Source organism: Peromyscus leucopus, unplaced genomic scaffold (assembly GCF_004664715.2).
Source record: "Peromyscus leucopus breed LL Stock unplaced genomic scaffold, UCI_PerLeu_2.1 scaffold_149, whole genome shotgun sequence".
NCBI classification, from domain to species: domain Eukaryota; kingdom Metazoa; phylum Chordata; class Mammalia; order Rodentia; family Cricetidae; genus Peromyscus; species Peromyscus leucopus.
The window spans coordinates 40921-113009 of NW_023504655.1; the positions used below are offsets into that span (position 1 = coordinate 40921).

Below are 72089 nucleotides of genomic sequence, written 5' to 3' on the forward strand. Positions count from 1 at the left end.
AGCTCATTGTCCTTCACCACTAAATATGGTACACGGTATCAATATGCTGACATCTTTATCCCCTGCATGCCGCAAGTGCAGAATGTTTGCATTTTCATTGCCACGAATACTGCGGAGCCAAGGGCTACAATCGGCTGTGATGGGCAGGGGCACCCCTTCAAGAGCCTGGCAAACAAGAGGTCACAGGAAGGTCTGGAGATAGCGTGGGGGCTTCACCCACTAGCAACACAGGCCACAGTAGACTCTCAGGGGCCTAGGCCACCCCATGCCCTTGTCCTGGCACACATGCTTCATGTTTCTAGCTACTCCTTCCTGCTAGGAAGTTCCTGGTTCCCAGGTTTCCACCACCCTCCCCAGGCTACATCAAGTACCTGGGAGGCACAGCCTCCCACATCCCGGTCCTGATGGCCACCATGGTCACCGTCGTCAGATCTTCCTCCTGTCTGTCCTGGCTCCTCAAGCACATCCACATAGCCAGTTTTCTGTTACAGCCGCCACTCACTGCCACACTGAGAACAAAGCCAGATGTTCCCTTACGGGGTTGTGTGACATCCTTTAGGAACTACTCCGCTTACCCTGCTCCTCGCACAATTGCTACATGGAACCATTACTCCCATCCCTCAGCTGGGAAAACTGAGTCTCAGAAAGGCTGATGTCACGCACCCAATCTGACCCACGTCTCTCAGGCCAGTTGAAACTGACACTGATGTCTCTAATTAACATCCTATATGCAGAATCCAGAGCTGATCCAAGCCCCAGGGGACTCCATGTCCCCAAAGACCCCAATACTGCAGTTGAAGTACTTGACTGTCAAGGCCTAAAGAGTTGGGCTGCTGGGACCAGAGATGGTCTCAAATCCAGCACTCTGAGCATCTGTTAATCGATGGGACAATGTCCCTCCACCTCTGAAGTAAGGTAAGTCCTCCAACCCCAGCCTGGGTGCTAGGACTGTGTGACCATAAGCAAGGCAGTTTCTGCTCTCTGGTCTCAAGCTATAGACAATAAAAGACACAGGACAGGCCCTGTAGAGTCGAGGGACTGACGAGGGAAGGCTGTGCTGTGTGTGACAGGGTGTTTGACAACATTCTTGGCATCTGTCCGTTGCACGCCTGGATTACCCAAGTCAGTATCCAAAACGTCTCCAGACATTAGCAGCTGGCCCTGGAGACGGGGGTGTCAGTTGGCTCTAAATCAGAATCACTCCCCTTCCTATGGTCCTGGGACCTGAGGGGGGAGGGGGGTCGTATGGGGTCCGGTGCTGCAGGCCCCCTGGAAGTTTCCAGAATCGGTGGAGATCAGAGCCTGGACCATCAAGAGCTAATGATAACAATTAGCACCATAACAACCAACTATGGTGCCTACTATGTCCCTGATCAATTGGCACCGTGGCAACCAATATAGGCTCCTGCTATGCCCCTGAATGCTAGCTAGTGTATCCCCTTAACCCGTAAGAAACCTGTGAAGGAGGCGCGGAATACAAGCTGTGAAACCACAGAAAGGTGGAGTGACTCCCCTGAGGTCACACAGCAAGTAGCAGGCAAACCCAGACGGCCCAGGCCCCCTGGCCCTCAGCGTGGACATCGGTCAACCCCATCCAGGCTGCTTGCCCACCAGGGAACCTGCCAGCCTTGCCCAGGTGAGACAAAAACACTTTGAGATTTGAAGAGAGTCTTCGGTTTGCCAGAGGACCTCCGCAGTGCACCTAAGGTCTTCCATCCTAGGAGTTCCTGACCCTAGTCTTTCAGCAAGGCCTTAGTAAGCACCTACTGTGTGCTTGATGCTCTAGCTAAGAGGAGAGCAGCGAACATCACCGTGACCTGTTCACCACACAGAGCCCTCTTATTTCCCGCCAAACCTGCCTCTCCCAGCTCTTGCTCAACAAACAGCCAAGCATGTAATGGGCGCCACTTTGATTGCTTTTAAAAACACCCACACACACACACACACACACACACACACCACCACAACACACAACAAGGCTCAGAGAGGCCAAGACACTTGTCAAGGACACACAGCCATCAAGCAGAAATCGAGTGCTTGGCTCCACCTCTGGCTCTGCCTACAAGTGGAGCCTGACTTGAGTCCTCACCGATGATGCCACTGGCATCTTGTTGTTCAAGCTCACAGTCCTGTTGGACAGCGCAGCCTGCTTCTCGCTGCTTCCTGAGCCAATGAGCTGTTCCAGCAGGGGCCCAGGGACCCAGAAAGCATCTTTTATCCAAACACACTACAGTGCCGGCACCCCACAGGCGACCTGCTTCCCCGGCGATGCCCATCACCCCTTCTCCAGCTGGAGACCACCCAGCAGTCCTTTAGATCCTCTCATGCTACCTGGCCTCCTGGCTCACAGCCACCCCTCTGTCCTGGGCCACCAGAAGCGGGCCACCTTCAGGATTGGCTCCATCCCACGGCTCCATCCCAGCGGCCTGACCACATGCTATGTGATCCAAGCCAGGAGGCCACCTTGTAGACCTGTCCCCACCTCTAGGCCTACCCCAGCCAGCCTCAGGCCCTGTGGTCCCCACCTCCTCACACAGAAGTGAGGGTAAGACCCTTACTTCTTACCCTCACCCAGTTCACTCACCATCCTCCCTCGGTCACCTTGGATGTCATGGTAACCATGCATGGGGCAAAAGCCAGAAAATGGCCACTCACCTGGACACCCCCGGCAGTACCACAGCTCACAGGGCACGCAGGGCCTAGCCGGGAGGCCTGGTGTCCCCCGGAGCTCTTTTTTCTCACTAACAGCTCTCTCTGCAGCTCAACCTATTTCCTTGCCGCGAAGACAGGAAAGAGAGCTGTGTTTGAAGATGACGTTGAAGCAACAAAATGCTGTGTTCAAGGAAAATCACAGGCCACACGCTCCTGGCGGGGCAGAGCGCATTTCCGGGGCCACGCAGTCAGCCACAAGGGGTCAGGAACAGAAGAGGAGGCGAGGATTGCAGCAGCCAGGACTCCTAGCTCCTGGCGCAGGCTGCTGCTGTCCACAGTGAGCCCCCAACCTGAGGGAGAGAGGAAGGACCTGGAGTGCTGAGAGAGAGGGTAAATTCTGAAAAGGATCCCAGAGTGTGCCTGTCCTAGTTAAGGTTACTCCCGCTGAGATGAAACACCATGACCAAAGCAACTTGGGGAGGAAAGGGCTTATTTGGCTCACACTTCCACAATCACGGTGGATGATTGAAGGAAGTCAGGACAGGAACTCAAGCAGGGCAGGAACCTGGAGCAGGAGCTGATGTAAAGCCATGAGGGGTGCTGCTTACAGCTTTGCTCCGCATAGCTTGCTCGCTTGCTTTCAAATAGAACCCGGGACCACCAGCCCGGGTGCCCCCACCACAATGGGCTGGACCCTTCTCCATCAATCACTAATTAAGAAAATGCCCTTACAGGCTTGCCACAGCCCAGTCTATGAGACATTTTCTCAATGGAGATTTCCTCTGCTCAATGACTATAAGTTTATGTCAAGGTGACAGAAATCTTCGCAGCACAGAGCCCAGCTTTCCTCTCCTAGAGGAAGCGTACTGGAGCTGGTCTCTGGTGAACCCTAGAGACTGACATTCTACGGGCAGGCTGGCACGGGGAACGGGACCCCACTCGGGCTGCCCTAAAGCTGGGGTTGGTGAGTCCACTGGAAACTCCAGAGCTAAGCTGATGTTCAGCTAGAAAAACCCAAGATGGCAGGCTCTTCTAGAGGTGCTCTGGGGAAGAACCGGCTACGGGGTTGGGACAGCAGACAGGCGCCCCCCAACACCCACACACTCCAGTCCAGGCCACACAGGTCTCCCATCCTAGCCACAGCTTCTTCCACGTCCTCTCTTCTCTGTGCATGCCCAGCACCCATCACGGCCACCCGCCCAGAGTCAGGAGCCCCCGCCCCCATATCTAGCCCATAGTAGTAGCCTGCAGCACCCACTCCAGTGCCGCAAGCATCTGGGGGCCTCCCCCCCCCCTGCCACTTCCTCGCCACTTGGACAGACATGGGAGTCTCTGAAAGTCCGTTCAGCTCGACAGCCTTAGGGACCCTCCCCGGGAAGAACCTCTCTCACGTGGGCAGGGCTGTGCTTCTGGGTCCCACCCCAGATTCCCTTCTCAGTACCTCCTCACAGGGGATCTACTGTGATCAGCTTCCTAAGACCCCTCCCCGTCCTGGAGGAGGCTCCTGCCAGGGTCCTTCTGTTTTACACCACTCCCTCTCGGCTCTCCCTTTCTCCACAGATAGAGTAAAATCCAAGATGCAGAAAGTCTCCGTAAGCCAGTGCTCTGTCCCTGCAGCAAGAGAAGATAGCCAGTGACTGAAGAGAGAACTCACGGCATCAGAGTCACATGGAGCAGGAAAGAAGCAGCCAGACAATGTCGCCAGTACTTTACAATTATATGCGCCCTTTAACCCATTTTCTGATAAAGGAGGTAAAAATAAATAAATAATATAAAAGTCAAATAACATTTGTCATCGGCCATGCCACTACCCTCAGCCCTTGGGAAGGGAGAAGGAAGACCTTTCCGTAAGTTCGAGACCAGCCTGAATTAGTGGAGACCCTGTCTTAAAAAACAAGAGGCCAGTAGTGTGGCGCACGCCTTTAATTCCAGCACTTGGGAGGCAGAGGCAGGCAGATCCCTGTGTGTCTGAGGCCAGCCTGGGCTACACAGAGAGTTCCGGACAGCCAGGGCTACACATGAGACCCTCTCTGCAAGACCAGAAGGGGCGTGGCAAGATGGCACAGGGGTACCTGCTGCCAAGCCCGACCTCCCAAGTTTGATCCCCCTGAGCCACGTGGTGGGAGGAGAGAATCACCTCCTGCAAGTTGTCTGACCCCACACATGTGTGCGCGCGCGCGCGCATACACACACACACACACACACACACACACACACACACACACACACACACACGCCTGTACCTATGCAGACATACGTAAATAATTTTAAAATGTAGTTAAAACAAAACAGAGGGCTGGCAAGATGGCCCAGTGGTAGAGATGCTTGCAAGCCAAACCACATAACTTGAACTCCATCCCCAGAACCCACCTAAAGGTGGAGGGAGAGAACCAACAATCGGCCCATGGCACGCATGCCCCCAAATACATCTTACTTGCACACACACACACACACACACACACACACACACACACACACACACACCACTAAACACGCCAAACAACAGAGAATGTGAATGAATAGAGAAAAATCAATGAAAGCACCATATCCAGGTAGGATCGTCCCATGGCTCACACTGACGGACACAGGAGGAGAAAACTTAGCAAATTATCTTGGAGGAACGGGGTGGCCTCCTATGCACAGGCTGCATGAGGGGCAGCAGGCTGGGGCTCCCTGGCTGGATGGGCGGGGCCCCCTTAGCTGAGTGTGAATCTCTGGTGTCCCAGAGAAGGGGACTCCAGGCCTCTGCAAACCACAAGCCACAAATTTCATGCCCTTTCCTGTCCCAGAGACCTGTGCCTGGAAACTGTGTGGTGGCAGCATCCCCTGTGTGCCCACCTCTCAGAAGAGACTGCAGATCGCCACAGATAAGGGCGTGTGTTCCATGGGGGGTGGGGGGAGCAAGGGGAGGTGCGTCCTTTCAACTTCAGAGGGAAGAGCTGATGAGTGCTTGGGGACTGGGCCTGGGAAGTTGTGTGCTGAAGATCTAGAGGGTTCCAGTAAACACTCACAGTGGACGCAGAGCCTGGAAAGGAATTGATCACATGCCCTCAGGCCTCCACGTTAGAGAGGCAATGTGGTTTCCTCTAGGAAATTTCCTTTAGCCTCACACTGAGAAGGGCGTGTGCGTGTGGGTAGCTGAAGCTGGTCAGGCCAGGTTTGGCTCCATAGCTAAGGGAACACCTGGCTTCAGCAAGGAAACATCTGGCAGGAGCCCTGGGAGGGGAAAGAGTGGAGCCTCAGCCTTGCAGAGAGGCCACACTTAATTTTACCCCGGACCCCCAGACACAAGGACAGCCTCCTCCACCAGGGCCCCTCCTGGATTGCCTCCCTACACTGTGACTCAACTCTTTCCCTCTGGGCATAGCTGGGTGCCTTCTATCCCTCATTCTTTTCTTCTACCTCTTGGGGCTGTGGTGAATGTTAAAAGAGGCCTGAAAACAAACACTGCCCGACAGCTATTCCTCATTGACAACTCGACCACATCTGGAATAAACTACAATCCAGAAATGGAGGGCACACCTGTGAGATATTTTTTGCTTGGCTTGAAGTAGGTGGAGCCACTATGTCTAGTCCTGATCTTTGAGGTAGGAAGATACATTCATTTCCAGGTCTTGAGGAGGAAAGGCACACCTTTAATCTGGGGCCACACCTTCTGCTGGAAGCCTATCTAAGGACATAGAAGAAGGAGCTTTTGCTCTTTGCCTGGTTGTCCTCATTGCTAGCACATCCATTCCTTCACTGACACTGGAGCCTGCTTCCTCAGGATTCCGGCACATACAGGAGACCAGCTGAGACACCCAGCCTTGTGGACTAAGCAACTACTAGATTCTTGGACTTTGCATTCACAGCTAGCCATTGTTGGATTAGCTGGACCACAGCCTGTAAGTCAGTCCAATAAAATCCCCTTTATAGAGAGACTCACTCTATAAGTTCTGTGACTCTAGAGATCCCTGACTAATGCACTGCCCACTGTTGATATCCTCATCAACATCAACATCCAGTTCCCACAATTTATGCTGCATAACCCTGGTACTCCTCTGGAGGCATCTTTGGGGGTCCTGAAAGCTGCCAAGCATCATAAGGGAGGAGGTTTTAAAGAGTAGAATTGACCATCATCCAGGCTAAAGCCTACAGAGAACTCATTGGTCACGCAGTGACTCGCTGTGCCCTCCTTGACGGCTTCTCAGATGGCAGACTCCTTCTGCAACCTTCAAACCATCTTGCTGGTTGCCAGTGCCTCAGAGTCCAACACCGGGTCACCTACGCCAGCTCGTCCCTGTCCAAGGTACCAAGGGCCTGCTGCAGCCCCTGCAGGTGCTGACCTCTTCTCCCTGTGGAGGCGAGAGTCTGATGGAGACGTAGACTTAGCAAAATGATGACGTGTTCCCTAGAGAACGTCAGTGCTGAGGAGGAAAACACCAGGAAGCGGAAGATCTATTGGTGTGTCATTTGGAACACGGTTCAGGGCAGGACTCACGGAGGAGACCCTAGAGCCAAGAGGGTGCAGGAGACAATGAAAGGGGTGTAGTCAAGAGGGAAGGGCAAATGGGATAGCCTGAAGCAAGAATGTGAGGTAGGGTCTCTAGCCCTAGTAATTGGAGTGTTTGAGGGGTGGAGGATGTAATTCAGTTGGTAGAGTGTTTATTTAGCATGCACAAGGCTCTGGATTCCACCCCGGTGCCACAGCGTCACATAGTGGTGCATGCCTGTAGTCCCAGTACTTAGGAGGTACGGACCAGAAGTTCAAAGCATGGGCAGTAGAGATGGCTTGCAGTTAAGAGTGCATGCTGCTCCTGCACAGGATCTGGGTTCGGTGCCCAGCACCCACTTAAGGCAGCTCACAACCTCCGAGAACTGCAGCTCCACGGGATCTAACGCCCTCTTCTGGCCTCTGAGGACACTTGTATTCCGGTGCACATACCCACACACAGTCACACCCATACACCTAAGGAAAAAATAATCTTAGATGCTCAAAGTAATCCTTGACTACATAAGGAGTCTGGGGGCAGTTTGGGATACATGAGACTCTTTCTCAAAAAACAAACAAACCAGACCATAAGTGTGTTTGATAACTATTGTATGAGCAGCTGAAAATTCCAGGAATGGGCTTCAGGGAACCCTGCTCTGCACTCCAATGATGGCCACGGGGTTGTCGCCTCCCACCTGTTGGCTTCTCTCTCTGTTTGCATTTTCTTCCTGGGCTTCGAGATAAGGAGTTACTTCAAATCCTGTGCAAAGAGCAAGAATTTTTCTCAGTATCCCCAGAGAATGCCCCCAGCACGGCTCATGGGTTGAGTGGACCCCATCTCTATCTCTGAATAGTGATTCCCAACCAGTCTCTGAAGCCAGTGGATGAATGTGGGCGTGGCCAGTTCGGGCATGCGTGGTTGGAGGAATGCAGAGGATGGGAAGGCAGAGAACCAATACAGAATGATCATAGCAGCTTTAAAAAAAAAAAGTCTTTTATATTGAGCAGTCCTAGGTGAGGGTTTGCAAGATAGGAGATGTTAGCACATGTTCTAGAGAGAAAAAGGCCAAGAGTAAACAGATGTGTGACTTTCCTAGGACATGGTGGAAAACATGGAGAGAACACAGCCACCACTGGGCTGGACTCTAAAACCCAATGCATCTGTTGGCTCCCAGATAGGAACAAGGGCCTGGATTCCACTAAGCATGGGGAGTGGCGGAAATAAGGTCAAGGGGGATCCCTTTGGCAAAGGTGAAAATGAGGCAAACGGCTGTGGGCTGGCTCCCATAGGCCCACGGGCAAGACATGCTTACCTACAGAAGGCAAAGCCTGAAAAAGAGACAGGAGATCTGGGTGAGAGTGGGCTCCAGCTCAGACTTGGGCCCAGAGGCTGGAATGAACCAGAGTGAGGGGGCACATGGCCAGACTGGTACATCTCACCTGAGCTCAGAAGGTCCCAGTCCCTGCTTCCTACAGTGTCTCCAGCCCAGCACAGTGTCTGGCATACAGCAGGCGCTCAATTATTTCCTCTATTGTCAGAATGAGGAAGCTGAGGCTCAGAGTAGGCCTAGACAGGACCGGCACCAGAATCCAAACGGACCTGGAACAGTGAGGTCTCGGACAGGCAGTCCCTGGAAGCTGGCCACACCAGTTGTTACCCTACTCCCTTTGTCCTGTGACGGCCGACCTCAAGGCACAGTCCGACAGCAGAGACATAGGATAAACGGGTCGGCTCTCGTGGACCGTTCCCCCCCCTCTCTGGTGGGGAGTGAACCCCACCTCCTCTCCAAGTTCACCCAATCAGATTCCTTTCCCTACACACCCCATTCTCAATTTCCTGTCTTCCCTCCCTCCCCCCGTTCAACGCTTCCCACCCCTCCAAGTCTCCCACTTCTGCCCTGCACTCATGGCCCTGGAAGATCAGCAAGGCAGGAGTATGCAGGATGTCCTATGGCCTGGGACTCGGCTTTCTGGTCTCCTGGGTTGGGATCTTGACAGGGACACCCTCTGTCTAATACCTCAGGCTGTGTGTGACTTCAGCATGGCTGCCATTGGGGCAGTTTTGAACTTCCTGGCCAGGTTAAGCAAAAGCGCATCTCTGGAGATGGTTGACTTTTCTATTTGGCAAAGAACTGCATAGCATCCTCCTCTGTGGCCACTTTGTCTTCAGTCCCCACATGGAAAAGGATACAAGCCCTACCCTAGTCCACTGGACTACCACTGGGCCCCTCTACTACCCTTCACCACCTCTTTGGAGATTTTAGCCAAGGACTCCCATTTCTACCCTTGCATGAAGAATTAGTCAGGACCTCACAGTCTAATTGGTTGTCCCCAAGAGCCACAAGCACGCTGATGACAACAGTTCTCAACCCAGGGTCTGCCCTGCAGTGCCCACCCACCCATTCCTGCACACATACCCCTGTTCCCTACAGTAACCAGCCTAAGCTTACATGCTCTGGGGACTGGAGTAGCAGAGAAAGGCCTCTTGCCCGTGGACCACATCCATCTGGCACGCATGCCGTTTTTCCATCTCCTCTAACCAGTGTGTCCCTGACCTACCTAAAGCGCCAAGACCTTGCTGACACATTCCAGGGCTGCTTCTAGCCATGCACCAGGCTTGGAACCTCCAGTGACGTTTCTCCCATGGATTTTAAGGAACGGTTGTCCCATCTTGATTACGTCCTTGTTACTCTGGCTACACCTCATTCCTCTGACTCACATCTTGTCCCTGTCCTCAACTGTCCCACAGCATCCTAGTGGGGCTGATGTGTCTGACTAGAACTGGGGTGCCAAGCATGAAGTCCAGCATGGGGAGTTACTCCATTGCCCACTTACATCCATTTCCCCACCGGTGCCTCCCCTAGACACTATGGCCAGACATGGATACAGCCTTGAGCCGTGGACTTCAGGAGAAACTACACCAAGTACAGCTGTGACTGGGACGACCCAGGACAGCTCTCGGGACCCTTGCCTCTCTCTCCCTCCTGCCTCGACATGCAAGGCAGGTCACTGTCCCCTCTACTTAGAGCTCTCGCTGAGATGACCAAGAAAGGAAGATGCTTTTCCCTCCCTCAACCTCCCAGTCAGTCTCAGCCAGTGCTTCCTGCGGGCAGAAGCCAGATGGCGAGGGTGTCCAGGAAGAGTCCGGGCTCTTGTGGTGGTTTGAATGAGAATGGCCCCCACAGGCTCACAGATTTGAGTAGTTGGTTACCAGGAATGACACTACTCAAAAGGATTAGGAGTGTGGTTGTGTTGGAGGAAGTACGTCACTGGGGTGGGCTGTGAGGTTTCCAAAAGCCCGTTCCAAGCCCAGAGTCTCTTCCTTCTGCCTCTGGATCCAGACATAGAATTCTCAGGTACTTCTCCAACATCATGTCTGCCTGCCTGCCTGCCACTATACTTCCTGCCAGGAGAATAGTGCACTAAACCTCTGAAACTGTCAGCAAGCTCCCGATTAAATGCTTTCTTTTATAAGAGTTGCTGCCAGTTGGCAGTGGCGCACGCCTTTAATCCAGCACTCGGGAGACAGAGCCAGGTGGATCTCTGTGAGTTCGAGGCCAGCCTGGGTCTAGAGAGCGAGATCCAGGACAGGCACCAAAAACTACACAGCGAAACCCTGTCTCAAAAAAACCAAAAAAAAAAAGAGTTGCTGGTCATAGTGTCTCTTCACAGCAATGGAACACTAACCAAGCCCGCCCTACAGAGCAGTGCAGAACAGAGCAAGAAATGGGGTTTGCAGAAGAGTCAACAGATACACCCCAGCAGGATCTCACCCAATCCCAGCTGGGAACTGAAGAGACTCTCCAAACGCTAACAGACCCTTCCGGAGCAGAGAAACCTGGGCACTCGCTATTTTACAGAACAACCAAGCTGGTTCGCCATATCCGGCCAGCTAAGCTGCAGAATCAGCAAGTTCCATGGGACCCTTGGGAGGCCAAGAGTCTTCCAGAGACAGAAGAGAACAGAAAGAAAATCTGGTTATATCATTGCCCCAGATTGAGAAGCCCCATTCCATATTAATTTATGAACAGTGGCCCCTGAGCTACCAAGCAGACAAGGGACTAGGAAAGGACAGAAAAGGGGGTACTATGATTATTAAGATTCATGGCCGGGATGATGGTTAATCTTCATTGTCTGTGTGGGTTTAAATGAGAATGTCCTCTACAGACAGGCTCACGTTCTTGAACACTCGGTCCCCAGTTGGGGCTCTATCTGGGAAGCCTTAGGAGGCATGGCCTTGGTAGAGGAAGTATGTCACTGGAGGCTGGCTTTGAAAGTCTAAAGACTTGCATCATTTCCAATTTATTCTCTCTGGGTCATGCTTGTTCCTCAAGATGTGAGCTCTCAGCTTCCTGTTCCTGTCACCATGCTTCTCCTCCATGACAGACGCTTAGCCCTCTGGAACAGTAAGCTAAAAGAAACTCTTCCTTATATAAAGTACCTTGGCATTTTTGCCTTGGTCATGGTGTTTTTATCACAGCACGAAAAGTAACTAACACAGTTAGCCTGACTAGATTTAGAATCCCCTAGGAGACTGCTAATGGACATGGGTGTCTCCATGTGGGTGTTTCCTGAGAGAATTAATTGAGGAGGGCAGACCACCCCTCGCTGTGGGTGATGTCCTCCAATGGGCAAGGGGAGAAATAGGAGAAAGAGGGAGGAGAGAGAAAGCCAGCTGAGTGCTGCACGCTCTTCCTCTCTCTGCTTCCTTGTTAGCCATGACGTGACTAGCTCTCCTCCTGCACAGGAACCCCTGACCATATTCTAACCAAGCACACGGGACCAAACAACCGGTGATGAGCCCTTCCAAAACCGTGGGTAAAATACCATGTCGCTCCTTTACCTGGTTCTCTCGGGGTATTGTTGATCACGGTGACGCAGGAGGAAGAAGTGGGGTCGGGCTACACGATCCCAGTTTGGAGGCGTTGAGATGGCTCAGCCCTGAACAGTGGTTCCTGCTCTTGTAGAGGATCCAAGTTCGGTTTCCCAGCACCCATGCCGGGCAGCTGACGATGACCCACAACTCCAACTCCGGAGGATCCAATGCCTCTAGTCTCACAGGGCACCCAAACTCACGTGCACATCCCCTCCACACACACATAAAATTACAAAATAAATCATTAAAAGAATACATACATGAAACCTCACAGCTTGCCCCCAGGGATCCACACCTTCCACTATGCCATCGCCTCTTAAAGTGCCACAGACTTCCAAAACGGCACTGTCACCCGCCCTGGCCCTCCATGCTCCACAAGCATCCAGAGGCCCAGTCAACAGAGGGCAGGTGACAGGAAACATTTTTTTGCAGATACACCTCACTGCCCTAACTCCAATTGCCTCTCCATGACAAGATCAAGACTTTCCCTTGCATCATGATTCCAAGTCCTGGTTGAGACAGAGGAGAGCAGCCCACCCTCCCTGGGCACTGGCAGGTAGAAAGCACAATAAAAAAAAAACCTGCAAAAGTCACTGTCACTGCTAACAGTGAGTTCTATGTGTTTCTATTGTAAGCACGCCTTCTGATGTTCATTTTCCTGTAAACAAGCAGACGCTGGGATCAATTTGACCCGAATTAGCATCTTTGGCATTTTCTCTTGTTGTCCAAGCTGCTGTGAGCAAAAGGTCTGTCGATCTTAACAGCCAGCTGAACTACACTCTGCTAGTACCAGCCATCTTAAATACCCCACTGATGCCTGGAGACAACTAACTATGCAGATCATCACAGTGGTCGTTGTAGGCTTGCTGAGGACACAGCCCTAGATAGAGCTGTGTGGAATGGTTTGTACCATACTTTCTGCAATCACAGCCTCAGTGAACCAGTTCCACTTTGGCCAACCAGGGAGCCCTTCCCTGGTCGGGGGATGACTATGGCCTCTGGAATCACAAACCTGTGATTGATCCAGAACCCGGGAAACTGGGATTGGTCCAAACAAATTGCTGTGATTTGGTCTCAACAGCCCTTCTAGGTTATTTAAGCAGGCTGATTTGCTCACTCAGAGTGGATTTCCTTACTGCCCATGTGCAGTATGCATTTCCAAGGTGGGGGCTCCAGTTTCAGAGCTCAAAGGACTATAACTACTGGTCAACAGTTGAAGAGATCTCAGAGCTGACCCAGTGCCTGGTGCCAGAACCACCTGACCCTCAAATAACTTTGCCTGTGACTGGTACACACCACTGGTCCACAAAGAATTGGCACTGTGGAAGCCTTGGTGTGCCATTCAACAGCTAAAGTAGCTGTCCACTGAGGCCTCGGGCCCGTTCACAGCAGGCCTGTGGGTACAGGCCTGCGCCAACCTAGCGCTATAAGTATGGTGCTGCTGCCCGGGACCGGCCAAGGATCCAGGTTAAGAATCCCACCAGCCCACCAGGATCCTGCCCCTGCCCACAGGAAAAGGATACCTGTGCTTAATGATGCCCGCCATCCCAGCGTCCAGTTTCTGAAAGGTCCTCCTGCATCCTCAACTCCCAAAGGCTTCCCCAACAGAGCCAGGTATAACCCCTCCCACCCCAAGCCATCCTGCGGCAGCACCAGCAACGAAGGGAGCGGATGGAGAATTCCCCAGTGGCACAGCAGGAAGATGGGACTCGAAGTAAATGTGACGCCACCATCGTGAAGTCTTTAGGTCCAGGGTCTCGAACCCCAGGATGAGAAACTGTAGACTGGCAGCGGCCAAGAGCCAACACCTGAGGCCTGCATGAGACCACCGCTAGAGGGCGCCACCTGCCACCGCTCCCACCCACCTACACTAGAGACCAGCGTTTGAAGAGCTTCCTGCCTACCCTCGATTTCTGTCCAGGTGGCACAGAAGAACCCTCCGACAGTGGCCTGGTGACAGATTGCTGGCTCTTCCACCGGCTTAGACGCAGGAATTACACCTCAGGGTCTTCTGCTTTCCTGTGAATTTTTTGAGGTGCTTTTCCTGAGACTTTTGCCACCAAGCCTTCCCGTTCATTATGAAATATTGTACGTCATGTTCGCCGGAGGATACCTGAAGCAAAGAAGAAAACCACACCGCTTACTAAACACCCAGGAAGGCCCACTGCCTGCCCGTTGGATGGAGGGGGAGGCTGCAGTTTCTGAGGGCCTGAATTCTGTTTCCTCGGGGAAGGTCTGTCCTGAATGACATTCCCTCTGACCCAGGACCACAAGTTGCCTCTGGGAAAATCCATCCACAGCTTTTCATCCACAGCCCCAGCTCATCTATTTGGGATGGAGCTAACTATCCTAACCAGTTTTTATGGTTTTTGGGTTTGTTTGTTTGTTTGTTTTTTAAGTGAAAATGGCTGGTCCAAGGACGGGCCCTCGTCAGGGTTATGAAGTGGCCAAGGTTATTTTCAGTAGCCCTTAAATCTGAGGCCCCATTTTGCTTCAGGAGCCGCATCCCATACCTGTCTCAGAAGAGTTAAGCACAATGTGAAGAGGTTGTCAGCTAGACTGGTTAGACCTTCCATCCAGAAGGCCTTGGCATTTAGAGAAGGTAGTGACACTCTCTCATGGGGGAAATCTACCTACTATAGCTTCAGACCCAAAGGAAATGGACAAGGTGAGTGCCGGAGCCGGAGGTGGTCTGTAGGGAGCTGCTTTTCTCCGACGTCAGGAATGCGTGGATCCAAGCGTGAAGAGGGGGGGCTCGTAATTCTGAAAATGTCCGTGTACACAATGCTCTTTCAAGTTATGTGTTTCTGGTGGTGTCTGCCAAGGTTCCGTCTGTGCCAGGACCCTTTCTGTCCTTGCCCCTTAAGGCGTCTGCCATATCAGGCATTGACCCATCACTCACAGGACCATGAGGGGTTCTAGGAGGTGGCTATTTAGCCGCCAGGAAAACCACACTTCCGTAGTCTAAGCCACACAGCTGAAGCGGTGTGAACAGACTGAATTCAGCCTTGTTCTCTTTCTCACCGTCTCATCCCTTCACACCTTCTTACGGCCATGCTTTAACTGTTCTGCACCTAGAGCCCTAGTTCCCATAGCCAGGCATGGGTGATACACGCCTTTTAGTCCAGCACTCAGGAGGCAGAAGCAGGTGGGTCCCTGAGTTCAAGACCAGCCTGGTCTACAAAGCAAATTCAGGACAGCAGAGTGAAGGACAGCCAAGGTTACATAGAGAAATCCTGGTTGTTTGGGGGGAGGGGAGAATAGAGCCCTAGTTTCCAATCTTCTAACCAGAGGCTCTCCATCCCCGTTCAGTTTCCTCTCAGTATGGGGTAGCCCTGGCTGACCTGCATGGCCTTGAGAGGCAAGCACAGCCCAAGTCAGGGACTCCAAATCCTCAGTGTGCCTCAGAATCTCCAGGTAGTGCCTGAAACCCGTCACCTGGGCACTTTCATTGAGCATGTTAGGAGATGCTGAGGCACAACAGGAAGCCATCCCTGCCTTCCTCCACATCTGGGATCTACAAGAAGCAGCTGTGCTTCAAACTCTGAGTTGTTTGTTTGTTTGTTTTTAAAACACCTTTATTAGCTGGGCGGTGGTGACTCACACCTTAATCCAGCACTCAGGAGGCAAAGCCAGGCGGATCTCTGTGAGTTCCAGGCCAGCCTGGTCTACAGAGCAAGATCCAGGACAGGCACCAAAACTACACAGAGAACCCTGTCTCGAAAAACCAATAATAATAATAATAATAATAATAATATAATAATAATAAACCTTTATTTTATCTCACATGTGTGGGTGTTTTGCCAGCATGTACCACATGCATGCAGGGCTCTGGGAGGCCGGAAGACAAAACTGGATCCCTTGGAACTGGAGCTGCAGATGGCGATGAGCCACCCTGTGCTGGGAATGGAATCTGAGCATCTTACACCACACACCACCACCACCACACCACCACCACCACCACCACCCTTCCCGAGTTCTTCAAAGGAAGATGGATGCCGAGAGCCACTCACCTTGGCTGTTTCCGCTTTATAATACGTGACCAGTAGAAGCACCACGAACACCGTGACCAGGAGGATTGCGGCCACAGAGATGGAGGCGGTGTGATATTCTTCTGCAGGAAGCTCAGCAGCTGTCTGCAAGGTAGACCTCACTGTGAGCATCTAAACGGGAAGACACAAGGAGAGCAGCTAGAGGCAGCCCGCACCCACCCCTGCCAGGTGACCCACAACCAGGCCCCTAAACAGAGACAGCTGGGGGGGGGGCTTGCTCAGAGCAGAAGTAAATACACGAGCATGTCAGCCATGTTCTCCAGAAGTCCAGCCGGGGAGGAGCAGCCGGCCTTGTCACCAGTGACAAGTTGAGATGCCGAGCAAGCAGCAATACATCCCTGGAGAAGGCCCAATAAAGCAGAGTGTGTCGGAAGCCAGAGGACCAGAGGTGAGGTCCATAGGGAGGCAGGGCATGGGGGTGGTGATGTCCATGGAGGCAGGACGTCCTACTTCCAAGGCTTTGAGAACAATGGAGGTGAGGCTGAGGGTGTAGTTCGATGGTGGCTCGCATGTTTCATGCAGGAGGCCCTGGGTTAAATCTCTAGCGTGAGGAACTGGACAAGAAGGTGTCAAAGCTTTTCACTGGGCAGTGACAAAAACATTTCTCTGCTGCCCCTGCTCCCTGCCCCCAGCTTCTAGAAACTCTACTATAGATTCAGGCTGCCTTATAGGTGTATGATTGTAGGTCTTGACCGTGATCTTGATTTGACTAAGAGACACATAAGAGATTAGATTAAGTGCCTGTGTGTGTGTGTGTGTGTGTGTGTGTGTGTGTGTGTGTGTGTGTGTGTGTCTGGGAGAGTGTTTTCAGAAGTGGCTGTCATATGAGACAGTGTCGGAGGTGGGGAGTTCCCTCCTGAGTCTGGTGTACCACCCGATAGGCTGAGGGCCTAGACGGAATAAAGATGGGGAAAAGAGGAAGCCAGCCAATGAGGGGAGGTATTTTCCTCCCACTTCCTGGCCTGCATTGTAGTCTGAGAGGGCCAGGCAAATATCCCTGACAGGCTGTCCTAATAACTCAGTTAAGAACTAGGCCTCAGTCTCTGCTTCTTGAAACTGGGCAGTTTTCTAAGGAAGCCCATGAACAAAGGACAGTTAATCTTCAACACCCTGACAGTAAGGAAAGGGAAATAAGATGTACCAAGCCTGAGCTACTGAGCCAGCCCCCACAGTCAGCAGCTCAAGGTGATAACCAAATAAGGACAAAGCTAGGACTTGTCCAGCCTGCCCCTAAATGGAAAAGCTGTAGCCTTAACCCCCTGACTAGCCTAGCCAATTAGAATGTACTAACATGATTGCCACTCACGTAGGTCAATCCTATCTGAGATGCCCGAACTCCCCTAGGAACTCCCCTTGGCTGTGCTTAAAAGGAACCCATGAACTTCTCAGGGTCACGGCCATTTTGCCTTTGTGTAGGATGGTCGGCCCAGCATGCTGGAATAATAAACATTCTTGCCGATTGCATACGTGGATGATGGTCTTTTGTGGGATTTCTCCAGGACCCTAACACAGTCAGTGGCTTTTCACCACTGTACTTTTCTGCCACGATGTTCTGCCTCATCAAAGCTTCAAAACAAGGGGGTCAGTGGACCAGGGACCAGCACCTCCAAAGTCCAGAGCTGAAATAAACCCTTTCTCCTTAAATTTGTTCCTCTCAGGCTTCACCACAGTGATGAAAAACTGACCAAGATTGTATTTGAGAGATTCGTGACTGTCATCCCTGCAGGAGATGATGCTGCCAGAGATGACCCTGGCTTCTGACAGCCCTCGGGGGACTTTGAGAACTCATGAGGGTGGCTTTGGAATGCCACTGAGCATGGGTTTGAAGTGCAAAAACTCATGGTTCGATCTCAAAGGAAGGAGCTCCCAGCTGACATTTGGGGACTCGGAGCATCTGTGATTTCATCTGTAATCTAGCCAAAGAAAGAGGAGGAACTGGGGTGTGGGGGAAAGAACATGGTAACAGGAATAAGCCAGTTTGGGGGGGGGGGCAGTTGGAGCCAACCCTTCATCCAGCTATATCAAGAGCATCAGGTAACTCTCTCCGAGCCGGGCGGTGGCGGCGCACGCCTTTAATCCAGCACTTGGGAGGCAGAGCCAGGCAGATCTCTGTGAGTTCGAGACCAGCCGGGCTACAGAGTGAGTTCCAGGACAGGCACCAAAACTACAGAGAAACCTGTCTTGAAAAACAAAACAAACAAAAAATAAATAATAAAAGTAACTCTCACCAAGGGCTCTGCTAAAATAATTCATCACTAGACAGTTTAATATTAACATTTATGTTGTGTGTGCATGTGTATGTGCGTGTGTGTAAGTATGTATATGTGCACACACATGCCAATGCATACGTGTGGCAATTTATGGGAGTCAGTTCTCTCTTTCTGCCAGGTGGGTGTAGAGGGCTGGACTCCAGCTGTCAGGCCTGGTGTTTGACTTCTGAAAGTGAGGACACAAAGGGTGTCGTTTAGATAGATTGGCCATGGAGGGGGTGTCCTGGGCTTGGTGCCAGCGTGCAGGGTGTCGTTTAGATAGATTGGCCATGGAGGGGTGTCCTGGGCTTGGTGAGTGTGGGTCAGTCTCTACCCACTCTCAACAAGCCTGAGCTCGGTTAAGCCAGCAAGAAGGAAGAAGCCAGAAGCATAGGAGACTAGGCTAACCTTTGACATTGACTCTCTTGTTAAATAGCCTCAGTGCCCATTGGCGGCAGGGGCTCAGAAGAGGACACCATGTTCTAACGAACCCTAACGATTCAGAAAAAAAACATGAAATCCTCTTGAAAATGTGGTCCAATTTTTAAAATTCATTTAATTCATAAAGTGTTAGACCCATCTGCACTGCCTGTTTTTTGTGTTTTGTTTTGTTTTTTAAACTGTCTCACCACGTAGCCCAGGCTGGCCTCAAACTCACGATCCTCCTGCCTCAGTCTGCTGAGTGTTGGGATTACAGGTATGTGACGCTGCACCGCTTACCACAAACTTCTGCAGGTGAACTAAAGTTACATTGACTCTATTCAGCTAAAATACCATGAAATCAAAAGACATGTTCGAAATCAAAAGACATGTTCTAGAACCTTCCATATTCGACGCTCTTACTTAGGCCATGCTTCAAGAAGGATTTACCTCGAATAACTAATCTTTGGAGTGTTTCTTTGGCGGCAGTAGTTAATTGATAGTTTACATCCCTGTTGAATAGAGACGATTCCTTATTCTCTCTCAGCAACATGAGCTACAAAAGACAAAAAGAGAAGTCTAGATCCTGAATGCCCCCCCAAAGTCTATGTACTGAAGGCTCGGCTGCAGGTGGTGCTCTTAGAAAGCACTGGAGCCTTTAGGGGGTGTGGCCTATGGGAGGCTTTTAGCTCACTGGGGCAGTGCCTCAGAGATGATTCTAGGATCATAACTACCCTCTTCTCCTCTCTCCCTCTCCCCTCTCTCTCTCTGTCTGTCTTTCTCACTTCTTGGACATGGAATGAACAGATTTGTTCTCACACACTCCTAGCATGTTGCTCTACCTCTGCACAAGCCCCAAATGGCATGGGCAGCCATGGAGTAGAATTTCTAAAGGTGTGAGCCAACATCTTGTTAAGTTGATCATCTCAGGTATTTCGTTATAGAGATAGGAAGCTCACATTAACAGTTTTTGCCTACAGTTATTGGCCTGGGCTTAATTCTGTTTCTATGATAAAGAAGCGTGTGTGTGTGGTGTGTGTGTGTGTGTGTGTGTGTGTGTGTGTGCATGTGCACACTTGGGTGTGTGCATGTCATAGCACATGTGTGGAAGTCAGAGGACAAGTCTTCACCTTTCACATTGTTTGAGAGGTGAGTCTCTTTGTTGTCAGTCATGGTATATACCAGGCTAGCTGGCCCTGAAACTTCCAGATTTTCCTGACCTCACTGTTGGGGAATATTATTTTACAGTGTGTTGCATTAAATAAAACTAACCTATGAGCAGGTGGCTAAGTCAGCAAGTAGCTGACAGGAAGTGGTAAGGAGGAAACCATGTGTAGCAAGGGTTTTTAAGTGGGGGCTGAGAGGAGGACCCGGGTTTTTTTTGGAAGATGCCAGCAAGGGGAGAAGGTAAGCTACTTGCTATTCAGCCTCTCTGAGCGAGCAGGATTCCACCTAAACTGTTGAATCATAAGTTCCCTTAGTAGCTTTGAAGAGTCGGTGCCTGAGGGAACAAAATCCCCTCAGGCTGTGGTCCTTGGTGCCGAAACTGTTGCTTAAGGGGCAGCCACTGAAGATAATAAAAACAAAAAACAAAAACAAAACAGAGAACACTCACCGGAGCCCTGGGACTACACATGCATGCTACCACATACAGCTTTACGTGAGTTCCGGGGATTCTAACCCGGTCCTTACATTGTGTGGCAAGTGCTTTATCCACTAAAGCATCACCCCAAACCTTTGGTAGCTTCTTCCAGAACCAAAGTAAGGGGGTGTGGGGGTGGGGGGAGAGCCTAAAGCTTCTAAAGTTCATCAGTGTTTTGGTTTTATTTGTAACCTAACAAATTCACTCACTCACTGCTAAGGCAATGGTTCTCACGGGGAAGGCTTATTAAACACCACACACTGGTGGGCCCACTTTTGAGTTTCTGACTCTATAGGTCTAAGTAGAACTGAGAGTGTGATGTCTAGCAGATAGGGCTCCTGCCTGGGGGAACCATGCTTCGGGTGTCGAGCCTGGACTTGAGCCTCTGTCTCCATTTGTATGAAATACAGATGCTATGCCTTGCCCGATAGATGGCAGGACATGTGTGAAAGTCATGTGTAAACCACAAACAGTTACGCACAACAGGAAAATGAACCCCACTGAGATATGTACTGGTGCCGCCAAACTGCATCATCACGGTTTTAGAAGAAAGAAGACAGGCTTGGGAATGAGAAACTCTCCCACTCTAGCTCGGCCATTGGCAGTCTGTGACTCATTTGAATAAGAGGGCCAGCAAAAATGCCTGGGAGCGTTTGGTCCAGAGAAATGGGAGGCCACGAGAGTGGTCTTTGGCAGGCATGGAAAGGTCCTGGAGACCGTGTAAGAGATGATCTGAGCTGCTCCGTGGAAGAAGTTGGAGCCCATGGGTAGGAGCCCTGAGGAGACCTGCATGGTCTGCATGAGTTGGAAAGAAAAGCTACACCAAGGCAAATGGGCAGGGAGAAAAACAGTGACTCCCACACCCCAGACAACCTCAAGCCGAGCCGGGCCCCAGCCCTGGCAGAGGGAACCCTGAGACCTGGAGAGGAGGTGCCTGGTGCCTGCAGAGACCCGAAGAGAGCGTTAGATCCCCTGGAACTGGAGTTAGTTTTAGATGGTTGTGAGCCACCATGTGGGTGCTGGGAACCATCTCTCTAACTCCCACCACCAGAGCCATGCTCTTTTGGACTGTTTGAGCATCCTTACAATATGGCAGCCACCTTTGAGCAGAGTGAGTGATCCATTGACTATCTTATTAGTTGTGAGCAAGATCTTGGAGAACAAGAATATCTCGCTTAGCTCTTTAGCCTCTAGCACAGAGCCCATGACCAGTCAGGAAAAAAAAAAAAAAACCATCAGTTGTTAGGTTTTAAATAAAAGGATGAATCTTGAAGGATTTTGACAACAACTTATGAGGAACTCTGATCCAAAACTACCCAAGGAAAGCATCTTGAACATCCTTATTGGCTATCGACAAGAGAGTTCTGTTCCCATCAGAGCTACTCCCTTGGGACCATTTGAGCATCCTCACAGCATGACAGGCAACTCCAGCAGAGTGGAGGAACCAAGAGATGGCCAATTAGAAACATGACACCTTTGGTGACCTGTTTTAGAGAGTAGCTAGCCATCGCTGCCGCCACTCATTAGAAGCGAGTCACGAAATCCAGCCCACACTCACAGAGCTCCATCTTTTGGAGGGAGAGGTAGCAAAGCATTTGTGGACATATTTTTAAACCATGCAGGAATAGAATTCCAAGGAAACACAGCTGAGTGAAGGAAACACTTGCATCTGCTCATATGAACCAAGTATTTTTAACCCGGTACTTCAGGCTCTCTGCCGGAATTATGAGGGGAAGTGGCGTTCTTTCTAGGGATTCCACTCTGAAAGAAGCTTGAACACAGATATGTGGCCTGTAAATCAGAGATCTCAGAGGGTTTTCCATGGTACTGAATTAACCCATATGAAATTACTGGTATTTCTGACCTACAAAAGCCATTAAGTTCAAATGATTTAACTTTACGATACAGTCCCAAGGGAGGTTTTCTGGTTGAAATATTTCTAACGTGGGGGTTCCTAGAAATCCAACATTGCCAATTAAAAAAAATCAATTTGTGTGTTCTTATTCATGTATGTGCATGGTTGTATGTACAGACATGTAAGCAGGTGCACTGACGTGTGTGGTGTGTGTGTGTGTGTGTGTGTGTGTGTGTGCGCGCGCACATCTGTATAGAGGTCAGGGACCAATAGCATATGCCTTTCTTAATCTCTCCCTACCTTATTTTTTAAGATTTATTTTTAAGCCAGGCAGTGGTGGCATATGACTTTAATCCCAAGCACTCAGGAGACAGAGACAGGTGGATCTCTGAGTTCAAGGCGTGCACGCGCGCACGCAAGTGTGTGCACACACACACACACACACACACACACACACACACACACTAGTTGTGCATATCTGTATGTGGGTACACACATGTGAGTGCAGGTGCCATGGAGTCTCGAGGCCCTTGGAGCTGGAATTACTGACACTTATGAGCTGCCCAGTGTGTGTGCAGGGAATCGAACTCAGCATCTCTGCAAGAGCAGTATGCACTCTCAATTGCTCAGCCATCTTTCTGGGTCTCCACATTGTTTTTTGAGACAGGATCTCTCACTGGAGTTCACCCATTGGCTAGACCGACTAGCCAGTAGACCTCAAGGATCCTCAGCTTGGCCTGCCTAGCACTGGACTGCAGATGTGCATCACAGTACCCAGGTTCTTCCTCAGCTACTGGGGATCCAAACTCAGACCCTTCTCTTGTGGAGCAAGCACATGACCAAATCAGCCATCTCACCAGCCCCACAAATAATCAGTTATAATGTGATAACCAGTTGGGTGACAATCCATTTATAGTGGGATTCCTTCCTTACAAGGACAAATAACACGGAATTGACTTCAAACCTAGTGGGGGTAGCCCGCTGCATACCTTGAGTTTGGGCAAAATGGGGGTGGGAGCTCATTCGTACTTAGAACATTGTCACGTACTGAGTTAAGAGTCTATAAGGGAGAAAAACATCAATAAAGCTTCCTACAGCTTTTAAAGAGGTGATGTCTTCTTTGCTACTATGCAAAGATTCTAGGAGGAAAAAAAAAAATCTACCAAGATGGCAGGTTAGGGCCTACCTTAAGGTTTGAGATGTGATATGAAGTTTGTTCCAGGGGAGCTGACCCAACAGGCACCTAGTCCCCTCTAGTGTAACAAGAAGGGGCAAAAAGCAAACTCCAGTATTTAAAAATTATCTCATGCCATGAATGCTTTAGAGGGGGAAATACTGTCTTTGTTGCTGTTCAGTGACAATTATTTTGAGTACATTGTTCACCCATTCAGCCAAAGGCAGGATACTGGAGACAGAGCTTCCCACCCGGGGACAGTAGGGTGCCTGTCTAAAGATAGGGGGGAATTGTTGCTCTGGATGATGTCTGCAAAATAAAGCACAAACTGTAAACTGTAACCAGAAGCGCCGCTGACTTCTGTTTGTGAACCCACACTGCCCCCTGCTGGATGCTGGACCTGCAGCAGGTTACTTAACCTTTGCATCCCCCAAATGGAAAACCCATGCACAGTTAACACCAGACTGCTGCGGAGATGAAATGGGTAAATGCAGAAGAAAGCTCCAGCAGCTGACAGACAGTGCTCACTGTGTTGACTCTGTTGTCACAGTAGTGATTATTATTGTACCAGTCATCCCCACATCCATTTATAAGATCGTATTACAATCCAGCACCCTTCTATGCCTCTAATGCCTCCGTGGGACGAAGAGGCTAGTCTGCACTGAAGAGTGTGATCTGTCTTACCGTCATTTCAAAGTGTGGACTACAAGAATAACGACCAATAGGACTGGAGAGATGGTACATAGCAGGTACTTAATATACACATAAAATAAATAAATCCAAAAACAAACCTACCACAGCAAATAGAAATTAAGGAATTCTTTCTCAGTATGTAAATATATGTGTATGTGTGTGTGTGTTTGGATAGAGAGGGAGATAGGTAGATTGATGATAGGTAGTAGTAGATAGGTAGATAGATAGATAGATAGATAGATAGATAGACAGATACTCTCTTTCTTAGTCCCATAACCACTATCTTCATAGAGAAACATTAGCAGCATCTCCCCTAAGAGGGCACAAGACCGAGTATAACTATATTTCCACTACGCATGAAGACTGTCTTGGAGATAGTAGCAATGTAGTTAGATAGGACCCATATGTGGATGAGAGACTCAGCAGTGTGTAAAGAAGTAGAACTCTCTCTCTCTCTCCTCTGCAGATGCTGTGGTACATATACACACATATTTATATTAGGTGTTACTGGAATCGAGGAAGGTCCTCTCTTAGTCCGCTTCTCTGTTGCTGTGATAAACCTCGTGATCAAGAACAGCTTGGAGAACAAAAGAGCTTACGTGGCTCACAGGTCCCAGTTCATCAAGGGAAGCCAAGCAGGAACCTGGAGGCAAGAACCAAAGCAGAGACCCCAGAGGCTTACTCGCTTGCCTTTTTATACAGCCCAGAACCAGCTGCCCAGGGCTGACTACGTCCATCGGTTATAATCAAGACGACGCCCCTCCACCGGACATGCCCATGAGCAGTCTGGTGGAGGCAGTTCCTCCGTTGAAGTTCCCTCTTCCCAGGGGACTCAAGTCTGTGTCAAGTTGACGAACCCAGCCAGCACAGGTACTAAGGCCATGAAATGATCGTGCACAGATCAGTTTTACTTTCCTATCAAAACCTTAACTCAGGAGTGTGTAGAATAATAGAGAAATCTCCACTTACAGCAACACAGAAAAGTAATAATTTAGCAAGTTATGCATTCACACACACACACATGTGTAGATAGAGATATGTAACACACTGAAAAAGCCAAAGACAAGCTTAAAATTTTGTCAAGATATCCCCCTTTCTAGCTTAGGGTGGCTCATCGGTTTTTCCAAAATGGCTGAGAAAAGTACAAACGGGTTTTTAATAAAGTTAGACAGGCTGACAGTTAAAACTCAAATGGAAAAACTATCGTTTAAAATAGCCAGAAAATCATTGGGCGGGGGTGGACAGAAATTGCGAAGGGGCTGGTCCTGCAGGACATCCAAACACAAACTGTTTCAGCCTCTCATTAAAACAGCGTGCTGATGTTGTACAAGGAGATGAGCAGGAAGCTCAGGTGGAGCCCCTAAATGTGGGGGAGGGGGAGTTACTCCATGACAAAGGAGACATCTCCGACCACCACGGCCAAGATGGACTTCCTAATAAATGGTGCGGAGACAATCGGTAGCCACATCGTGGAAAAAATGGACTGTTACATCTAAAAAATTTTAATGAAGAACTTTATGTGCCAGATTTGATCATCTTTTCTTGGATGTGGCATCGAAGACACAGAGTTGACATTCTAGCCCAGTCCTTAGCAGGCCATCGTCTCCTTGCCTTTCTCAAGGGATGTCCAGTTATCAAAAAGGTAGCCAATTATGTTTATCGTATCCCTAACACGATACTTACAGGAAACAAAATCAAGGGTATTAGAAAGCCTCATTTTAAAGGGTGTTCGTTCGTGAATGAATTACCCCAAAGATCTAACTCAGTGGTTCCACTTGGCAGGAAGTGGTCCCTGGGTGCTGCACTCTGAAAAATGCACAGAAACATGTAGAAACCTGGGCTCCACTTTTAGAGGTTCCTGGTCTTGAGGACTTTTAGTAAGTGTCTCCCATCCTCCCACCCGTTCCCCAGGGCTGACACACTGTTGGGTGTGGGAACCACTGGGCTCATCCCTACACTCTGACCTAGGGGGAAAAAACACGTATTAATCAGCCCAGATCAGGGAGATTCTCTCAGATTTTCAGGAAAGAAGGCTCCCTGGGCTTCCTGCCAGGGTTGTTCAACCTGTCTTCAAGGCAGAGCTCCCCTGCCCTAATCACAGAGGTAGGATGAGCCTTGCCCGCTGGCTGGCGGGAACACTTTCCCACAGCCCTCAGGAGGACGGAGGGTCTTCTTGAGTGGCACCCCGGGAATGTGTGCAGCTCCTCAAAAGCCCACTACCCTGTGGGGAGGGAGGGCCCTCGCTGGTTTATGGCTGAGGAAGAAGAGTCAGCTGCCAACGGCAGCTCTTTCCTTCACCATCCCGGCGGCATCCTGGTATCTTCAGTCTAGCCAGGGATGGAACACTTGACCTAATCCAGCCTGCAGCCACGCATTCTCTGCAGGAGAGTGACCTGCAAAGCCCTGTTCACCTTCACTAAGTTCTAAACATGAGCAGGAGCAAAACAAATCATTATATACTTATCTCAACTCAGACCATCGCCATTTCCATTTACGGCTGTCGGGAATTACCATAGTGCCAATAAAATATTCTGATTCGAGAGAATCCCAGGAAACATGGCTTCTTTTAATGAAGCACATGGAAAAAGAGAGGGAAAATTTTTTTCAGTGCTCCTCTGATCATCTGGGTCCATGTTTTTATTTCTTTTACTATTTTTATTGCATTTTTAATTTTGTGGGTGGGTGGCCAAAGTGGGGTGTGCACAGGCCACAACATGCACGTGGGGGTCAGAGGGCAACCAGTAGATGCCAGATCTCTCCTAGCACCATAAGGGTCCTGGACCTCAAACTCAAAGTTTCAGGCTTGGCAAAAAACACCTTTGTCCACTGAGATACCTTGTTTCACATTTTCAAAAGTCCAGACACTAACATAGAATTTAATGTGTATGGTGTATGAAGACGTACAGCTGAAAGGTCCTATGTGGACATGGGGCCATCACCTGACCACTGACAACAGAGGAGCCCAGGCAGACACAGGAAATGACCCTCATGACCTGGAATATACAACTATATACAACACATCAACACGCTCATTCCCCTGCCACCAAGGTCATAAGGTCACTGCTGGCAGATTTCTCACTCATGATTCTCTCCTTATAAATTGGGTTGATTCCCAGTTCGTTACTGTTTTCCAGCAACATGAAGCTGCTTTGGGGAAAGGGCATGTTCCTTTTATCATTTTTTGAAGGTGTGCCTTGAGCAAGATCTTTTTCCCCACTGGAGGAGGGGCTTGTTGGTTGGTTGGTTGGTTGGTTGTTGGTTGGTTGGGGTTTTGGTGGTTTGAATAAGATTGGCGCCCATAGGCTTGAATATTTGAATCCTTGGTCATCAGCTACTTCTTAAGCACCATATCTGCCTGCATGCTGCCGTCCTTCCCACCATGATAATGATGGCCTAAGACTCTGAAACTATAAGCCAGCCTCAATTAAATGCTCTCTCTATAAGAGTTGCTATGGTCATGGTGTCTCTTCACAGCAATAATACTAATTAAGACAGGTGGGTGTTTTTTTTGTTTGTTATTATTGTTGGTTGGTTTGAGCTTTTTAATAGATTATTTGTGTGTGTGTGTGTGTGTGTGTGTGTGTGTGTGCGCGTGCGTGCGTGCGTGCGTGCGTGCGTGCGCACGCATATGTGTAAATGTATGCTGTGTGTGCAGTACCCATGGAGGCCAGAAGAGGGTGTCAGATCTCCAGGAGCCAGAGCTGGGAACTGAACTCAGGTCTTCTGGAAGAGAAGCAAGTGCTCTTACCCACAAACCATCTCTCCAGCCCTTTCTCTTCTTTTTTTGAGACAAGAGCTCACGCAGCCTAGGCTGGCCTCAAACTCACTATGTAGTCAAGGATGGAGGAGATACCTTATTTTCTCTCTCAAATGCAATTCATGCTACTCAACGGAACAGAGCAAATTACTCTGAAATCCAGACGTGAGACTGTTTTCAGCAGGAGACACTGTTCTCAGATCACAGCACAGAGCAGCCAACACATGAATTTCTAATCCATGGGCATGTGCTTACCTTCCTTCACCAAGTCTCTCCACTTAACCAGCTCATCAGCTGCTCTGGCGTCTTCTTTTGATAAATATTTTGGGTCGTTGGAAAAGACCTGCAGCAGGATCTCATCTGAAGAGAAGCAAGCGCGAGCACGTTAACACTAGCGACATGCGCGGGTAAATCTTGTTCTGTACGTCGCAGCGTGTCCACGGATGAGTGAGTGAATGACTCAGACTCGGCGGAGGCAGAATGCTCAGCTCTAAGACGATCGCACCAGATATCCCGGGCAGAGATGTCTAGCGACTCTGTCCCAGGCCTCATATGTGGAGGTACAGCCTCCCTTCTCGTTCCTGGTATCATTTGTACCCTCCCATAAGACTTCCCCCGCAGGATGACACATAAAAACAGAGTGAAGGCTACAAGTCAGAAATGAGGCAAAACACGTTAAAAGGTCACGAAGAGCTTATTTACAAAACTCTTACTAATAGGGATGGCGAGATGCCTCAGTGGTTGAGTTCACTGGCCGCTCTCCTGGAGGAGCTCGGTTAGATTCCCAGCATTCCCGTATTGGCTCACAACTTGTAACACCATTTCCAGAGGACCTAGTGCCCTCTTCTGACCACCTTGGGTACTGCATGCATATGGTCTGCAGACAAACATGCAAGCAAACACATAACATGAAATAAAAATATATCTTTTTAAAAAACTGGTATTAATGTTTTGGGGTTAGTGAGATTTCTTTAATGTTTAGTGTCTCCTTTTAACACTTGGAGGTGTCTTTCCCTGGAATGTGGCCATCTTACCCCTTTCCTAGGCTTTAGCTTTATTCACTAAATCACAGAAAACCATCAAAAATTCCATTCACTCCCCACATGCTCTGAGACCATTCTCAAGGATATCGTGCACGTGTGTGTATGTGTGTGTGTGTGGTGTGTGGTGTGTGTGTGTGTGTGTGTGTGTGTGTGTTTACTTTCTTCCTTTTTTTATTAATCCTTAAAGATTTTCAAAGTTTGGATTTTTTAAATTTTTATTTAAATTTTTTTCATATATTTTGAGCATACTCGTTCCTCTCTCCAGCCCCTCCCAGATTCCCCCTACCTCCCTACCCACTCAACTTCATGTTCCCTCTCTTTCAAAAAAGAAAAAAAAATGAAAACAACCCCAAAAAGTGAAAGTCAAAACAAACTTTAAAAAAGAAATCACGGGGCTGGAGAGATAGCTCAATGGTTAAGAACACTGGCTGTTCTTCCAGAGGATCTGGGTTCAATTCCCAGCACCCACATGGCAGCTCACAACTGTCTGTTACTCCAGTTCCAGGGGATCTGACACCTTCACACCAATGCACATGAAATAAAGTTATATAAATTACAAAAAAAAATCATTTAAAAAAATCAATAAGAAAAAATACCAAAACAAAATAAAAAGGGTAACAAAAAAATGAGGTCCATTTTGTGTTGGTCGATTGCTCCTGGGCATGGGACCTGCCCTGAAACATGGCTGATACACTCAGTGACACTCTACTGGAGAAAATTGATTTTCCCTTTCCGAGCAGGTATCAATTGTGAATAGCTTCTTGGTTAGGGATAGGATGTCTACACCCCTTTCTATGCTGGAGTTTCATCTGGTTTGAACTTGTGCAGGTCTCGTGTGCTGTCACGGTCTCTGTGAGTTCACACATGCATCAGGCCTGCTGTGTCTGGAGAACACTATTTCCTCAGGGTCCTCCACCAGCTCTGACTCTTACAGTCTGCCTCCTTTCTGCATAGATCCTGAACCTTGAGGGGAAGGGTTTGATAAAGACACCCCATTTAGGGCTGAGTGCTCCAAAGTCTCTGCACGTTGTCTAGTTGTGAGTCTCCGTCAATTACCATCTATTGCAAGAAGAAGCTTCTCCGATGAGGTTTAAGTGATGCTCATGGGTACAGCAATGTCATTAGGAATCATTTTATGGCAATGTCCCTTTAGTGGCAGAATAGTAGGAAGTTTTTTCCTAGGCCCATGACCTACCTAGTCTCGGGTTCTTGGCCACTTTAGCAGTGTCAAGCATGGGTTCCATCTCATGAAGTGGGCCTTAAATCCAATCAAAGAGTGGATGAATACCCCATAACATCTGTGCCACTGTTGCACACTATATCTTGCAGGCAAGTCCTCGGTTGTAGGTCACAGAGCTTGTACCTGAGTGAAACTGATGATTTATTTTCTCCTCCAGTAGCATGAAAAGCACCATGAACACTAATCTGTGGAGTAAAACTTCTAGTTGGGCAGTTTCTCCATGCTTGATGACATCAGTAAGCTGTATCTTCAGCAAAGGGCCTTACCAACACATTATGGAGAGTAACCAACAGCCTTGGAAATGGTCTGCAATGTTTGAGGGGTTATCTACGGGACCTCTTTAGCCAACAACTCAAAACTATGTAACCCATTCCTGACACTGGAGGTTTTACTTGAGGACATGTCTAGTTGAGGCACTGTCTCCCCCTTTGTATAGTAATTCCATTTAAATCCCTTTTATATATATGTATAAAGTGTGATCCTAATTAGTCTTAACAATAAAAACCCGGAGTCAGATATTGAAGGTGAAAGCTGAAAGATCCGAGCAGAAGAGCAGCCACCAGAGAGTTCTTACCTCTACAAATCCTTAGACCGAATGGGGGAGCCTGTCTCTGTGATCCTCAGACTGAATAGGGCCGAGATCCTATCTCCATCTGCCTTATATTCTTGTCTCCACCTCCCAATGCTGGGATTAAAAGCATGAGCCTCCCATGTGCTGGGATCAAAGGCATGCACCACCACTGCCCAGCTCTGTTTCTCTTTAGACTGGTTCAGTCTTGTGTAGCCTAGGGTGGCCTTGAACTCCTGATCTTCCTGCTTCCTCCCCCAAAGTGCTGGGATTAAAGGCATGCACCACCACTGCCTGGCCTCTGTGGTTAACTAGTGACTAGCTCTGCCCTCTGATCTCCAGGCAAGCTTTATTTGTCAGAACACAAAATATCAAACATCATATGTATATATTTTTAAAAGCTTCTACAGTAGAGGGTTTCCACATGGCTTTTAAAAAGGCTTTAGCATTAATTCTCCTCCTCCTTTTCCCCCCTTTACCCTGTCCTCCCCTCCCCTTCCCCATTTAATCCTCCTCCTCTAGCTTTTCCTTTCTCTCTCCATAATACTACACTTTCCCTTCCTTGGAAGATCTCCTCCTCCCCCTGACCCCTTACTAGGTCCATAACCTCTGTGGTTATTTGAACTGAAACACACATTTCTAAAGCTTAAAAGCTAACATTCATATACGAGAGAAAAACGTGTAGTATTTGTCCTGGTGTCATCTCTTGATGGCACAGGATGAACACCAGGGATGAGCCATCAGGTTCACCATGACACCAGCAAGTCCTCACCATATCCTTCCAGAAGCATCCAGTGTCCCATGAGCCCCCTAAATATATTCAGAATGCTGGGTGTAGCCGTGTCTTTAATCCCAGTACTTGGAAATCAGACATAGGCGCATGTCCGTAAATCTGAGGTCATCCTGGTCTACATAGTGAGCTCCAGGCCAGCTAGGGCTCCATAGTGAGACCCCGTCTCAAAACAAAAACAACAGCAACAAATACATGTTGCTCATAGAGAAACCTACAAGCCTACAAGTCGAGGGTTGCCCACCACTGTCAGGCCAGTGTGGCACAATGCTTGATCAGTCAGCAGATGTCTGGGGGGATGGCCTCTTCCCTGCCTGGAGACATGTCCGCACTAGGCTCTTACACACAGGGGTGGCTTACTGCAGGGACACTGGTATTTATCCTGCTCAGCTGCTTATATGTGCCATTCTTCAGGTCTTTCATGAGAATTGGGCAGTTCAGCAAGATGCACTGCCCCTGCCTCCTGAGCGCTAGGACTAAAGGCACCCGCCACCATACCCAGCTGGCCCAGCTATACCCTCTATCTCTTTCGGAGATCTGCTTTGTAACTCGACATGCTTGATGTATCCTGTCATGTCCTTATGTTGCATTTTCTTATCACTGTTTGTCTTTCTACTCTCCAGACTGGATCTTATCTCAGCATCTTATCTTCAAGTTCATCGACCCAATTTCTGTCTATTCAGAGCTGCTGGTGAACCCTTCTAAAGAGTTTTCTCTTCTGATAATTTATTTTTTAACTTCACAACTTCCCTTGGGCTCCTTTCTCTTTCTCTCTCCTCCCCACCCTGCCCCCACCTCTGGTTTTTTGAAACAGGGCCTTATTTTACAGCCTCGTGCTGGAACTTTAACACACACACACACACATACACACACACACACCCCTGTGCCCCCCTCCATCCACCAACCCTTTCTCAGCCCCCAAGATGGGGTTACAGACATGAAGCAGCGGTTTCCATTTCCTCTTTATGGATATTCTCATTCCGTTCATACACCGCTTTTCTAGTTTTCTCCTTTCTGGGTGGTTTCCCTCCTCATTCATTCAGCCTATCGCAGCCAGCTCCAGGCTAACAACTCTTTCAGTATGCAGGCCTCCTCGGGGAGTGGTTGCGTCCAATTCCCTTTTCCTATGAATGGACCACGCCTGCCTGTTTCTTCGTGTGCTTTGTAATTTGATGTTGAAGGTGAACATTTGAGGAACTGTAACACTCTTGAAATACAATTCCCCCCACTTCCCGGGGACTGCTGGTCCCTGCCTGCTTAAGGGCTAGGACCGCCCATTTGCAAACTATTGTAACGTGTGTTCCTGAATAAATGTGGGTAATGGGTCCTGTCCCTGTTTTACAATCTCTGAGGTCAGCCAGTGCCCGAGCAAGACGTCCTTAAGTTCCTATCTCCCCAGAGAAGAAAAGGTCTTATTTATTATTTATGTGTGTGATGGGTGTGTGAGTGCAGGCACACCTGTAGACAGCGCAAGTGTGGAGGTCAGAGGATAGCTCTGTGGAGTCAGATCTCCTACTTTTACACGGGTTCTAGGACTGAAAACAGATCACACACCATGCTGCATGCACTTTGAACTCCTGAGCCATTTTACACACCCTATACAGCTATACAGTCTTTCTTTCTCTCCCTCCTCCCTCCCTCCCTCCTCTCTCCTCCCTCTCCCTCAGTCTCTCTCTCTCTCTCTCTCTCTCTCTCTCTCTCTCTCTCCTCTCTTCTGAGACAGGGTTTCTCTGTGTAGCTTTGGTGCCTGTCCTGGATCTCACTCTGTAGCCTAGGCTGGCCTCAAACTCAGAGAGTACTGGGATTAAAGATTTGGGGTGTGTGTGTGTGTGTGTGTGTGTGTGTGTGTGTGTATACAAGTGTGTGTACAAGTGTGTGCACACACGCATATGCATGCATGAGTGCAGGTGCCCACAGAGGCCAGAAGATGTAGATCTTCATGGAGCTGGAGTTACAGATGGTCCTGAGCTTCCTGATATGGATGCCGGGAATCAAGCTCAGGTCCTCTGAAAGAACAGTACCTACTTCTCATGCTAAGCCAGCCATCTCTCCAACCCCACCTCTTTAATCCCTCAGCAGAGTTAGTCAGGAAGCCTCTACAGCCTGAAGAGCATTACAGTACAGTACACTCAGGTTGTCCCAGCCCTTCAGTAATCTAAAGCAACAATCAGATTAAAACATAACCCCAAAGCCTACCTGCTTCTTCTTCAAGCACTATAGGAATTTGACAAGTCCCTTCCCAAACAACTGCTTAAGACATTTCTCTCCATTATATGCTAAGTTCATACCGTATAGTGAGGTAACAATACTCCAACTACACATGATATGCTACCAGGTAAACCCCCCAGGATGGGAATAGGTTACATCTTTTGACTAGCTGGCCCATATACTCCCCCCCAAACATTACAGGCTATTGGCGATGCTGTTGGTTACCCTTCTCAACCTGGTGGTAAGACCCTATTGATTTAGACACCACACACTTATGTCATTGGACACAGAGAAATCCAGCTATTGGTCAACTAGAAGCTTCACCCCTACTGGCTAATGTTCACCATGTTGGAAGGTACTATAGACCCTGCCAGAGAAGAAAAGTTATCATCAATCTCACCTGTCTATGAAGCCTGCAAGCTACAACAATGACCTGCCTGCAATATAGACCTCTGTGGTATTGTATTCCCCAAATATTGTGCATGCTAATAAACTTATCTGGGGTCAGAGAGAGAGCAGCCACAATATTAAACATAAAGGATAGGCAGTGTCGCACACGCCTTTAATCCTAGCATTCCAGAGGCAGAAATCCATGTGTTCAAGGATACAGACAGGCATGGTGACTCATCACACCTTTAATCCAGAAAGCAAGCCTTTAATCCCAGGGAGTGGTGGTAGAAAGCAGAAAGGTATATAAGGCATGAGGACCAGAAACTAGAAGCATTTGGCTGGTTAAGCATTTGGCTGGTTAAGCATTTGGCTGGTTAAGCATTTGGCTGGTTAAGCATTTGTTTAAGCATTCAGGCTTTCTAGCAGCAGTTCAGCTGAGACCCATTCTGGATGAGGACTCAGGGGCCTCCAGTCTGAGGAGACAAGACCAGCCGAGGATCCGGCAAGTGAGGTAGCTGTGGCTTGTTCTGGCTCTCTGATCTTCCAGTGTTCACCCCAATAACTGGCCTCAGGTTTGATTTTATTAATAAGACTCTTTAAGATTTATGCTGCAGACCTCTGATGTAATATTGGCACAAATGTTATGAGAGTAACTAACCACTTTTTAAAAATGGGGTTTAAGACCCACTCCATAAGATAGAACTCGCATTTGACACTGCTAATGAGGCCAAAAACCTGAGATTAATTAGGTCATGCCCTAGAGCGGTGGTTCTCAACCTGTGGGTCACGACTCCTGGGGTTTAAACCACTCTTTCACATGGGTCACCTAAGACCATCAGAAAACACAGATCTGTACATTACGATTCATAGCAGTAGCAAAATTATAATTACGAAGTAACAATGAAAATAATTTTATTTGGGGTCACTACAACATGAGGAACTCTATTAAAGGGTTAGGAAGGTCAAACATTAAGGAGGTTGAGAAACACAACCCTAGAGGAAAACTTACTACTATTATTCTGCTCAATGCACACAGCAATAAAGCGGCCCCTAGTGATACATTGCTATACACCTAGACCAACGAATCACTCAACCTTCACCAGAGACGCTGCTTCTATTTATGTATTTATTTATTTATTTATTTATTTTATTATGTATGTATTTATTATTTATTTATTTATTTATTTATTGGGTTTTTTTGAGACAGGGTTTCTCTGTGTAGCTTTGGAGCCTTTCCTGGATCTCGCTCTGTAGCCCAGGCTGACACCCTCTCTGAGAAGCAGGGTCCTTTCCCAATGTTTGCATCCCACTTTCTATTGGTTTTCCTGAGACTCTGACAGAGGAACCGATTCCACCACAAGGCAACCAACATGCTTCCCTTCCCTTTGAAACAGCCGGAACGAGTTACCTAAGAGACAGCCAAGGGCAAGCAGGAGACCTCTTCAAACACAACCTAAAGTTTTCACAGGAGCAGGTGACTTACCAAATATCTTAGCCAAATGGTCCTCTTGAGTATGTGAACTTGACGCAAACTCAGAATTGTTGAAGCTGTTCAGGTGGAGGTGAGCTGCAGGAAAACAAACGTTAGCTGCGCTTACGTCTTCCCTCAGATCTACACCTAGTCTCTCTAAAGTCCCTCTCCTCTGCAAGGCGCTTCGAGAGGGACAGTTGTGTGTGCCTGGTGTCTTAGCCACTTTCTTGTTGCTGTGGAAAAATGACATCGGCCAAAGCAACTTAAGGAGAAGTGATATTTTAGGCTGGCCTGTGCCTCCCAAAGGATGCAGTCTATTATGATGCAGAAGACACAGAGGCAGGAGCAGAATGCTGGCTGGTGACATCACATTCACACTTAGCAAGCAAGCAGAGATGAATGCATGCTTGGTGTTGCTCCCTCTCTCCACCTGCTACAGTCCGGCATCCTCAGCCTAGGATAGGTCCCACCCACATCAATGAATACATTCAAGATAATCCCTCCCAGGTATGCCCAGAGGCCCATCTCTTAGCTGATTCTAGATTCTGCAAAGTTGAGACGTAACCATCACAGTCAACCTGTGCTCTCTTTGTCTGAGTGGCACGGGGCATCTATGAAGCATCTGCGAGTATCTAAAGTTTGAGCCTACAAGACAGCTCAGCAGCTCAAGGCCCCTTTGGGCAAGCCGGATGAGTTCGATCTCTGGGACCTACACGGTGGGAGGAGAACTCCAGCTCCTGAAAGTTGTCCTCTGAATTCCACAGGCATGCCATAGCCAATTCATGCACACACACAGAAACAAACAAACAAATGTGTGTCAGAAACATTTTCAACAGAGGAGTCTGGAGCTCCACCCTAGGACCCAGCAGAGGTCATTCCCCACAGTTTCCTGACAGACCATATGCACAGCCACTGATATTTGTGCGCACACGCCGGCTCTAAGTGTAGAAAAAATTGGTAGAAGGGCCTGGCTGGTGGGTGCCAAATGACATCAAGTGGGGCCGCTTTGAGCCAATGAATGAAAACGGCACCGTTCTCTATTAATGAGACCGGGAGAATCATTAGGACCAAACACATCTAATCCTTAAGCACTTTGCTGAAAACATGTCACATTGTATCAACTAAGGGAACATAATAAAACCTGCTGCAGAGCAAGCTAGCAGGATTATGCAGCCGAAGAATTCACATTGGTGCTTTTATTGAGTAGAAACGCATTGGCAGGATCGTTAGTTACAAAACTGCTTTACTTATAGTGCGATTTCAACACAGCACATGTTTCTAGCTTTATTTTGATAAGTAAACCCATTTCCAGTCTCCCTCTTAATGGAGAGGGCCTTCTCTGTGAGCCCCGTGATTTAGGGCCAATGAGCATGGAGTTTTTATGGCTTTCTTTTGTGTGTATGTGGCCAGCTGTTTTCGCTTAGCTTTAGCATTTGAGGGCTTCTGGCAAATGGTTTGCAAAGGCTGAGGCAGGAATGCGGTGATGAGGGAGTATGTGAGACTTTGCACTCCAGACCAGTAACTCGGGACTCCTGGGCAGTAAGCTATAAAGTGTGCATGAAAAAAATTATAACATTATGCCTAGTTTGTGTTACCAGGAACAGTGAATCCCACTGAAAATTAGATTCCCATCCTTTGCACAAAGATATTGATCTATAGTGATAGGACTGCCTGACCCTACACAATAGGTATCACAATAACAATGTTAATGATAATAATAATAATAATAACAACAATAATAAGCAAACACAGTCACACTTTAAAGCACAGACCCCCATAGATAATGAAAACCACACTAAGGGCTTCTGATTTTTCTTTCTTCACATCTCAGCTTGGTAGTGCCCTACCAACAGCTGGTTCTAGGATGCTCAAGTCACAGCACACCCAACACAACACAGCCTATGAAAACACAGACAGTTTGAATCCATTGAGAGATACTTGCCACGTCTCTCCAGGTGATCAGTCTCCCAGCTGTTCTCGCCTCTTTTGATACGTCATCTAGATTGCTGGTGAACACCTGCAGCATGATGTCATCTGAGGGGAAGCAAGGCATGGATGTGTGAGCAAATGACTCAAACTCAGTGGACCCAGGATGCTCAACTCTAAGATGCCATCACAACTGCAAAATCATGATCGCACCAGATATCCCGGGCAGAGAGGGCCACCCACCGCTCTGCCCCACATCTGTTTTCCTTCTAGTTCCTGGTCATTCTGACCCTACCTCTGAGACTGTTCCCAAGCAGACCCATGTTGTTGTTGTTGTTGGTTTTTGCTCTTTTGCTCTTTGGTCTTTTGGGGGGTCCACCACCAGTACATTCCCAAATAAATGTACACAGACGCTTATTCTTACTTATAAATGCCCGGCCTTAGCTTGGCTTTTTCTTGCCAGCTTTCTTAACTTAAATTACCCCACTACCTTTTGCCTCTGGGTTTTTTTCTTTTCTTACTTCTGTATATCTTACTTTCACTCTAATTCCATGGCTGACTGTGTGCCTGGGTGGCTGGTCCCTAGCATCCTCTTCTCCTTGTTCTCTTGCTTTTCTTCTTTCTTCCTCCTCCATTTATTCTCTCTGCTGCAGCCCACCTACCCTTTTCTCCTGCCTCACTATTGGCTGGTCAGGTCTTTATTAGGTCATCAGGTGTTTTGGACAGCACAGTAACACAGCTTCACAGAGTTAAACAAATGCAACATCAAAGAATGCAACACAAGCCGGGCGGTGGTGGCGCACGCCTTTAATCCCAGCACTTCGGGAGGCAGAGGCAGGCGGATCTCTGTGAGTTCGAGGCCAGCCTGGACTACAAGTGAGTTCCAGGAAAGGCGCAAAGCTACACAGAGAAACCCTGTTCGAAAAACCAAAAAAAAAAAAAAAAAAGAATGCAACACATCTTTGCATCATGAAATAGTTGTTCACAGCATAAACAAATGTAACACATCTTAAAATAATATTCTACACCATGTACAAGCAAAAAAAAAAAAAACGTTTCTTATCTCTACAAGACACACATCATTTCTCATTTGAGACCTTATTGCTTTCCTGGTATTAGGTCAAGCTCACTTGAGATGCTAGTGACTCTAAGAGGCCAGATCCCACAACCTGAAGAAAGAGGCCACCCCTGCTAACCCCCTCAAGCCCACCTTCCCAGATCTACCCTCGGATGAAAAGTTAATGAGCTATCTGTCTCATGATGTGCTATAGTTTCTACAGCTCCTAATGAATGCTTCAACTCAGTACCTGGCTCCTCTGTATTTCCTGTTACGTAGGCTCTACCAAGACTATATCACATGGCTAGAACTTCCTACCACACATGCACACACACTGAAATGATATAAAAACAAGATTTCTTGATCGAAGGCATTTCTCTAAAGACTCTCTTCTCTGGGCCTCCCCATCATCCTGTCATGGTGAATTTTTTTCTCTTAAGCTATCCTCTGCTGTGGTTTAAGTGAGGCGTCATCCCCTATAGCTTTGTGTGTCTGAACATTTGGTGCTTTTTGGGAAGATTGCAGAAACAGTGGTTCTCAGCCTCCCTAATGCTGTGACCCTTTAACACAGTTCCTCATGTTCTGGTGACCCCCGACTATAAAATTATTTTCATTGCTATTTCATAACCGTACTTTTGCTACATCATGAATCATAATGTAAATATCTTGGGAGATAGAGTTACCAAAGGGGTGGCAGGTTGAGAACCACTGCTTTAGGAGTAGAGCCTTGTTAAAGGAAGTGCATGACTAGGGACAGGTTTTGAGGGTTTATAGCCTCACCCCACTTTTGGGTGAATCATGTGTGTGTGTGTGTTGTGTGTGTGTGTTCGCGCGCAAGCGCGCGCCAGCCTGTGCATGCCCTCCTTCCCATTTGTGGACGCAAGTGTGGTCAGCCAGCTTCCTGCTCCTATGCCCTCTCTGCCTATATTAACTCTGTTCCCTCAGAAGCCAAAAGCCGAAAGAAACCCTTTCTTCCCTAAGTAAGTGTTTGGTCACCGTTTTTTTTTATCACAGCAACTACAAAATAACTAATGAACTCTCTTCCTAAAGCCCTGGAGGCTGTAGAGGGCGGAGTCTCTCCTCAAGCCCACTGTGCTTGGTTTTTAACCTGCGTACGGCTCCTTCCTGGCGCTCTACTTGTGGCGAAGCTCTCTTCATGTTGGAGCCCCTTTCTCCTAATGAGCCTCATTCCTGAGGGCAAACACATGCCAGCTCTTTCCATGAACAACAACTATACCGTTCTCCCTGTTCCTTTATTTAACGCTAGGACGCCGGCTGTAATGTGGGGGCCAACAGGCACAGACCCAATTCTCCCAGTTTGATGCCTGCCAGAACATGATCTTGGCAAACAACTCTAGCTCTTAGATCTTTGGTGCCCTCGGCAGTAGGGTGGGAGGATCTAACTCAGAGAGCTTTTATGGAAATGGGTATCTGCAGGGCACTGAACACAGGGCCAGTGTGAAGCTTGTGCCCAGGGCCAAATAACCTCACCACCCAGCTCATTTAGCATCAACCTCAGAGCAGCTGGAGACATGGTCGGTTGCTCTGCTCTGTGGAATATGTGAGTCAGAATGGAAAAGAGGTAGACACGCAGCAAACAAAGGTGTCATTCACACAGGATGGAAGGCCGGGTTCTCTGTCACAGCCTCGACGCTTTTCCATCTCAAAATGCCCTCACCTCCTCCTGCATCTAGTCTGTGTTGAAGCCTCAAAAGTAACACCCCAAAGAAACTTCCCTTCCCACCCTCCTGGCAGATAGGTCAAGGCCGCACAACACACAGAGGTCCCCAAAAGACAACTGAGACCCAGGAAGAGTATTGCTTCTCTAGATAGAAAAATTTGTTTGTTTGTTTATTATTTATTTATTTATTTTGGAGGGTGGTTGAGACAGGGTCTCACGATATACCCTTGGTTGTCCTAGAACTCACTTATGGAGACCAGGCTGGCTCAGACTCACAGAGATCAGCCTGCCTCTGCTTCCCGGGTACTGAGTTTAAAGGGGTGTGCCTCCATTGCCAGCTTGGACAGGAAATTTAAAAAACTCTAAGCTTGCACTTCCTATCTCTTCTTCCCCCTGCCTGGAAAGGAGGATGTCTGGAATTGCAGAAGTCATCCTGTGGCCAAGAGACACAATCACCAGGGAAGGTCCCGATGATCTCAACGCAACCGGCTCTAATCTGAGCTACTTTGACAGAGGAGAAAAAAAAAAAAAGCACTCTTGGATTGTACCACCGGGCCATCTAGACATGTTTGAGGGCATTACAGACATGACCAGACATACTGATATGTCCACAAAGAGCAGCAAAACCAGAATTGAGCTGAGGAGAGAAATAAAAAAAAATAAAACAAAAACCTGGGGCCGAAGCAGGCAGAACACCAGACCAAGGCTGAGCATTCCTAGGAGGAAGAAGTGAGCCCTGCCAGGAAGGGCTAGCACAGATCCATACCAAGACTCTCCGCTCTGCAGAAGGTGGCTGTCTCTGTCACCCTCTGCTCCCTCAGCCGACCACGGTGGTTCAGAACTGTCCCTCAGTCTCCGCTCCCTGGGCTGGTAGTCCATCAGCAATTCTCAGCCTGGAGTCTCCAGAAGGTTTTAAAACTCGACTGGCTGGGTCTGGTGGTCCATACCTTTAGTCCCAGCAACTGGGGTCAGGGACAGATGGAGCTCTGAGAGGCAGGTCAGGGCTAAACAGTGAGACCTGTCTCCAAACAAAAACAACAGATACCTACACTGTATAGGACTGGGGTTCGGCTGGTAAGGCACCTGCCTAGCAAGCATGAGGCTCTGGATTTTCGGCTCCCAGCACTGTGAAAAACACCCTCCACTGAATCTAATTCCGAGGGCATGGAGAAGTGCCCTTTAACGTCCCTCTGGTGGTTCCCAGCTCAGCCTGGGGTCTCATACTCTCCGCTAAGCAGAAATCTCCAGACAGGCGCGATGCGGAAGGTTGAGGTGGGTCACCACCCCAGTGAATGAACTTCCAGATGGCGGGGCTGACTCCACCCCCCTGCCCCCATCCAAAAAGCAGAGATGTTCCAAGGTTTGGTTGATCACCCCATTTGCTTACGTTTTTGGCACTTAGAGGAACCAATTCTTAGCCACAAGGAAGAATGCCCGCCTCCCTCCTGCCCAAACCACCAGGAACACGTAACCGGGGACAAGCACGTGACTTCTTCAAATCCAGGCCCCGGAGCCACAGGAACGACTTACCAAATAGTTTCGCCAAATCTTCATCAAGATGCTTTGAACTTGAGGAAAAGTTGTTCTTCATACCTGCGGGAGAAAAAAAAAAAAAATTAGCTGTGATTAAATCTTTCCCGGTCAGGCAGGCATGAAGGCGCACACCTGTGATCCTAGTACTTAGGAGTGAATCGGGGGAGACCAGGAGGAGTTCTTGGCCAACCTTGCCTACAGAGAAGCTCAAGGCCAGCTTGAATGATCCGACACTTGTCTCAAAAATAAATAAGCCGGGCGGTGGTGGCACAGGTCTTTAATCCCAGCACTTGGGAGGCAGAGGCAGTTGGATCTTTGTGAGTTCCAGGCCAGCCTGGTCTACAGAGCGAGATCCAGGAAAGGCGCAAAGCTACACAGAGAAACCCTGTCTCCAAAAAAATAAAAACAAGATAGATAAATAAATAAATAAATAAATAAATAAATAAATAAATAATAAATAGATTCCATCTATATATATCACACCACCACCACCACACCATGCAGGATACATTCCAAGGCTCCAGTGGCTACCTGAAGCTGTGGACAGTACCTAAGCCCATGTATGTTTTCTTTTATATGTACTTACACTGTCTTTTCCATTTTGACTGTTACTTATCATGGATGGTGGCGATAGCTCTTGCTGTCTGTCGTGTGATACCAAACAGGCACTGATTTTGTTTGCCTCCTTCACGACTGCATGGATAGAAGAGTCACTCGGGGCTGAGACTAAAGTCCAGTGGTAGAGCATGTGGCCCGAGTTTGGTTCATCCAATTGTACTCTTATCAAGGGCAACATTCAATTCCTTTCTTCCTATACTCAAAAATACTTGTCTTATCACTTAAAAGAAGTGCTTCATTTCTTTTCTTTGGCGAATTTGATTCGACTGCAACACTCCTTGGGCTTTGGGCACTATTAAGAGAACAAGCAGCTCCCCCACCACCCCAAGATGGCCCAAGTGGGCCAATTATGAACTGTTTCCGGAATTTTCCATTTTGCATTTCAGACATGTAACAGAAATCATGAAAAAGCAAAACCACAAGTCCGTAGGGACCACTACACTGTCTTTAAATCAATCTCCTTTGCATGGTTTGTTTTGGGGATGCTGAGGATTAGACCTGGAGCCCTGTGCATGCCACGCTGCAGCCCTTACACATATCCTGAGAGAAGTATTTTGCAGGAAAGTGCGTGGACTAAGCTCTATTGACTAGGCAGTAGGCTCTAAAGCAGCCATTCTCAACCTGAGTCGAGACCTCTTTGGGGGTGTCAAATACCCTTTCACAGGGGTCACCTAAGACCATGAGAAAACACAGATATTTACATTATGATTCATAGCAGCAGCAAAGTTACAGTTACAAAATAGCAATGAAAATAAGTTTAAGGTTGGGGGTCACCACAACCTACGGAGCTGTATTAAAGGGTCACAGCATTAGGAAGGTTGAGAACCACTGCTCTAAAGGTTGATGTTCTCACCTGAGGCTGCTGGACAGGTGTCACCCACAGGAGGCCGAGAAGAGGGTGATGGGTAAAGTTTGTCAATGTTTCCTACCTCTGCACCACTCACCATTAGCTTTTTATTTTGGTTTTGCTTTTTCAGCAGGCTCTGGTCAATTTATTAAAGCAAACTGTCGCACGGTTTCCTCTTCTGGGTCTTGTGTCTATTCCGGCACGCCACGATTATAATAATACCAGAATCACTGGGATCAGCGACAGCCAGTGTGCACACTAAAGGATTTTTCAATTCAGCATTTTCCTTCACCTGCCGAGCATCTTCAGAGCCTGCATGGACCCTATCCTTGGACCCTATCCAGAGACTTCATCTTCTTTGTGGCCTCCATCCTCCTACCTAGGAACCCCAACCAAGAGCAGCTACCAAGATGGTTGGGGAGTGGGTAGAAAGGAAGAAGTTCCCACAATGCACCACTCTCCACTGCAGAAAGGGTCAGTGTTATCTTGGATCAATCACCATCGGCATCCAGCTCACTCAGTGTTCATTGTTCCTCTCTTCTGTGAAGCTATCATCATGGCTCTTAGTGGTGCTTATGCCTAGGGCTCAGCTCCAAGGAAAGCTGAAGCAGGAGAGCACATTTCAGAGATTTTGTTATTTTGGTTTTTCTGTTTGTTGGGTTGTTTTAACTGGAAGGGTTTTCAAATAAAAGTTTCTCAGCTAAAATGATGTGGATAAGGAATCGAATCGCTTTGGTCAGTTTGGGAGAAGTAGGCAAAAAACGCTGTTTCACTGTGCACTCAACTTCATGGGGAGGATGCTCAGAGTGCCAAGGCTAACCCTTCGAAGCCCTTTATTAAGCACAAGTTGGTGTGTGTGTGTGTGTGTTTACTGCGATACAGGAGTGGAGGATGTAGGGGTGGGCTGTTTTGGTTTTAAGTCAGGGTCTCTCTATGTAGTCTTGGCTGATGAAATTTCCTAGTCTCTTCCTTTATTAATCTTTTTTTTTTTTTTAAGACAGAGTTTGCCCAGCAGATTGCCTCGATTGCCCAGGTTGGCTTGAAGTTCAGATCCTCCTGTCTGTCTCTCTCAAGTGCTTAGATTACAGTCGTGCACTGTTTCTAATGTGGTCCTGAACAACTGAGAAAGTTAAAGGCGCAAATGTAGAGCTCGGGTCAACCATCTCCTGCAAACCTCCGTGGGCTGAGATTTAGACTCCCCCTGGCACTTGGGGCTGCCTCGGGAGGAGAAATGAACTGCCAGAGGAGCTCAGCAGCCTGTGGAGATCTGAGCCACCGCAGGGCTGGTTGTTTGGGTTTTGGGTTTTTGAGGTGGGGTTGCTGTCATGTATCCCAGCCTGGCCTTAAACGTACAACATCTGATCTTCCCATCTCCACCTCTCAAATGTTGGGACCTCATGTGTGAGCCACCATGCCTGGCTTGCACAGTGCTGAGGGTTAAACCCAGAGCTACGGCTTTGCCCATGCTAGGCAAACAGCTGAGCGACTTCCCAAGCCCAACAGGCTCCTTTTTTGGGTGGGGGGACAGGGTTTCTCTGTGTAACAAACAGCCTTAGCTGTCCTGGAACTCACTTTGTAGACCAGGCTGGCCTCAGACTTACAGAGACCCACTGACTCTGCCTCATGAGTGCTGGGATTAAAGGCTTGGCCCCACCGCCTGGCTCAGGCTCTTTTTTTTTTTTTGAAGGGGGTTGCTGAGGTGCACACTCAGGGCCTTGTGCTCCCCATGCTCCAGCACTGAGTTAAGGGTTTCCCTCCTCATGGAGTCCATGATAGAGCAGTGTCTGGATGAATTTCCTTGACTCAAGGTCAAGGCTAACTTTTTCTTTCTGACTGTGCAAACCCACCAGGACACCCGTCCCCTCTCAAAGCAAGCGGTCAGCAGAACACAGCACCAGCGATTCTGTCACAGAGCACTCATGAAATGTCCCTGAGAATCTGAAGCTCCAGCACAAAGCTAGTGGCGTGCCGACAGACCTGGGTCTGTAGACGAAGCAAGTGTGCGGCTTGCACACGCAGCTTTCAACTGGGAAAACGGTCAGTGGGTTGTTGTTTTTGGTTTGGGTTTTTTTTTCTTGTTTTTGTTTTGTTTTGTTTTGTTTTGTTGGCTGACCTAGCTCCTGAATTCAAGCCATTCTCTCACTCCAGTCTCCCAGGAAACTAGGCTACAGACACATCCCACCCCACCTGGATGGTGGCCAGGTCTTCACTCGGAAACTCTTTCTAGGTAGGATGCCTTTCTAGAAAGTGAGAGAAACCAGGGCTTTTGTTTCTCTGATAGGCAGGAGAATCATGAAGAGCTTGTTCAAGGCCAATCAGGAACTGATCACAGGAGCCTTGTGGATATCTTTACATTTTTTAAAAAACACTTCATCATTGTGTCTGTGGATGATGTGTGGGCACGTGTGCCATGGCGTGTGCGTGGAGAGGTCAGAAGACAACCCTGTGAAGTCGGTTCTCTCCTCCCATCTTCATGCAGGTTCCGGGATCGAACTCACATCAGCAGGGTTGTTTACCCTCTGAGCCATCTCGCCCACTGGACTTTTGCATGTCCTGAAAAGAGTACGTCCCTTGTCCTCTTTTCCGGCTGTCATTCCGGCTGAAAGTCTGACCACTTGAAACAATGCCTCCTGGGGTGCCAGCAAGGCAGCTGATCAACAATGGAGCCGCTGTCAGCCTAACAACCCGAGTTCAATCTCCAGGCTCCGCAGAGTCGGATGAGAGAACCTACTCCTGCAACCTGTCCTCTGGCCTCCACATGTCCGGGGTACACATGTCCCACAGACACACACAGACACACACACACACACACACACACACACAAATAAATAAACGAAAGAGACCAGTGCCTCCCTTGAACTGTGCAAACCGATGCTGCATTCATCTTCCGTGGCAAGTGATACTCTCCCGGTGACTGGTGTCCTTAGCTGTTGGGGACCAAGACCAGAGCTTCGTCCGCCAAAGCTCGATTGTCTGTTCTCACAGACCCGTAGCTTCATCCTGAGAGGAGCCCATGGGATGTTGTGGGCAGTCAATTGGTCTAGCAAAAAGCAAGGTTGTTTCCAAATGATGCAAGACCACGAAAACCAAGGAAGGACATTTGTTCTGAAAATCTGTGTCCATAACAATGTTATTCATGCAAGTCAAAAGATGAGAGCAGCCCAAATGTCCACCAGCTGACAAGCAGATAAACAAAGGCAGCAGAATATCCTTCAATCACAAGAAAGAGCAGAGGGCTGGAGAGATGGCTCAGCCGGGAAGAGCACTGGCTGCTCTTCCAGAGGTCCTGAGTTCAATTCCCAGCAACCATATGGTGGCTCACAACCATCTGTAATGAGATCTGATGCCCTCTTCTGGTGTCCCTGAAGACAGGTCACTCATATACATTAAAAAAATAAATATTAAAAAAAAAAAAAGAAGGCCGGGCGGTGGTGGCGCACGCCTTTAATCCCAGCACTCGGGAGGCAGAGCCAGGTGGATCTCTGTGAGTTCGAGGCCAGCCTGGCTACCAATGAGTTCCAGGAAAGGTGCAAAGCTACACAGAGAAACCCTGTCTCGAGAAAAAAAAAAAAAAGAAAAAGAAAAGAAGAGAAACAGCAGAGAAGCACATGCTACATGAAGGGACCTGGAAATGTGTTAAGGGAAAGATGGCAGGCACAAAGCCCACATGTCATGTAATTCTAGTTACAGGAAGTATCATAATTACGAATGACCACAAAGTCATTTTTAGGGTAATAAAAATGTTATAAAATTAGGTAATTGCCATTTACCACTCTGTTTATACACTAAACACCACAGGACTATATTTGCTTTTAAGGTGTAATTTCTTTCTTTCCTTCTTTCTTCTTTTTTTTTTTTTTTTTTTTTTTTTTTTGAGATAAGGAGTTACTATGTTGCCCAGCCTGGTCTTGAACTCATCATAGCCACAACAGCAACAATCATGAAGATGAAATTACAAAAAGAGAATCATAAACTCAAGTGATTCGAGTCAACAGTAACTGTTGATATCTCCCTAAGGTTGTCATTTAAAAACTTCTGTGTGTGAGTGGGTGGATGGCACACACTTGTAATCTTAGCATTTAAGATCCTTCCAAGGAAGGTGGAAGGATCACAAGTTCAAGGTCAGCCCATGCCACCCTGTCTCAGAACACAAGAGCGAACAATGAAGTGATGGACACATACTGCCGAAAGCAGAGAAAACATTGAGGGCCGCGCTTTTCACACACACATCAGTCTTGCAAGGTCAATAGAAGCTGAGGCAGAGTAGCAACCCAGCTAAGACAGAGGGAGCACACCAGGCAATGTCACACCTCCACTCTCCACATGCCTGCACCGGGAACGTTCAACCTCTCTCACACAGTACCCTGTGGGGCCAAGACCAAATCACCTCAAAGAACACCGGGGACCCACCTGACTGCTCACACAGCATGGTATGCCAGAAGCTCACCCCCAAAGCCCCAAAGTGGAGGCACCTCCTAGTTGGCTTTCTGTTGCTGATAAATGCAATGAAGAAAAGCAGCTTGGGGAGAGAAGGCTTAATTCATCTACAGTTACCGTCCATCCTCGAGGGAAATTTAGGCAGGAACCTGCAGTCAGGAACCGAAGCCATGAGGCAAGCTGCTCCCTGGTTTGCCTCGCCTGTGTTCCTCACCTAGATTTCTTCTACAACCCAGGACTACCAGCTCAGGGGTGACACAGCCCACAGTGTCCCAAGCACTCTTTCGATAATTAGTAACCAAGAAAATACCCCCACAGACATGCCCACAGGCCTGTCTGATGAAGGTAACTCCCCAGTCGACACGTTCCCTCTTCCAGATGTGTCAAACTGACGACCAAGATTGGCCATCACAGGCAGAACAGGATGGCCATCATGGAGACGTTCCAGCAGCATTGAGAGCAGCTTCTAAATGCCAGGGAAACAAAAGAGCCACCAGATGGAGTCCAGCAGTCAGTCACATTCTTTTATCTCTCTCTCCCTGTATGTCTGTTCTTTATTTAATACCCAATGTGATGGAGCAGGCCAGCTTGATCCTGCTCTGTTCTAGTGTTCCTTCTCCCCACTCCTCCCTTACTTTTCCTGTTTCTTCCAAAGACCATCTACAGTCTGGTGTGTATAGTCCCGGCCAGCCTCCAAGAGACCGTCTTGTTCTATGCTAGTGATGGTAAATCTGTACCTCTCTTTCAGTCCACCTTTAGCCCAAACTCCTCATCTGGTTGGAAGAGTTGCTTCGTGGTTAAGAGCGTGTGCTGCTCTTCCGAAGATTTGAGTTCAAATCCCCAGTACCCATGTCAGGCAGCTGACAACTGCCTCTAAGTCCAGCTCCAAGGGATCTGACGCCTCCATGGACATTGTACTCATGTGCATGCACTCAGACACACCACACACACACACACACACACACACACACACAATAAAAATAAGTAAATACAAAACTCTCTTATCTACACTCACTTTTCCCCTGCCATTAACCTTTATATTTATTTTCTTATTCTCTTTTTATCATCCCACTATTAATCACTAGTCTTACAGTATTTTTTTCCTTTTCACCAACTCACACCCACAATAATGACTATAGTAGTATACACAGTACTATTAGTGTCTCTTGGGTCCCTAAATGATTGACATATAGGGATAATGTTTCTAGTCCATTCTTACTCTATTTTTATAGTGGTCTACTACTGGATAACTGTCCTCAGGAGAACTGGGACAAAGCCTGGAGCCTGAATATTGGTCTAAGAGAGAAAAATGATACTTCAATCCTCCTACAACCTAGTCCTTCCAGAACACTGAAAACACTTCCATTGAGAGAAGAAAGAGACCTAAATAAAATAAATTCAACCAGTGACTAACTCCTGCTGGGTGAGTCTCAATGCAAAAATACAATATGAAAACCTAAAAACTACCAGCCTAGAGTAATGTCACTGAGAGGGACATAAATGAAACATCAGACAAAGAATTCAAAAAAATTATAAAATTCTTACCATAAATTATAAGATATAAAGTCATATATTAACAATACCATGGCAATAGTGGTTGACCTCAATACCCTACCAAGACCAATAAGCAGGTCATACTGACAAAAAATATAGAGAAACATTGGAGTTAAATGACTTTATAGTCAAATGGACCTAGCAAATACCTACAGAGCATTCAATCCAAACACTGCAGAATACATGTTCTCAGGAGCCCATGAACTTTAAAACAGATGATATTTTAGGACACAAAAGCAACTCTTAATAAAGGAAAATTTAAGTAATTCTTGTAGTAAATAAGATCTCAGTGGAATAAAATTAAAAAGTAACTAGAAAGAGTACAGAAAAGTTAGAAAATGTGTGAGATTAAACAACACACTATTGAAGGATAGTCACTGAACAAATCAGGAAGAATTTTTTAATCCTATATCTAAATGAAAATGAAAACACAAGGCACCTATCTTAGTCACTGATCTATTGCTATAAAGAGACACTATGACCAAGGCAACGCTTATAAAAAGAAAGCATTTAATTGGGGCTTGCTTATAGTTTTAGAGGATTAGACCATTATCATCGCAGTGAGAAGTATGGTGACACACAGGCAGGGATGGTGCTGGAAGTAGTAGCTGAGAACTACATCCTGATCTGCAGACATCAGGCAGAGAGAGAACACAGAGAGACACAGAGAGAGACTGCACCTGGTGTGGGCTTTTGAAACCTCAAAACATACCCCCAGGAACATACCTCTTCCAACAAGGGTACACCTACTCCAGTCAGGTCACACCCCTAATCCTTCCAACAGTCTACCAACTGGGAACCAAGCGTTCAGATTTACGAACCTGTGGGGGCTAATCTCATTCAAACCACCGCAACACCAACACCTATGAGAGACAGCGAAAGCAGCCCAAGAGTGAGGTTCACAGGTATAAAGTGGCTACGTCAATCAAAAGATCTCAAATAACCTTCGGCCTTGGAAAAATAAGAATGAGCCAACCCTCAAATCAGTATATCTGAAGAAATAATTAAAATCAGGACAAAAGTTAATGAAGAAGAAATGAAAAAAAAAAAAACAAAGAATCAATGAAACAAAGACTTTCTTTTTCTGAAAAGGTAAACATGATTGACAAACCCTTTGCGAAACTAAATGAAAGAAAAAAACGAACCTAAATTAATAAAGTGAAAGTGAAAAGAGAGACATTACAAAAGATAACAATGAAGACATGAAAACAATGAGGAAGCTGAGGACGATACTAAAAGATGGAAAGGTTTCCCATTCTCATGGGTCAGGAGGATTAATATTGTGAAAATGGCTGTCTTAAACAAAAGCCATCTAAGGGTCTGATGAAATCTCAATCAAAATTCCAATGTCATCCTCCAGAGAACTAGAAAAAAAAAACTATCTAAAATTTCTTATGGAAACACAAAAGCCCCCAGACACCCAAAGCAAACCTGAAAAAAACAAAAGCACAGGAGGCATCACCACAACTGATTTCAAGTTATCTTACAGAGCTGCGGTAATAAAAACAGCATGGCAGCGCCACACAAGCGCTCACATAACCAGTGGACAGAAGGACCAGATAAAGGACCACACAAGTACCGCCACCGAATTTTTGACAAAGGTGCCAAAAATATATGTTAGGGAAAAGACAGCCTCCTCGACAAACGCTGCGAGGAAACCAGATAGCCACGTGTAGAATGAAAAATTAAACTACATTTGTAAATCCCACTCTCAACAAAAATCACTTCCAAGTGAATAGAAAACCTTAAAGATCCAAAGCTGCTGGAGAACTGCAAGATGAGCCCAGGAAGACTTCTGACCAGACTCGCAGGATAAAGCCACCAGTCAACAAATGAGACCTCATGAAATCAAAAACCTCTGTATAGCAAAGGAAACAGTTGAGAGAAAAAAGTCAGTCTGTAGATGGAAGAAGGTTCTTTGCCTGCTGTGCATGTGGTACAGGATTAATGTATAGAATATACAAAGAACAACAACAAAAAAACTAAACAAGAAAAGGAATAACCCAATCAAGAAATTGGCTCTGTTGGCTGGCATGGTGGCACATCCCTTAGGTCCAGCACTGGACAGGCAGTAGTAAGCAAGTCTCTGAGTTTGAGGCCTACCTGATCAACATAGCAAATTCTAGGATAGCCAGGGCTACATAGGGAGACTCTGTCTCAAAAAGTCAAGAAGGAGCTGGCGGTGGTGGTGTACACCTTTAATCCCAGCACTCGGGAGGCAGAGCCTGGCAGATCTAGTGAGATCCAGGACAGGCACCAAAAACTACCCAGAGAAACCCTGTCTCGAGAAAAAAAAAAATGACATTTGCTAAGCTTCGTTTTTTAATTTTAATGTTTTTGAATGTGTATGTTATGATGGACACATGGAGGTAGGAGGACAATTTGCAGGAGTCCTTTCTCTCTTTCCACCACCTGGGTCCTGGGGATCAAACTTACATCATCAAGCTTGTTAGCAAACACCTCTTACCCACTGAGCCATCTTGCTGGCCTTTGGTAAGCTACTTTTGAAAATAAAAAAAATTCAAACAGTTTGGAGGTACCTTGTATGGATGTATAAAGTTATTCCGGAAGGCATGGGCTCTTCAATGAAAGTCTCAGTGCCAGGAGTGGGCTGCCATAACATTGTAGAAAACTGTCGTTACTGCTGGTTGCTCACCAGTAATGGTAAGATCCTATTACTAAAGCCAGCACATTTTCTGGTAGCAAGACCTAGAGACATCAAGCTGGCCTAGACCAGAAGTGTGCCATCTGCCAGTAGCCCTCAAAGTGTAGCTGGGGAGAAACTGCCATTGTTGTTTTCTATTTATTTCTTTTATGTGTATGAATGTTTTGCCTGCATGTATGTAAGTATACCCTGGAATGAAGATACAGACTTTTTTATGAGCTACCATGTGGGTGCTGGGAATCAAACTGGGGTCCTCTTCATCAGTGAGCCAGCTCGACAGCTCCTGTCATCCAGTCTTGCTCAGATGTGGATCCTGCGTGCTACACCACCAATTAGCCACTCAAAAACACACTCACTGGTACAACAGTGGTAAGTCTGTTATGCGGGCAACCAACCAGATTCTAATCAGATTTGAGGCCTGCTCGAGGGAGAGAATTCATGTCTGGTACCTTAAAGCCTGGTCGAAAGCCCACGGCTCAGGAGGTCATGGGCTCCAGTGTGGAAGCTACTGCTATGGCTCTGCTCAACAGTCAGGATGTGCCTGTCAGGTAACCGTGTTAATGTCTATAGAACAACACTGTTTGTCGCATCAGAGAAGCTTCTTTTCGCAGTGAGCAGCGGTAACTACAGAGACTCATAGTCGGTCAAAGTGATGAGAATAGTGAGTTTGAATTCTCACCCATACATGGGACATCTACATCATCCCCAAAGCCCTCAGGGAACTTTGCAGAAGGGGAGAAAAGAATGTAAGAGCTGGAGGAAGGTGTCGCATGTGTGGAACACTGACTTCCAGGTATGACGTGGCCTCACACTCTTGCCCTCACAATGGCCATGATTATCGGCGTAAACTCTCCACATTAACCAGCCAACATCCTGTCATGGAGGGGAATGAGCTCACAAGGTCTCACCCACTCCCTGAGGCTTTATATGCAGTTAATGATTGTGGGGTAGGGGTGGGCATTTTCTTCAGTGGTGTAGCCACTAGTAAGTCACTTCTGCCAGACAACTCCTCGCCACCCTCCTGAAAGCGCCCTAGTGAAATCCGCTGGGCTATTGTTTTAAAGAGATGAAATTACAAGAGGACTAATTGGATGAGGAAGGGAATTGGTGAGAGTGGGATGGGAACAAGAGAAGGTAACAGGTGAATATAAACAAGCACATACAAGTATGAAAATATAATGAACCTGTTTTGCATAATTCATCATATACTAATTTATTTGTTGGGTTGGTCTTTTTGAGACAACGGTTTCTCTATGTAGTACTGGCTGTCCTGGCACTCACTATTTAGGATAGGATGGCCTCAAACTCACAGAGATCTTCTTGCCTTCGCCTCCAGAGCGCTGGAATTAAAGGCATGTGCCCACCACATCCACCTCAGTATATACTAATTTTTAAAAATATGTACGTGTGGATAAGATTGAGATGATGTGTGCATAACTGTTCTTCTATTGGTCTTTCTACTTCTGAGATGTTCAAAAATATTTTATAATGAAGAGTTGACATTCCTAATTATGAAAACCTCTTATGAAGCTCTAGAATTCGAGGATACATCAACAGTAGATAAACCAAAAAGGACAACTTCCCATACGCTATGCCCTTCTCCCAAGAAATCCAGCCTCATGGTGAACTGAGGGAAGGAGATAAAGCAGGACAGGAGGAGGCCTCAACATCCCAGCCTCGGCAGGAGGGCCCACCAGCTGCCTGGCTGAGGCTCCCTATGAGTCTTCCATCCCTCCAGTTGCCATGACAATATACTTGTGATAATACCTTCAGTCACAGGGATAGAGTGAGGCTCTCCGCCCCACTGGCTGCCCAGGTAGAGAACAAAGGAGAAGAACACAGTGTCGCTCATCTTTGCACAGCCAGCACACCATCAGGGAAGAAACCATTCTCCTAGATTTCTCAAAGACCCAAACAGCATGGTGTGGAATCTGTGCTCTGTGAGGTCATACTGGAAAGGAGCGTGTCTGTAGTCAGGGACCGAGTGGGATGCTAGTGGCCCTCAGATGTCTCTCTGTTCTTGTCTCGGCTCTCTGAGGCCTTCCCTCAGTCTGATGCCCTGCGACTGGCAGATGGAATGTATCAACAGGACTCAGGATACACAGGACAAACTCCACTGTGGCCTCCTAAGCCAACTGGAAGCAGCTAGAGCCACCAGGAATACTGTACTGATATCACATTAACAGGCAGGATGTACCTTGGTGGTAAAGAGCTTGCTTGGCATATATGAGACCCTGATTGGATCCCCAGCACAAGAACACAGAAAGGTAATCACATTAATGAAGTATAGTCAACTGTATGTTGAACCTGGAAGGGTTACATGTTAAAGATCTGGTCACCAGTCCAGTACTAGTTGGAGATGGTCAAACCTTTAGAAGACAGACTTAGCTGAAAAATCACCAGGGTGGATAAACAGGAATGGGGTCACATACATTTGAATGTTAATCATCAGGGATGGCACTACTGAGAAGATTAGGAGGTGTGGCCTTGTGGAGTGGGTGTGGTCTTGTTGAAGGAAGTGTGTCATTGCAGCTTTGAGGTTTCAAAGCCATGCCAGCCCAGTGTCTCTCTCTTCTTGCTGCCTATAGATCTGGATAAAGAACTCTCAGCTTCCTCTCCTCCAGCACTATGTCTGCCTGTGTGCCACCACGCTTCACCCCATGATGATAATGGGCTGAACCTCTGAAACTCTAAGCCAGCCCTAATTAAATGTTTCTTTCATAAGAATTGCTGTGGTCATGGGTGTCTCTTACAAACAACAGAATAGTGACTAAGACAAAGGATATGGGACCCTGGCCCATTCTGCTTCTTGGTCATCATAAGGGGAGCAGCTTGTGCTATCAAGGACTCCTACTCCCCACCATGATGTTCTTTCTGTCTCACCACAGGCCTAAAAGCATTGGTCCATGGACTAGAGCCTGCAAAACCAGAAGTCAAAAAAAACATTCCTTCTTATTAAGTTGGTTTTCTACAGTACTTTGTCACAGTGATAACTGGCCTGCCCTGTACAATGAAAATATAGCACCCAAAAAGAGCATAAGGGTGTGACGCACACCTTTAACCCCAGCATTCAGGAAGCAGAGACAGGTGGAATTCTGTGAGTTTGAGGACAGCTGGTCTACAGAGTGAGTTCCAGGACAACTAGGGTCACATAGAGAAACCCTGTTTCAAAAAATAAAAAAAAAAGAAAGAGAGAGAGAGAGAGAGAAGAGAGAAGGAGAGAGAGAGAGAGAGAGAGAAGAAAAGAGCATAAATGTTTGATGCAATCATGCCATTTCTCATAGACCACTATGTCCCTCTATTAATTTTAAGAGGCTATTTATACATTTTTTAGTAATTTTTTTCCTTTCGTGCTAGTCTCACAAATTATGTAGCCATCCCTGTATGTGCAGTGACTATGGTCAGGAGACAAACAGGGTGAAATGGCAAGGATGGAGGAGATCTTCTGAAGACAAAAGACAGACAGACAGACAGACAGATAGACAGAGAGTTATATGGGGGATCTGGAGACATGCTTAGTAGTTAAGAGCACTTGTGCAAGCTTATGCATCCATTTGGATTGGAGTTCAGATCCAGCACCCACATAAAAGCTAAACATGGTCCTGAGCACACCTGTAACCATGGCACTAAGACAGATAGAGACAGGGTTGCTGAGGCTTGTGGCCAAAACCAAAAGTGAGAGATCCAGGTTCAGGGAGAGACCTGCCTCAAAGGAACAAGGAGGAGAGAGTCAGAGACACGTGTGCATACACCACATGCATACATGATATTTAGTAGACACAAAACTCTTGCTAACCCTGATGTATTAGCGTGCTACAGCCACGATAGCAAATACCACAAAATGAGTGATGTAAACAACAAATGTGTTCCCTGGAGACCAGAGTCTGAGATCAAGGTACTGACAACACTGGTATTTCTGCAGGACAAGGGGGAAGATCTCTTCCAGGACTTGGCCTGAAGGCAGCCATCTGCTCCCCGTGCCTGCAACATCATTTTCCCTCCACACACATCTGGTCCAGCGGTCTCTTGCTAGGACATCTTCTGCCACAACTGGACGACAGTCCACGTTTATACGTCGTTTTGACTTCTTACCTTTGTAAAGACTCTAAGTCCAAAATACACTCATATTCTAAGGCCCCAAGGTTAGGAGTTCAGCATCTAAATGTGGGTACAATTCAACCCATCACATCAGAGAGAGCATATTTCTCTAAAATAGCTTCAAGAAAACAAAAACTAGAACACACACACAAACATACATACACACACAAACACACACATACACACACAAACATGCACACATACACTCACAAACACACACATACATACACAAACACACACATACACACAAACACACACATACACACATACACACAAACACACACATACACACAAACACACATACACAACAAACACATATACACAAACACACACACACCTCACATCCTTAGCAAAGATAGAAGACAGAAAATATCCAACTTCAAATGAGTAAAAGGAAAAATAACTGCTAACTTGGGGGACATCTCTTTTAATTCTGATGCTGTCCTCTACAAGGAAAAACACAGCAGCCCAGAATGGTCTAAATGTCTACCCCATTGGTTTGTGTTTACTTCATACTTAACATCCCACAATATGTGAAATATCATAGTAAAAACACAGCATATTTTGTTGAAGTCTATAGCTAGAATATCATTATTTGTATGACCTCTCACCTCAAAAAAAGAAGTTTAGGGTACTTGGGAGGTAGAGGCAGGCAGATCTCTGTGAGTTGAGGCCAGCCTGGTCTACATAGCAAGTTCCAGGACTACATAGACCCTGTCTCAAAAAAAAAAAAAAAAAGAAAGAAAAGAAAAAAAGCAGTTTAGGGACAGCAAGATGGTTCCTCAGGTGAGAGCACCTGCCACCAAGCCTGATGACCTGAGTTTAATCCACAGGACCTACATGGTGGATAAGAGGACCTACTACCTCAGGTTGTCCTCTGACCTTCACATGGACAACATGGCATGCATGCACACCCACACAAAAATACACACACAAGGACACACACACACACACACAATACACACAGAGAGAATAATTTTGAATACAAGCAATGTTTACAATAATAGAGTAATCTTTGTCAATATGAGGCATAATAACAGAATAATAGTTTGAATTTAAATTAGAAATTAGTGTTTAACAAGACCTACTCTAGAAAAGCTACAAGCAACTAATGATTACTGAAAGAAAAGAGAACCATCTTCTCCAGGGTCAAACCCTGATAGGTTACCCAATCCAAAGAGGTCAGCCCTAAATACATAGGAGCAACACTAAATGATCTCCTCAGGTTGTACTCACAAATTTGCACACACACACACACACACATGCCAACGATAGTGAAAGAATAAGAGGCATGAATTTCAGGAGTGGGAGGAAAGTGCAGAGTTTGAAGAGGAGAGGGAGGGAATGGTGTAAATGCAGTGCTCACATATGAAATGCTCACAAATAAATAGTTTAAAAGAAATTATTGTTTAAAAAACCTATTTCCAAGCCAGGCATGGAGAAGCACACCTTTAATCCCAGCACTCAGGAGGCAGAGGCAGGCGGATCTCTGTGAGTTCAAGGCCAGCCTGGTCTACAGAGTGAGTTCCGGGACAGCCAGGGAAACCCTGTCTCAAAAAAAAAAAAAAAAAAGGAAAAATATATCTATTTCTAATATACATGTGTATGCAGTTTTTAAATACTCAACATTTAAATATAAATAAAAGTTTTAGTGCAAAAATGCTTATTTTAAATAATATGCATGTTAAATAATTTTAATATATACATATTAAATACATTCCACAAGCACTTGCTAGTTTTTCTCTAATAGTTTTTTCTTTTATCATATGAAGTTTTTTAAAATTTATTCTTCTCTCATATATTACATCCTGACTGGTTTCCCCTCCCTTCACTCCTCCCAGCCCCTTCCCCCACTCTTGTCTCTGCCAAATTCACTCCTTCATTTACCTTCAGAAAAGGGCAGGTCTCCCAGGGAGATCAACCAAACATGGCCTATCAAGTTATAATAAGAATTGGCACAAACCCTTGTATCACATCTGGATGAATCATCTCAGTAGGAAGAAAGGGTCCCAAGAGCAGGCAAAAGAGTCAAAGACAGGCCCTGCTCCCAAAGTTAGGAGTTCTACAAGAAGATCAAACTACATAACCATAACATATATGCAGAGGATCTGGTCAGACGCATACAGGCTCCCTGGTTGTTGCTTCAGTCCCTGTGAGCCCCCATGAGCCCTGCTTAGTTGATCCTGGGGGCTGTGTTCTCATGGCATCCTCAAGCCCTCCTCCTCCTACAATCCTTCCTCCCCCTTTTCCGTGGGGTTCCCTGAGCTCTGCCTAAGGTGTGGCTGTGGTCTCTGCATCTGCTCCTGTCAGTTGCTGGATGAAGCCTCTCTGATGACATCTGGCTGGGCTCTGGTCTATGAGAACAGCAGAAAATCATCAGGAGTCATTCCATTCACTTTTTTTTTTGTTTTTGCCAGTCATGCTGGTTCCATCCTAGGTCTCTGGGCTACCCAGCCTCTGGTTCCTGCCATCCCAACAGCGGCAGGGTGGCTGACATTGCCTGGATGTTTTTTAAAGAAACTGAGGTCACAAGACTCTCTTGTCTTATTTCTTGGAGTTTTCTCAAAATTCCCCTTGCCTGACTCCATCCTGGGATCATGTTTGACAGGGTTTCTCTGTGTAGCCCTGGCTGTCCTGGATCTTACTCTGTAAACCAGGCTGCCTCTACTTCAGAGACCAACCTGCCTCTGCCTCCTAAATGCTGGGATTAAAGGTGTGCGTCCCCATGCACAGCTGACTGATTCTTCATAGTAAGTAATATATGTTCTGTTTCATTTTTTCTGTTCGAATAGTTCAGTAATTATTTAAAAATAATTCAATTATAATATTGAAATTTTAAGTTAAAGATGATTATAAATGGTGTGGTGCGGTGAGCACATTTGTATGCAGGTTCACGTGCGTGGGTGAGTTTATGAACATCATGAGTGTGGAAGCCCAAAGTTGATGCTGATGTCTTCTTCAATCATTCTCCATTTTACTTATAGAGAGACAGTGTCTCTTACTGAACCTAGAGTGGTAGATTCTGGCTAACCTTGCTAGCCAGCTTGCCTTAGGGATCTCCTGCTCTGCCTCCTAATTACATGCTGGGCCTGCAGCAAGCCTGTTGGGCTTTTACATGGATCCCTAAGGGATCAGAACTCTGATCCTCAAGCGTGTGTAGCAAAACACTTCACCCACCCATCCATTTCCGCTCCCCCCAGTTTGGGTAAGTTACAAAAAAAATTCTTTACCCTACATTAGAAATGTTGAAAATGGGTCCAGGTAGACAGAACAAACACTCTTGGGTGGGAAAGACCTGGAAATGAATTTGGGTGGACTGCAGCCCAGCAGGGCTGAGCATGGCTGAGACTGTCGTTTGCCATAAGATTTTACACAATCCTGTGCTCTGTTTTGTTTACATGTATTTTTTTTATTTGGTGTGTGGTGTGTGTGTGTGTGTTGCATGTCACAGTGCATATGTGGAGGCCTGCTGTGGGATGGCCTTTCTGTATGCTGTGAATATGTGTTGTTATGATTGGTTAATAAAGAAGCCTATGGTGAGTTAGGTTATAGCCAGAAAGGAAATCCAAGAGAGGGACAGGAAGAAGAAAGGCAGAGCGGGAGAGACGCCAGCCTGCCACCCAAAGAACAACATGCCAGCAGGCCAGTAAAGCCACGGAATACGTGGCAAAAACACAGATGAATCAAAAGGGGTTATTTAAGATATAAGAGTCAGCTAGCAAGAGGCCTGCCCGAGGCCATACAGTTTGTAAATAATATCAAGCCTCTGAGTGATTATTTTATAAGTGGCAGAGGGACCCGAGGAGGACCAGATGTACTCGGAACCAGAGAAACTTCTGGCTACAGAAGCCAGAGGTCAACTTGCAGGAGTCATTTCTTACGCTCCCCCATGTAGAGAGCCCAGGGTTTTATTGGCCTAGACTCTGGCCGTCAGGCTTGGCAGCAAGCACCATTACAGCACCAAACCATCTTGCTGGTCCAATTCTGTGGCCTGTTAGAAACCAAAACAAGAGGTGGACTGGCTGAAAAGTCTAGATACATAGCTCACCACCACCACCACCACCACCACCCCACCCCGCCACAGCCTTTGACCATCACTCATTCTGCAACTTTCTGTTTTCCCTATCTGAAATCTGAAGCAAATCTACCCTTCCTGTTTGATCATGCTGTGTGAACCCCAAGACTGGAGGAACCTGCTTCTAGCTGTGGTGTGGCTCAGCTCTAGCACACACTTTTAATCCAAGAGCTTTCTGCTTGAATATTGTAAACAGGATTCAATAAAATCCTGTTTGCAAGCAACCTGTTGACAGGAAAAAGCCATAGAGAGTGGAGGTAGTTCATGAGACGAAGAGATAGGTGCACAGGAAGTAGAAGAGGTGGGGAGGGGGACAGACATGTGCTGTCTGAGCTAACAGGTTTTCACCCCAGCATCTGGCTCCCGAGTCTTTAATGATAAACTACAACAGTAGAGCCTCAGTTAAAAACAACACCTTCCCCCTTGCTCTGGCCAACATCCAAGATTTCATCCTACGTGCCTCTCTATCTCACTCCATCCCTACCCCAAGCCAAGCTCTAAGAAAATCTTCTAAAGCTTTCACACACATCCTGAAATCTGACACCTTCCCCAACCTCCCCAGTGCAAGCCAGGCCTGTATAACTTCATCTTTCCGCTGGTGACATGTGGAACCGCTGAAGTCCATTATGCTTGGCCATTATGGAGTCCCAACCAGTCCTATCCCCAAAAACCTTCCCCACCTCCTCTCCCTCTTCACCTGCTTCTCTCTTAGCTCCTTGTATCACCCAAGAAGGAGACGAGGACTGTGTGCTGCTGGACATGAGTGTTTGTGTATCTTTCCAGTTACCTTTGTGTTCTCAAACTGCTACCGGATTTCTCTCATTTCCAGGCAGACTTCCCTGGGATCCAGGCACCAGGAGGAAGCGTCTACTTTTTCTCTGGGATGTGTGTGTTTGGCTTGGTTTTAGTCTGAGACAGGGTCTTGTTTTGTTATCCAGGCTGACCACAAATTCCTGGGCTCAAAGTGATCCTGTTGCCTCAGCCCCCTCAGAGACTGCAGGCAAAACACCACTGTACCTAGGTTAAAGAAACACAAACCAACTACGTTTACACAAGTCACCTGGGCATAGAGTGGGAGTCAGCAAACCTTATACAGCATGTTCTTCTTAGTAGTCAATGCTACTGTCCATTAAAAATGCAAACACTCTTGGAAAAAAAGAGTCAATGAAATCCAAAGCTGTTGTTTTGAGGGAAAAAAATCATTACAATAGTAAAGCCTCTGGCCCAGTGATTCTCAGACTTCCTAATGCTTCGACCTTTTAATACAGTTCCTCATGTCGTGGTGACCTCCAACCATAAAATTATTTTCATTGCTACTTCATAACTGTAATTTTGCTATTGTTATGAACCATAATGGAAATATCTGTGTTTTCCAATGGTCTTAGGTGACCCCTGTGAAAGGGTCATTGACCCAAAGGGGTCGCTTGAAAACCATTGCTCTAGCCAGCCTGATCAGGAGAAAAGACAAAGGAATGCATTATGGGTGTCAAGAACAAGAGAGGAAACATCTCTACAGACCCTGAAAAAAGAAAAAAACAAACATGGGTACATTATGGACAATTTTTTGCCAGTTTAATTTACCGAAAGTAGACAGATTCTATGGCAGAAAGTAACAAAGCTCAAATCAAGAAGATATAGCAAGACTGTGAGTGTGTCTCAGTGGTAGAGAACTCGCCTAGTTACAGGTTCCATGTGCAGCACCCCAAACGGAAAGAGAAGAGAAAGAGGAGGATGGGAGGAGGAATCCTCCGCCACTGGAACTATTCTGTATCTCTTTTAAAGAAATTTAACTTGTGTTATAATCTTCCCACAAAGAGAACTCAAAATCGAGGTAACTTCATCAGTGAACTCTCCCAACCCAAGAGATAGAGCCTCTCCTAAGATGATTTTCTCAGATGTTGTCACATTAACAAAACACTGTCACCACAAGACATCAGTGTTATTGACTGATGGATCAATGAAACAGAAGGTTCAGAGAAAATATCATTTATTGACAAAAGTACCAAGGCAGTTCAATGAAGATTATATATATATTATAAATTATTATACACAATATAAATATATTAACATAAATTATATATAAGTTTTTGGAAACAGGATCTCACTATGTAGCTTCTGCTGACCTCTGGAATTCAGAGACTGGTCTGCCTCTGCCTTTCTATTGTTAAAATTAAAGACATGCGCCACCACACACAGCTTCTCTCCCCTATTCTTTTTTAACTTTTTTTTTCCCGAGTATGTGCTTGTGGTTGTACATGCATATTCCACAGTGCACTTGTAGCATTCAGAGGTCAAGTTGTGGAAGAAAAAGCTGGTTCTCTCTTACCATTTGGTCTCCGGGATCAAACCTCAGGTCGTCAGCCCTAGTGCTAAGCACCTTTACCTGCTAGGCCATCTCATCACCAGAAGCATATTATTTTCAACAGTAATACTGGAATAATTTGATGGCTGGTGAAAAAATAGGAGTTCCGAGGCTTACCTGATACATGTACAAAAACTCAAAATTAAACACAGGCCCAATGTAAGTTAAATGTATAATACTTCTATAATAAAATACAATGGAAATTATCATTCACCTAAGGTTTAAGTTTTATTAAATTCAAAACTATCTGTTGCTACGTATGGCAGCGCGTGCCTGTAATTCCAGCCTTGTGAGGCAGGAGGATCCCAAGTGCGAGGCCAGCCAGGGCTTCACAGGGCTTCTCTAAAAATCAAAACATGAATAAATCTGATTTGACTCTTCCGTTGAAATATTCAGGTCTGTCTCCCTACGAGAAGGAGTGCTCACGGATGTCGCATTAAAGACAGGTCTCCCGTAGGCGAGACTTCCCGACTGCAACGGACCCACCACCTTCTTTCCAATACCTGCGTCCCCTTTAAGAACCCAGCCATGACATCATCGCACCGACGCCGCGCAGCCTACCTTGGCAACGCCCGGCTGTCCTTCCGGCAGCCTCAATTGGCTAGCCAGCTCCAGGAGGCCCCGCCCCCTCCCGTCGGCAGTCCGCCCCGGCGCTCCCCGTCAATCAGGCCGGTCGGCAGCTGTGATTGGCCGCGGGGCCGGGTCCGCGTAGGCAGCGCGCTGGGGGAGGGGCGCGGCGCCCCATCTCGAGTCGCGGCCGTCCGGGTCCTCCCGCGCGCCCTGTAGCCCGCCGGTCCTCCTGCAGCCCGCCTGCTGGGCAGGGCCGGCTCGGCCCGGCCATGGAGTCCTACGACATCATCGCCAACCAGCCCGTGGTCATCGACAACGTGAGTCCGGCCGCGGGGTTGGGGGGAGGGCTGTGTCCCGCCCCGGGGTCGCACGCGGCGCCGCGCAGTGGCCGGCGCTGGTGGGGCCAGCTGTGCGCGGGGCCAGCTGGGGGCCTGGGGACCACTTCCCTCGGAGCCCGGGATGTGCGGGACAGCTGGACATAGCCAGGCGGTCCTTGATGCCCTAGGCCGGTGGACGCATCTGTCTTGGGTGGAAGCGCTGGCAAGTTTCGACCCCCGGTCCTTTGCTTATTATGGTCAGCTCTGGATGCCTGATGTAGGTCGTCGGCTGACATTTGACCTTTGCACACTGCTGGCCTCATCTTTTGGAGGCCCGGTGGTCTTTACAACACTTCCCAAGGGCTGCACCCAGAGGCAAACACTGCAAGTTAATTTCTACCAGCCAAGTACCCACCACCACTTGGCAGCCTCTTTGCGGCTTTGACGCCCCCTCTCTTTAAATGGAGGGTGCAGGACCACTTTTCCCAGGACGGAGCAGCAGCAGTTTGGGGTAGTTGTTTGCAAGCCTGAAAGGAAAGAGGTCCCGCTTCCCGAGGCTTTGTCTTCCAGCGCCTGGTTCTGCTTGCCTTCGGCTGCCCTGGGAGATGCCTAGCCTCAGAAACCCTTGCCATAGCTTCTCTGTGGCTGTGCCTAGATGATGCCTCTGGTGTGTAGGCCTTGGAGTTTTTGACAGTGACACACTTCTGCTCTTTCTGGAGCTGACTCCTTCCCACGTGACCCCTGATGGAGTCCCTTTGTGGCTGCCTTTTTTTGGAGCACCATGTGGACTCCCTTAAATCATAACAAGATGTTTATCATGGAGGCTAGTCCTGGACTTGGGAATGTGCTTGTCTGAACCGTGCTCCGGCAAGCTGCAGTGTACATCAGGCTACTTCCCTTCTTGGTGGCCAGCAAGCTTATGCACTTAGAGACACCCACTTGGTTCCTTTGGGGCTTGCAGACCCTCTCCTGTAACTTGACTTGTTTGTTTCTGCTCTGCACGCCTAGAGTTGTGATGGAGATTGGTGGGCAAAAGGGTGTGAGAAAGTGATTCCTTTACTGAGTGGAAGGCTTGCCGGTTCTTGTTGAAATCCTAGGTCCAGCATCCAAGCTGGAGCAGGCCACAGCAGTCTCTTCTCTTATTCCCCAGGAAAGGTACTTGAGAAAGGCACCAGTCTTTCCACACACCAAGTGGTCTCCCTGGTGGGCCCAATATTTGTCTGTTTCTGCTGCTGACGAAAGGGACTCCTGGATGACACTGGGGGTAGCATCTAGCTATCTTTGGAGTGGAGCTGTGTTCCTCCCACAGTAACTAGCCATAGCATGCACAGAGAGGCTGTGGTAATGGTTTCTCTCTCCTCACTATACCCTTCTGTGCGGGGATTGTTGGTAACGGGGTTAACCTGTGCACTGTAGAATATTGAGCGCAACCCTGACTTCCTCACGCTAGATGCCCCTAACAGCCCCTCTCATCTCCCCTTGAGTTTCCAGACCCAGCCAAATAAAAATCTCCAGGGCAGGAAATGCAGCATCACTCCAGTTTTGAGCTACTAGTGCTTGTGAACGATCTCGTCCTCTAATGGGTCTCTGTTTCCTCCCTGCCCAGCTTTGGTGGGGCTGCCCGCTCTCTCCACTTGGAGACACTGACTGCATCTGGAGCCGAGGGCAGAGCTAAACATTGCTTTCCTTGCAGGGTTCCGGGTGATCAAGGCTGGTTTTGCGGGAGACCAGATTCCTAAGTACTGTTTCCCAAACTAGTAAGTGTTGCTGGGGCAAGCCGCCTCCCCTGGCCGCCCTTATTTGCTTTGGGAAGAACATGGGCCCTGTGGCCACAGCTCTCTTTGAGGGCGGCTGCCCCTCCACCTGTAAGAAACACCAGATTGGTGGGATTAACCTGAGCTCTGGGAGAGTTCTGTTGGGTTTCCTCTCCAGAGCCTCTTACCTTTGTTCCTGGCTGAGCCAGAGAGGAGGAGAAGCAGCGGCATTGCCCTGGGGATGGGGTTGGTGGTGGCTATAGCAGGAATAAAGGGACCTCTCTCCAGGGAAAGAGCTAAACTCCACAGAGAGTCGGGGGAGATACACAGCCACCCCTGCCTCCCTGGAAAGGTTTTTCTGTTATTACGGGTTTGGGTGCAGCGGCTTGAACCCTAGCCTCTCGAAAGCTGAGCGTACATTCTGAGCTATACCCCCCCCCAGCCCCAGAAATGTTTTCATCAGGACTTATTTATGTTTAGCATGTAGGAAATGTTTCTGTCTAGCCTTCTCCACACACCCCAGGTGGTGCTGGTGTGGCAGGAATACCAGAGTTGTACCGTCCTAGAGATCCTGGAGTGCCTGGGCCGCTGCTGCCCCCTGGGAAGTTTCTCTCGGGAGCCTCTCAGAGCTTGAAGGATGTGTCAGTGGCCTACAGATCAGAGGTGGACCCTGAAGTCCCTGGGGTGGCTCTAAGAACTACAGGCCTGTCTAGGACAAGGCCAGCCTGGGCGTGCTGAGGGTGCATGGAAGGCTTCTTCAGCTTTCCATTAGCACTCTGGGTGGGTGTCAGGGAAGGCTGTTTGTTGGTGGTTCGTGGGAATGTGGGTCACGATCTGAATGGCGGCTCATCCGATACATGCTTGCCAAGAACTGAAACTCTGTTGTGGAAGCCATGGCAATGGGGAGGGACAGTGGTCACCACTCGGTTCTAGGGTTGTCCTCCATCTATTAGCAGATAGAGGGTGGCTACAGAAAGACTCATCCCTTGCTAGATAGAGCCTGGCCACGCAGGATCCTGTCGTTCACACTCAGCCCTCCCTGAGAGAGACCCATTCCTTCAAACCCAAACTGCTTGTGCTTCTAAAACCAATGCTGCTGCTCCCCCCCCCTTCCCTTAAGTCGAGGGTCTGACCTTTGCCCTGAGCCGCTTCCAGCACTTAGACTGGCCACCCTCTAGAGCTTTGCGGTGGGCTACAGTTTTCCTGGATGCAGGTTCAGCCATGCACCTGCCCAGCTCACTGACCTTCTGTGTCCTTGCAGTGTCGGACGGCCCAAGCACATGCGGTCATGGCCGGAGCCCTGGAGGGGACCTTTTCATCGGACCGAAGCAGAGGTAACTAGCCCTCCGTTGAATTCCTCGGTCACGGGAGAGCTGCTGCTGGTCAGAGCAACCTGTTCTAGGGTTTCTGCGCCTTTTTGCCGCCCCCCTCCCATTTCGGTTGTTTAGTGCTGTGTATGTGCAAGGCAACCCCCTTCTGTGAGATGCAAACAAAAATGTCCTCCTGAGGAACATGCTTGGCTCCTGTCCTCATTCAGGAAGCTGTTTAGAAATTATAGGAAAAGAAGTGATTACGATCACAAGCGTGTGATCACAGCACTCGGGAGGGGTGAGGCAGGAGATCAGAAGTTCAAAGTCATCTTCAGCTACCCCCAAAAGTGACTGAAGAATTAGAATCACCTAGATTGGATGGACCTGATCCCGCTCTGAGGAGGGCTGGGGCCATTTCTTACTCATGCTAGCTGGCATACCTGGGACTCCATGGCCAACATCAGACTCTGAGAGAGCCAATACAGGCGTGAGGGAAGAGCCAGCCCTGCATGGCAGGAGTCAGGTAGGCCCCGGGAATGCAGGAGCAGCCCTAGCCTGAAATGGGAGGCCTGAGTAGAAGGGCAGATGAGCGGCTCCTGGGAGGTGAGTACCAGCCACTGTTGTAAGAGAAGCTTGTGTCCACTAGAGGGGTAGCTGTGAGCAGGTGGAGTGGTGTATCCTATAGGAGATAGACGAGGGCTGATTAGAGAGCTGGGCCAAGAGGCCAGAGTCCCAGCTGTACTCTGGAAGAATGATGGCCCAGGTGGCCTAGAGGACCGTGTTGACAGGAGGAACACTGGCTGGATGGTGATGGACTGCTGCAGATGGATGCTGATGAGGGCGCGGGAGACACTGTAGACAGTTTAGGCATGAGTGAGGAAGCACATTCATGGGTAAGAGGATGGCGGCTGTGGGATGGGCACATTTCCAGAATTCTTTCCCTGCGGTAGACGTAAACAGTGATCTTAGAAGGCCCCAGTGAGAAACCAGACAAGGAGTCTACTGACGTTCACCCTGGGAACCAGAGACTTTTTTGATGGGTGTGAGTGAGAGGCTAGTGTGGGAGCAAGGGGAACCCACAGCAGTGGTTCACTCTTCATGATCCCTCCCCAGCCTGTATACGCCAGCCCTCTCAAGGCCCTGAGACCATCGCGCAGTTAGGGCAGAACTGCCTGTGAATGCCTGGGAGGTACGGGAGGGAGAACTCTCAGGTGAGGGTCCAGTGACCCTCCCGCCGCCTCTCTGAGGAACCTCAGCAGGCCTGCTCAAAAGGTTTCTTGCAAGCAGTACAGCTGACCTGATAAAAAATGCTCCTCTTTTGCTTGGATATTATTGTGTTCTGTAACACTACCTCTTCCTTCAGCTCTTAGAGTCTTTCCACACACATACACACACACTCTGTAGCTAGAGTTTCCTGCCTTGCCCACAGTCAGGACAAATCTTTGTCACCTGCCAGTCCACACCGCTCAGACCCAACCAAGTAAACAGCAGAGACTTAAATTGCTTACAAACTGTATGGCCGTGCAGGCTTCTTGCTAACTGTTCTTATAGCTTAAATTAATCCATTTCCATAAATCTTATACCTTGCCACATGTTGGTGCTTACCGGAGTCTTCACATGCTGCTGTCATGGCTGCGGCTGGCAGTGTCTCTCTGCCTCAGCCTTCCGCTTCCCAGAATTCTCCTCTCTCCTTCTCACCTACTTCCTGCCTGGCCACTGGCCAATCAGTGTTTTATTTATTGACCAATCAGAGCAACAGATTTGACATACAGACCATCCCACAGCACCCTCCCTTCAGCAATGTCCCCTGAGCCTTGGAAGGGTGACAGGCTATTCTCCAACTTCAGCGAGTACCAAGCCCTCATGTCGCCTTGACCCTCTCTCCATGTCCATAGTCTTGGTGGTATTCCTTCTGCAAAACACAAGTTAAAAAAAAAAAAATAGGAAAGGGAAACAGGGAAAACATCCCAGGGAAGCGACAGCAGTAAGACCCCTAAGTGCGCAGACAGATACTCGAAGCACATCACATTCATGTGACAAAGTCATTGCAGTTGTTAGGGCCTGTGACTTTCCCCAACCATGGCACATTTCTGTCTGAGCTCAGAGTACCAGATGTAAATTCCTGTCTCCCGAGCAGGCCTTAAGCTAGTCAGAAAGTTGGTTGTATCCATAACGTTCATTGCCATCATTGCACTAACTGGCACATCTTGCCTGGCACTTGCATAGTGTAGCATGCCAGGTCCGCCACCAAGCAGAACTTTGGACCATAATTTTCTCCAGCAGCCTTCCTGGCACCTTCAGCGCGATGAAAGTTAACCAGGGGCTGGGGAAACTTCAGCTTACTCTCAACTGGACCCTACAAGTCCTGCAACTGAGGCATGCAGTGACTTCAGCCAGCAGGTCTGACATCTGGTTTGGCATACAACCAGCAGCATGACAGTAGCTTTTATTGTTTAGGGGGCTTCGAGGGCCTCCTCGGTCAACCCACTCCTAGCACCTGGAGTTAACATCAAGTCCTCCAGAAGTCTATTTCATACGCTCCCAAGTATCTTGCATTCATTCTTTAACTTTTACATACAAGGGTTGTTGCAGAATCTCTTAGTTACCTTTGTGGGTGCCTTAGGTTTCTGTTGCTGCGACCAAAAAGCAAGTTGGAAGAAAATGGTTTATTCAGCTCACACTTCCATATTGTTGTTCATCACTGAAGGAAGTTCAGGACAAGAACTCGTACAGGGCACAAGAACCTCGAGGCAGAAGCTGATGCAGAGGCTGTGGAAGACTGCTGCTGACTGGCTTGTTCCCCATGGCCTGCTCAGCCTGCTTTCTTAACAGAACCCAGGACCACCAGCCCAGGAATGGCACCACCCACAATCGGCTGGGCCATCTCCCATCAATAACTAAGAAAATGCCTTACAGCTGGATCTTATGGAGGTATTTGCTCAATTGAGGCTCCCTCCTTTCAGATGACTCTAGCTTGTGTCAAGTTGACAGGAGAGACCAGCCAGCACAGTGGGTATCATCCATGCTTCACCCAACCACAAAGCCCCGAGAATTTCATAGCTGTGTCTGCCCTTGCCCCCTTCGTGACCTGGTTTCCTTCCCGTCCTTGCTCCCTTAGATGCATTGTTGAGTCTTTCAGATGAGTTTCCACATCCACAAAGCACTCAGGTTAGCATTGTGTCATCTGTATAATTAAACCTTTTTACCAGGGTTGCTCAGGATGACAGAGCAAGGTCCTAGGCCACCATCCCGTGACAAATAGTAGGGTTGTGAAGGTAACCTTGAAGTATTTTGAAAGTCCATTCCAGGCAGTATTAGTTTTCAAAAATCCCAAGCTGAGGAGATACTGAAGTAAAATATTAGGGAAGTCCAGTACTGCATCAAAAGACTCCATCCGTTTGTACCAGTTATATGGCTTCCTCATCCAGGGATACTTTAATGGTCCTTGATGCAGTTTCCTATTCTTTCTTCCTTTCTTTTTTTAAAGACAGTGGGGTTTTGTTGTTATTGTTGTTTAATTTTATGTTCATTGGTGTTTTATTGGCGTGTATGTCTGTGTGTGGGTGTCAGATTCGCCTGGAACTGGGGTTACAGACAGGTGTAAGCTGCCATGTGGATGCTGGGAATTGAACCCTGGTCCTCTGGAAGAAGTGTCAGTGCTCTTAACCACTGAGCCATCTCTCCAGCCCCAACATTTTCCTAGTCTTGATGAACTCTGTACAGCTCAGGTGGCTCAAGCTGATCAGACCTAAGGCCAAGGCACAGTATTTTATACCCACCCACCTCCCAGTTGGCCACACCTTCTCGGCTTAGACTGCCGCATCCTTGCTGCCATTCCAGTACCTCTACAGCCGGATGGTCCCTCTCCGTTTGCCACACCTGGAGGCTAAGAGGACTTCTGTTTGGGTGACTCATCTGTGTTCACCTCCAAGAGAAAAATATACACAGCATACCCAGGGAGGAAGTGCCCAACTCTGGTCAAACTTAATCCTTTTACCTGCACTGCTTAGCCATTTCCGTCACCTGAGACTCGTTATCTTTTATGTTCTTGGGTGCTACCAGGAACCAAGGAACACCTAGTTCCAGCAACCCACGCAAGCCCAAATGGGTTGTTTTGTTGCTTGTTTGTTTGGGGGGGGGGCAAATCGTGAAACAAGGTCTCTGTGACCCTGGCTGTCCTGGAATTGGCTATGTAAACCAGGCTGGCCTTAAACACACAGAGATCCACCTGTCTCTGTCTTCTGAGTGATGGAATTAAAGATGTGTGCCAAAACCACACCTGGTCCCAATAGTTGGCAAGCCAATAAATTCATACTTCAGCACGGGTTTCCAGTCAACCCGTGCATGGTCCTCCCCTGCAGGTGTCCCTGCTGCCTCATTAGGGAAGTGGCTGTTGTGATCTCTATCCCTGAAAAGCTTCCTCCACCAGCAGCTGCATGGTGGGGCTCATGAACACCACTCAAGCCCTATCCCTGTCCCAAGATTCCTGCTAAGTCAACCTTCTTCTAAACCGCGGTTAATAGCATCCTGTCTCGCCTAGTGACTGGAGTGCCATGTGCCACCTCTCTCAGTTCTGCAACCATCACTCTTAACCAGTGCTTCCCACAGGTTCCAAGTTCCTGGATCTCAGGAAGAGCCCTTAACGTAGATCTGAGTTGTGTGCTCTTTGGTCCCCCACCTGTACGCAGCAGCAAGCCAATGCCGCGATCTGTTTTTTTTTTTTTTTTGGTTTTTTTTTCGAGACAGGGTTTCTCTGTGTAAGCTTTGCGCCTTTCCTGGAACTCACTTGGTAGCCCAGGCTGGCCTCGAACTCACAGAGATCCACCTGCCTCTGCTCCCAAGTGCTGGGATTAAAGGCGTGCGCCACCACCGCCCGGCCTGCCACGATCTGTTTTTTCCACCTTTCTTTTCCAAGTCCAAGGCTACATGGAGGGTGCTAGCCATGTGTTCTTGCTTTGCAGTCCCCCCTCCACACAAGCCAGTTCCTTCTGGGCTTCAGTTGCTCATCTAATCACCCAGGACAGGGCACTGCGGCTGTTGCTACGAGGAAGGATACTCGAGCACACCACATGGGAAAGCAGACGCCCTCCTCAGTGAGGCTTTGGCTGCCCGGCTCATCATCTGGAGCAAGAGCGATGCTGTTGCTTTTCCCAAACTAACTTTGTAGTTGGTTGGGATTTTTTTTTACTCTTTGTTCTTTTGGGGCCCGCCACCCAACTCCCAAATAAATACACACAGAGGCTTATTCTTTACTTATAAATGCCCGGCCTTGGCTTGGCTTATTTCTAGCCAGCTTTCCTTAAATTATCCCATCTTCCTTTTTGCCTCTGGCTTTTTCCTTTCTTACTTCTGTATATCTTGCTTTCACTCTTACTCCATGACTGACTGTGTGGCTGGGTGACTGGCCTCTCCTTGTTCTCTTGCTCCTCAATCCTTTTTTTCCCTCTCTTTTTCTCCTTGTATTTATTCTCTCTGCCTGCCAACCCTCGCCTATCCTGTCTCCTGCCTCGCTGTTGGCTGTTTAGCTCTTTATTAGACCATCAGGTGTTTTAGACAGGCACAGTAACACAGCTTCACAGAGTTCAACAAATGCAACATTAAAGAATGCAGCACATCTTTGCATCATTAAAACAAACGTTCCACAGCATAAACGAATGTAACACATGTTAAAATAATAGTCCATATCACAACTTTGTTTTTGTCGTATCCTGCTAACTACCAGACATGTTGGAAG

At 47.8% G+C, this 72089-nt stretch overlaps 1 long non-coding RNA gene and 1 pseudogene across 1 annotated transcript; one reads left to right on the top strand and one right to left on the bottom strand.

Annotated features, from left to right (window-relative positions):
• Window positions 1–19261: 19261 nt before the first annotated feature.
• On the bottom strand, window positions 19262–35747 carry LOC119087153. The gene is made up of 3 exons (XR_005090590.1): window positions 35564–35747; window positions 28097–28201; window positions 19262–19276 (listed from the first exon to the last, which is right to left on the bottom strand). It is a non-coding gene; the product is annotated as an uncharacterized LOC119087153 (long non-coding RNA).
• Window positions 35748–63243: 27496 nt separating this feature from the next.
• LOC114690572 overlaps window positions 63244–72089 on the top strand; it is a 12066-nt pseudogene continuing 3220 nt past the window's right edge.